General features: G+C 45.2%; 2 protein-coding genes and 1 long non-coding RNA gene across 3 annotated transcripts; 1 reads left to right on the top strand and 2 right to left on the bottom strand.

The window, feature by feature from the left end:
* Nucleotides 1–2,052: 2,052 nt before the first annotated feature.
* SDE2 (SDE2 telomere maintenance homolog) lies at nucleotides 2,053–12,871 on the bottom strand. Its single transcript, XM_051615483.1, has 7 exons — nucleotides 12,732–12,871; nucleotides 11,998–12,115; nucleotides 10,179–10,290; nucleotides 9,504–9,673; nucleotides 8,664–8,775; nucleotides 7,606–8,011; nucleotides 2,053–2,744 (listed from the first exon to the last, which is right to left on the bottom strand). Exons 1-7 carry the CDS (start codon nucleotides 12,837–12,839, stop codon nucleotides 2,529–2,531), a joined length of 1,242 nt encoding a protein of 413 aa, XP_051471443.1. The 5' UTR covers nucleotides 12,840–12,871; the 3' UTR covers nucleotides 2,053–2,528.
* An 8,423-nt stretch (nucleotides 12,872–21,294) lies between these two features.
* On the bottom strand, nucleotides 21,295–27,757 carry LOC127383091 (uncharacterized). Its single transcript, XR_007889113.1, has 2 exons — nucleotides 27,692–27,757; nucleotides 21,295–27,501 (listed from the first exon to the last, which is right to left on the bottom strand). It is a non-coding gene; the product is annotated as an uncharacterized LOC127383091 (long non-coding RNA).
* A 207-nt stretch (nucleotides 27,758–27,964) lies between these two features.
* Nucleotides 27,965–34,449, top strand: LOC127383089 (histone H3.3A). The gene is made up of 4 exons (XM_051615484.1): nucleotides 27,965–28,070; nucleotides 29,477–29,631; nucleotides 30,983–31,136; nucleotides 33,813–34,449. The coding sequence occupies exons 2-4, from the start codon at nucleotides 29,504–29,506 to the stop codon at nucleotides 33,939–33,941; spliced, it is 411 nt and encodes a 136-aa protein (XP_051471444.1). The 5' UTR covers nucleotides 27,965–28,070; nucleotides 29,477–29,503; the 3' UTR covers nucleotides 33,942–34,449.
* Nucleotides 34,450–60,948: the final 26,499 nt, after the last annotated feature.

Here is a 60,948-nt window from a genome sequence, read left to right as displayed (position 1 = left end):
ACACCACTTGGTTGTTGAGGAAGTGTTTGCGTGGGAGCATGAACTTTTCTCTCTGGAACGCTATTCACAGTTTTGGTGCGTTTACGAGAAACACTTGAAATTCAAAGCTGCATTAATCCTTGGAAAAAGAAAGACACAAGCAGGGTACCGCAAACTCTGCATTATCCTCTTGGCCCTGGACTAGAATAATCACCTCTATTCTGAGGCCATTCTGTGCAATGGAAATGGCCTATGCTACCTTGGAATGGTTTTGGTTTGTATGTATATATTTTTTGCTGGTATTTATTGACTTATTTTCTTGCCTAAATTCTTAGAAAGCTTCAAGCACTGCACCTGCTTGTTTCTTTTCTACTGAAGGATCATTCCTGTTCATTATCCAGCCGTTTTCTGAAGGACACCCTATTGCCATGTCAAAGTCTAGCCTTGCCAAGTGTCCACACAGCTCTCCAGACATAGTATTTCTCTAGGCTAACCCTTTCTGTGGAGCATATACCAGAGCAAGTACGTGTTCTGTTTAGCGCAGCAGAAGCTAAATAATTCTCAAATAAATGTGCCAAGGTGTGGAGCTGGTTCAAAGCACACATAAGCTGTTGTCCTCTAGCACATATGTAGGTTGTTTCTTTAAATTCTGACACTACTGAAGTCACAGTTGATCAATAAAGTGTTTGGTGCTACTACTGATTTAAAGTATTCCAGTTCCTCTTCAGTCTCCTGTGTTTTATTCCTTTATGCTACTTCAGATGTGCTGGCACCAATTTGTTACAGCTACATCATATGCTCCATCTGATAACTCATCTGGTTTAACAGGGAACCCCCAACAACAAAAGAAGGCAAGTCAGTGACTCATGGGGTAGATTTGGAAACAGCTGTGTCGGTGCAGCTGAAGCAAGGGTGCAACTGAAGTAAAGGGAAATAGGTAAGAGTAGTTGCCAAAATACATCATTAATCTGGCCCATTCACTTTTGACTCATGCTATTCTTTCCATCCTAGCAAGGAACTTAAATGTACTTATATAGCTGAAGGCTCTCCTGCCTCAATGAGCAAATTTATGAGCTGGACAAGACCACACTGAAGGCTCACCCTTCAAGTGGGCCAGTCTGTAACATTCCTTGCTGCCACATATGCACCAGCAAAACTTCATTACGTTGAGGTGACCTCCCAGGTACCCTCCATTTCAGTTTCCTAATGAAACACTCAGTATACAAAACAATTTCCTTTCCATCCAGAATCCACTTGTCCTGTTACAACCCCCAATAGATGTGATTTGCAGAGTCTTCATGTCTCTCTCCTTTATCCTGAAATTTTCCAAGACTCCCTTGTAGATTAAAATGTCAGACATGTCAAGTGCATTCCTGCTACCAAACACCTACTCACCAGATCATCTGCTGCCGATAAATCACTGTTCATCACATAAACCAGATTATACTAACGATAAACTGCAAAAAGCCAGGTTCATTACCCTGGGAACACATGCAGGCAAACAGAGAACAGTGCAAAGGTGCTCTAACCTCACGTGCCGTGATTTCTGCTCAGAAGGCTGTCAAACAGACCCACCAGTGCTGCAGAGCTGCCCCCGGAGGCTGCCGGAAGGAAAGGGAGGCAGGACGTGCCTCCTCCCGCAGCGCAGCCCCGCAGCGCAGCCCCGCAGCGACCCCTGCCGGCCGGGACACGGGCAGGGTAAACCCGGCGCCGAGACTTGTCAGACGCTGCTCGGGGACGAAGCATCGCCCGGCAGGTACGCCACGCCCTGGGAGACTATTCCATTGTCTTCGTGTAGGAAAAGCACTAACCAAACATCGTAAATTTCCCATTCAGTTGATCACTCTGCATCTTACCGACCTTCAGCAGCCGGCAAGTGTACTTCATTCTTTTTAATTCCATAAGTGTGTGTCTCTCATTTCCCTCAGATATTTTTCCAGAGCCAAATAAGATAATACCCTTATTAATTTCTTCTAAAATAAATACTTAGATGCATTAATTACTTCTATCATACTGATACCTGACACCCCCACAGAAATGCAGAAAACAGCATATTTATTTATAACAACCTCATCCATATAAAAATGTTCTTTATTTAATCAAACTTCAGCTTTTAAGCCTGGGTCACAGGTTCAAAGTTTCCCATTTGACAGCTGTAACTGCACTAACTGGAAAACACACCAAAGGAGACTCAATACAAAGCTAAGAAAGGATTGTTCTTTTTCTTAAAATAGGTGATGATGACGTAATGCAATTGTTTTCCAGAAAACATTCAGGTTATTTATCTCCATCTGCAGAGAGTTTGTTCTACCTGTCACATTACGACTCGTTACAACCATTTGTAAAGCTTATCAAAAGACAGTCATAGTGAATGTACTGAATGCAAAGCTAATCACTACCTAGCAACTCACTCTGTGTTACATTAATTGAACTTCATTAAGAATAGAAAAAAAAACTACCCAGGGATGACAAATAATTTTATGTGGCAGTATGGAATGAGAACAGTGTAAGAAAAATTGAAAACCACATGGATACAATTTTTTTTTAAATCACTTTCTTTTCCCCTTAGATGGCTTTGCAAACAAGGCAGGATCTATCTGGTCTCTAGACAGACCTCTCACAGAAAAAAGCCTTGCTGCTCTTTCCTTTAAAGTGCCTCCACATTTCAGTCCTAGAGACATCAATTCCATCTTCAGTTTATCCAAACCCAGGACTTCCAGTTCAGCAGCAGAGTTGAACACCAGGAGGTCTACAGGTTCCACCTCCTACAAAGAGAAAAACATCCCATCAGACTATCATGATTTATTTCCTGACTGGGTGGGGAGCAACAAGTATAGACAGAATGCTTCATTTTACAGAAGACTTTCAATTAAGATTATCTCAAGCTCCTCATTACTTACTGAAGTCGAACAATGTCTCAATATGCATTATGTTCAATATTCTCATTATTAGCTGTATTTATGCTACCCAGGCAATGTATTACCACATTGTGTACAAGCACACTGAAGCTAGCTAGGAGCCTAATTATAAAACAAGCACATCTTAGCAAGATAATATACCCAAGGGCAGGGTGAACGCTCAAGTGAGCTTTGTACTGGGTGTGCAGCTACGCTGCTACAATTCTACTCCTGGCAGTGCTTCTGCTTGCTAGTTCAAGGCTCACTCTCAGACAAGCACCAGCTGTGCTTAGGCTTGCAATGTACGTAGCCTCCCAAACAGAAGCACTGGTAATTTTAAATTACACAAACCCCACTGAACTTTTAAAATTATTCCACTAAAATTAACACTTTCTACTTGCAATACAGGAATACCAAAGAAGTAAAATTAAAAAGTGGCAGCATTTAATCCTTTAGATGACACTGTTTTCATCCCCAGGGAAGTTAAATATTCCCAAGAAAACTGAATTTTTTAAAAACAACAGCCCACCATCACACCTAGCACTTCGGTAGTTTAACCTTGGCTGCCAGAGGCATGGCAAAGCTCACAGCCCCTTTCTAGCCCAATGTAGGATATGACCAATATACCCCCAGCAGCAGCAGGAAGGAGAACGAAGTTATTTCTAATTCAGTTACACTGCAAATACACAGATACAAAATCACACTCTCTTTTTTAACAAAAGAGTAAGTTTGGAAGTTCAGATGTCATTCTGCCACACAAAATGGATTAAAATTTCATCTTAAAAGGAAATCAGTTTATCTGCAGAATAATCAATGAGAAACCTCTATAGATGGTCTAATCCAAGCCCAGGGTCTTGTCCACAAACGAACATGGCAAACATAGGCTAACTCAAGTGCTGAACTTTACTAACATACTAATAACTAACACTAAAACACTAAAAAAGACACAAAAATTTAAGCTCCTTTTGTTCAATACTTAAAAGCACACATTAGTCTTTCATATGTATCATGCTGGAGTTACCAAAGGGAGCTCAGAGAAAGTAATACCAGCAGTGGGAATGAAACTGCTGTTTTGAACTCGGCAAAAACAAGTAAACCTAGAACAATTAGAACTTTTGTCCTGCTAAGCATACAAAAAAAGACTGATTGCCTCATTACTCCCATCCTATTAAAAAAAAAATAAATAAACCAAGGACTATTTAAAAAATATTTCTACCTGCAAAAACAATCTGCCACAGCATTGGTGGAGTTTCCTGTTCTAGGAATAGACAGGCTTGCAAATACTGAGCTAAAGGTAAACAGTGAATAATGATAAACATCCTGTTTAAAATTGTCAGCTCTAACAGTACAGTAGATGACAACGTTTTAATTTATCAGATTACATCTTTGGTCTTTTTTGAACTTAACAGTATTAAGCTTTTACTTACTAGAATTTAGACACTGGCAGCTGATGATAGGCTTCCTGCTCAAGCTAAAACAAGGCAGAAAATCCAAGCACATCCCTAGCCCAAAAGAAGCCACATTTGTTTTTGCTAGAATAAGCCTAGATTCATTACCCCTAACATTTTTTAATAGTAATATTAAGCAAGGAGCAATGAAGCATGAAGTTCTGGCAGCTTTTACTGCCAAGTATTAGCTGGGCTTTGATCAATTCAGTGGGAAAAGCTACATTCTTGGCTGGAAGACTGATTCAAAGCCTCTTCAGCAAAAGAATCTCAGCCATCCTCCTGTCAATCACCACAGAAAGAACCTCAGGGTCAGACCTGCTCCTAATATGGCTGCGAGGGCTGTGACACCAATCCAGAATGCCACCAGAGGTAATGGTATGACAACAGTACAGACCTGCTTCCACCATGTATATATCAGATGATCAATTTTTAAATCACTCTTCCACCATCCTTTGAAGTTCATATTAATCCCATAATTTATATCAATCACTCTAGTGAAGGAGCTGCTGCTTTCAGACTTCTGATGGTCATTGGAAGAACTGAAGTTTGCACCAGATTAGTAGGGTTTTCTAGACACTAGACTCAAGTCTTGTTACAATAAAAACTAAGAAAGACTGGTCAGCTGATTGGTTTAGGGGGCATCTACTTCAAAAAACTTCCAATTTAAACACTGAGGTCACTTACAAACATTAAGGTAAACATTATATATGAGATCAGTCAAATTGCACAGTATTTGGGAATGTGACAAAAAGTATTGGTAAGTCTCATCCTACAGAAGGATTTTCCTTTTTTCCTCTCAATGAAGAAATCTGGATCAAGAATGTATCCATTCATGAAAGAGAGAAAAAAACAAACAACAAGAGAAGCATGGATCTGAAGAAGGACAACAGTAGATAGCCAAGGGCAAATGCTTCTTAACAGAAACTCTAGACTATTAAAATCTTAATCTTATAAAGTCCTTCCTTGACCTATTCTACTTAGCACTTATCAAGACAATGCTACCATACTACAATTCAACTTTCTCCATGGAGACACTGTTAATCAAGAGCCTCCTTTGGCTGCAGTTTCCATTAATTTGCTACATTCCATTTTCACAAGTCATATGACACATCTTCAGTTCAGCTGTTTTTCCCTTTAACCTTGGGATTTTTTGTGCTCTGAATCAGACTTTGCAGGTTCTATTAATTTCTTAGGAAGAATAGGATTCCAATTCACAGAATCACTTGGAGAAGACCTTCAAGATCATCAAGTCCAACCATTAACCCTACCAAGCCCAGCACTAAGCCATATTCCCAAGCACCACATCGAGATAACTTTTAAATACATCCAGGGACAGTGACTCAACCACCTCCCTGGGCAACATGTTCCAATGTCTGACAACACTTTGAGTGAAAAAGTTCTTCCTAATTTCTAGTCTAAACCTCCCCTGGCAGAGCTTGAGGCCATTTCCTCTTTTTCTATCACCAATTAATTGTGAGAAGAGATCACCACCTACTCCTTTACAATGTGCTTTCAGGTAGTTGTAGAGGGTGATGAGGTCTCCCCTCAGCCTCCTTTTCTTCAGACTATAGAGCCCCAGTTACCTCAGACGCTCCTCATAAGACTTGTTCTCAAGGCCCTTTACCAGTTTCATTGCCCTTCTTTGGACATGCTCCAGCACCTCAATGTCTTTCTTGTAATGAGGTGCCCAAAACTGGACACCTGGGCACACTGCTGGCTCACATTCAGTTACCTATCAATCAGAACCCCCAGGTCCCTTTCTGCTGGACAGCTTTCCAGCCACTATTCCCCCAGCCTGTAGCGCTGCATGGGATTGTTGTGGCCCAAGTGCAGGACTCCACACTTGGCCTTGTTCAACTTCATACAATTGACCTTGGCCCATTGATCTAGTCTATCCAAGTTTCTCTGTAAAGCCCCCTTACCCTCAGGCAGATCAACACTCCCTCCCAACCTGCTGTCATCCGCAAACTTACTGAGGGTGCATTCTATCTCCTCATCAAGATCATCGATGAAAATGTTAAAAAGAAGTGGTCGCAATACTGAGCCCTGAGGAACACCACTTGTGACCACCTGCCAGCTGGACTTAACTCCATTCACCACCACTCTCTGGGCCCAGCCATCCAGCCAGCATTTTACCCACCAGAGTGTACATCCAAGCCATGAGCAGTCAGTTTTTTCATCAGAATGCTACAAGAATCAGTGTCAAATGCTTTACAGAAGCCCAGGTAAACAAGACCCACAGCCTTTCCCTCATTGACCAGGCAGGTCATCTTGTCATAGAAAGAGATCAGGTTCATCAAGCAGGACCTCCCTCTCATAAACCTGTGCTGACTAGACCTGATCGCCTCATTGTTCTGTATATGATGCATAATGGCACTCAAGATGATCTGCTCTGTGACCTTCCATGGCACCAAGTTCAGACTGACAGGTCTATAGTTCCCTGGATCCTCCTTCTGGCCTTTCTTGGGGATGGGTAACACATTTGCTACCCTCCAGTCTACTGAGACCTCCCCAGTTAGCCAGGACTGCTGATAAATTATGGAAAGAGTCTTGGCAAGTGCATCCGCCAACTCCTTCAGTACTCTTGGGTGCAACCCATCTGGCCCCATAGACTGACCATTTCCTCTTGGATTATGAAGGTCTCATTCTGCCACACCTCCCTGTTTTCCAGCTCAGGGGTCTGGGTGTCTAGGAAACAAACTGTTTGACTTCTAAAGACTGAGGCTAAGAAGGCATTTAGTACCTCAGCCTCTTCCTCATCCTTTGTCACTATGTTTCTCCCTGCAGCCAGTAAAGGATGGAGATTCTCCCTAGTCCTCCTTTTGGTATTAATGTATTTATAGAAAGATTTTTTATTGTCTTTGACAGCAGTAGTCAAGTGGAGTTCAAGCTGGGCTTTGGCCCTCCTAATTTTCTCACTGCATTGCCTTAATACATCTCTCTATTCCTCATGAGAGGTCTTTCCACTCTTCCAGAGTCCATAAACTCTCCTTTTCTTCCTAAGCTCCAGCCAAACCTTTCTATCCTACCAGACTGGTCTTCTTCCCCAAAGAAGGTATATTTAAATCATATATATATATGCGTTTTATATATATATATATATATATTTATATTTATATATGGGGTATATATTCCCCTTCTTCAAGCAGGTTTATCTACTGCATTGAAGTCATAGTATATGAGTATCTTCTGCTTTCCTGCAATCCACAAAGGGAAAAGTGACTGAGTAAAGAGCAGCTGAAGAAAAAGATATATCACATTTTGTACTGCTTCATACTTACTGTGCACTGTAACTGGTTCGTCTCCTGTGTCTTAGAGGAAACATTTTCTTGCTCCTCTCCTACAGCTTGGGTTACTTCATTCTTTTCTTGGGCTTCTTCCTTCAAGGGCAATGTCATTTTACTGTTTTCTTCAACTGGAATTTCAGTTTGCCCACTTGTGTGTGTCTCTCCTTGCAGATTTCTTCCAGTACCTTCTAGCTGCTCCAGTGGTTTCTCAGTAGCACTGGTAGCTGGCGTATCCTCTACTGAATCTACAGAGCTGTTTGAACCTTCATTTGAGTTTCCAGCATTGTCATTGTATCTGCTGCCTGATGGACAACTTTCATCAGATGCATAAGGTGAATCACCTTCACTGTCATCCTCACCATCTGAACTGTCTTGATCATCCAATCCTTCCAACCCCAGCCTGGAACAAGCAGTACACTACAGATTAATGTCAACTTATTTTCACTATTTTTTTTTTAATTATTATTTTCACTGTTACTTTCTTTCCAAAATTAATTTCAGAGAGCTGCAGTGAACTAGTCTAGCAGCTAGTTAGGCTGGGTTAGTAAAGGGAAGCTGCTTATGACTGAACAGGACCAAATATCCCCATAAACAGGTATCTCTTTACAGCATTCCCATTACAGAAATATGTGCTATCTATTACTATTCCAAACATCACAGGAATCCTTAATATTTATACCTCATGTCACATTAGGAGAAAAATGCAAGGGAAAAAGTATCTTTTTTTAGTTCATTGTAAATTTAATTTATTAATGAAAAAAAAGACAATGAGAGTTATATAGAATATAACCATATTAGTAGGGTGTCCTGGTTTGACATAGGGGGAAAAAAGGTGTGTATTTTTGCAAACAAAGTTTGACTGCTCAGCTTGGACAGAATTATATGAATGCAGCAAGATTTACTTTCAGTTCTCCAACTGAATCAGTTCCATTTAATTTTACTACTTAAATCTACATCTTTGGTAAGTTGTTGCTTACTTTTATGTACCTAACCTTTCATCCTGTTCAAGGCTTAATACTTTAATATTAAGTATAAAGAGTCATAATACTTACCAAAAACATTTTCTTTTTTGGGATTTTGTTCCATTTTTTACAGATTCACCTGGACGCTTCCGACTGCTGCTGCTTTCTGGTGACACTGTTCTGCTTGAAGAGGCCTGCAATCCTTCAAAACAAAGTTAGAAGTCTACTTCATCTGTACACAGTTCACAAATGTTGTAAAATGGTGCCAATCTTTTAATTTCAGACGCAATTTGAAACACCAGCTGAAAATAATCACTATTTGTTCACATTTATGTAGACTCAAAGTTTCAAAATAAACTCGGTAGCAACAAAAGCTTTCTTACACTGCTCTACTAAGGCACAGAGTCAATCTTTACGTTGGATTCCTGAATTGAACCCTCTTGGGTTCTAAATCTCTTTCAGCCTCAAGTTTCGCTGTCAAGCTGTCAGCAAGGGAACAATCCTGGATATACAAAATAACTAAACAGAACAGTAAGTGAAACAAGGCATTTTGTAGTTGGATTCCATTCCTAGTAAGACCTGTTGATACATTGTAATTTCACTGAAAATTATTACATAATTCTTACAGCTGAACTAGCAACATGACTTTCAGAGAACTTTGCTTTTATTATGAAATGACACTGTAGCACAGCAAGATCAAGCATTACTTGGCTCTGTCTTACACTGTTCCATGCAATTTAAGACAAGCAGTAGCTAAAGAGGAAAAATTAATTCCAATACATTTTACTGGAATTTTAATTTATTTGAATTGAAAGAGTTATTGCTAGCACTTTATTTAATTTTTTAAATTTTCATACAGGACTGAGGTTATAGGGTCTTCTAGTTTGCTTTATTTTTTGAGGAGAGAAAGTAAGATTAAACTTCCAGTACCTTTAAGGACTGAATCTTCTAGTCGTTCAGCCATTTCATGACACTGCTGCTGGTAGTCTGGATTTGTGAAAAAGTGCTTTGGCTCTGCAAGTTTCCGCTGCAGCCTTTCCAAGCGCCTTTGCTCTTTTTCTGCTTCCCGTTCCGCCTGCTGCTTCACCCATTCAGCCATCCTGCAGGTGACAGAACCATGAAAATGAGAGCATTTCCAACACTTTATGTCATATCAGTTTGTTGTTTTGAATATTTACTAAATACTTCTACCACCTGCTAGGATAGCAGACAATGGAAAAAGACAACCAACAATACCCAGGGGAATTACTGAAGGAATACATAGAGACTCTGCTACGGAGAAGAGAGTAAAGTTTATTTTGGAAGCCAGAAACAGCTGTAAGGTCACCAATATCATGGTCTTGCAGCTTCAGAGAGATGAACTGTGAGAATTCCAGATTAGAAATCTAAGACATGCAGGTTGCAGCCCAATCATCTCTATTTTGCAGTAATTATAGTCAGAAGAATCCTGTTGGCTTCCACTCAATTTGTGTTTACGAGTTCACTCTTGCTTTTTTTAGCGTTCAAAATAAAAATCCATTGCTACAATAGCATGTCATTTGAACTCTTTTGTTAAGTACATGATTGGTTTATTTTATACTTCTAGCTTCTAAGAAAATGCCTTACGCTTTTTCATGATTGACATCTCTAAGTCTCCTTCCACTGAGATCTCGGCAAGCCTCTCTATTTGTTGTCTTTTCAATCTGAGCACCAAGCGCTCGCAGCATAGATCCAAACCCTGAGAAAAAAGCAATCAAGAATTAGCTACAGAAACAAATGGAGATAAGCTAGTATACAACAAAATAATTAACTACAGAAAAAGAATACAGTGACTTCCATACTTTCCCTCAATAAAACTGAAATAAAAGGTAAGTTGGAAGTTGCAATATATTGGAGAATTGCTATTGGGTGAAATCCTGAAACACTAAAAAAAAAAAAGGTTTACAGCATTTACCCACTCATCTTGGTTTTGTGCTCCTGACACCACACCAGATGCACTTAGGATTTACTAGAACCTGCACAGCACTTCTAGTGTGAAAGCCTACTTCTGGATTCTCCCAGCAAAATGGCTTGAAACCTTTTTCATCTCAAGATAACATGCTGGGTCCTTTCTAATTTAGCCAGGATGTACCTCCCCCTTAAGACCCGTTAGCCCGCATCAGTCTTCAATGTCCTTTTAAAAATCTAATGAAAAATAAAATTACTTTTTTAGGAGACAGCCCTAATGGCTATATTAAGATGATCATTATGTACAATATTACATTGGAGAGGCCTCCAAAAGAGAGTTCTAAAATGCTCCTCAGCCACTAATTGCTCATAGGATTTCTCGCATTCAGCCCCAGCTTATGTTGTCTCTAGCTGGAGAAAAGACACTTGTTTAACCACCTCAAATAAACACAACACGAGTTAATGTTAATATAATCCTTCAAGCAATTTGAAAGTGACAAGCACAATTTTTTAACTAGAAGCTAAACGTATCTGTGCTTTTTAGTGGCCCAAAAGTACCTTTAAAGACTGTTACAAACAGTGACCAATCCAGATAACCTACCGTATCATGAGGCAGAAGAGGTATTGTGTTCAGCCAGCAAAATCAATTTGGGTTCAGCAAGCAAAACCAATTTCTGCCATTAGTGAGGAAAATTTCTGTAGCACATGAAACTTCTTGAGCTTTACATTCTGAAGAACCCAGACTCAGAAGGAACACCTAGCCAGGTAAGCTCCCAAAAATCAACAGCAATGTATTCACTAACGTCACAACTCTTGAATTAGGCCTGACAATAACATGCTCAGTTCTCTTCTAAACCTGCATGATCTGTATTCCCTTGAGATCCTACAGTAAGTCTTAACAGTTTTGACCTGTTTATTTGCCTGCTTTTATCACACTTTTAAGTAAGAAAGTCAAAATAAAAGGAACACTTCAGAAACCAGACAAAATCATTAAAAATAATTTTAAACTGTCTCCAAGGGCATATCAGTGATACACAGTGAATCACAGAGCACATATCCTCTGTCATCCCAGGATAACTGAAGCTGATGGACAACAGATGAGGAAGAAGCATCAATTGGGAAGGTGAGGGGGGCTAGGAAGGGTTTTGTTTGCATCTCTGAGGAGGGACCTGTCTCTATTTCCCCCTGTCTCTTAGGCCCCCTCCTGCTGACACGAAGAGCGGGGATCCTCCACTTTTTGTAGCAGAAACACAATTTCAACTTTTAAGTCACTTTGGTGCATGTTACAGCTTTCTACTAGTACAGCTAAGCCAAGCACTGGTGCAAAGAGCTATGCAAGCAGAGTTGATAGCTGAACTGTAGCTTCCCTAGGCAACTCTCAGCTTTACAGGCAGACCTTGGTTTCAGCTCACTGACTTTATATATCACAGACACTAAGGTATAACATAAGTTTTTTAACTCGAGAATCTAATCAATAAGAAGCAGTTAAGCAACAAACCTCCTTTTCCACCACAAAGTCTTGGTTCCAGACTATAAACAGCCCCATTCTGCAGGACATCTTCATCATCAACCAGTCGCCCATTACATTTCACATACAAGCTTTCTTCAGGAATATTCTGAAAAACACCAAAATAGAGTCACGTGATTGAGAACGAAACATTCTGAGGAAGTAAATAGTTATGAAATAACGTTTCCTTCCTTCCTATAGAAAAAAAGCTGGAGCACAAACCAACCTTCAGAGCACAGACGGTGCCTATTTTAATTCCTGCTTACTCAAGGATTAAACAGTCTGAACAGGCCTGCGAACGTGAACGGGGGAAAACTGAAGTATTGAAACGCGGTTTTACAAACAAACAAACCACATTTTTTTAGAGGATAGAGAATTTAAGATCGCTATGTTCCCCCTACGCTATATACAAAATAGATACGACAGGGCTCCCTCACAGCAAACTCTCCTGCTCAGCTACGCGACAGCAGCGAGAAGAAGCGCGCCCGCTGCCGCGACAGGCCGGCCGCGGCCCCGCGCCGCACCGCACCGGGGCCGACGGGGCGGGCCTGGCGGGCGAGCGGGGCGCGGGCGAGCGGGGCGCGGGCGGCGACGCGGCCTGCCAGCCCCGCCGCCCCCAGGGAGCCAGCGCACTCGCCCACCCCGCTCTGGGCCCAGGCCTGAGGGGACGCCCGCTCCCTACACCCGCCGTCCGCGTTCCCCGCCCCGCCCACTCACTCACTCACCAGCGCCCGAGCGCGGTCGCGGAGGAGGCCCCGCACGGAGCCCCCGCCGGGCGGCAGCGGCAGCAGCCGCGCCCGCGCGCCCAGCGGCTCCCGCACCAGCAGCGCCATCGCCGCTCCCCCGGGGCAACGGCCGCCGCGCGTGCGCCTGCGGGCCGGGGGGCGGGGCGCGAAGGGAAGGGCAGGGAAGGAAGGGCCGGCGGGAGCGGCGGGGCCTGGGCCCCTTCCTTAGGCGTGTGGCGGCTCTGCCGGTCGCCGGGGCTGCTCACGCCGCACGGGCCTGCGCGCGGCGTCCTGGTGCGTTCCAGGAGCCCGGCGCGGGCGCGGGGTACCTGCCCGGAGGGCGCTGTCCCGAGACGTGTCCCCGCCTCGCAGCGTGCGCGGTGCCAGAAGCCATCTTGGGACGCAGTTCCCGTTTCCAGGCAGGAGCCCTGTCATCCTTGCTCCTTTGGGCCGCTCCGTGCGGCCTGCCCGCTTGCAAAGCCTTTGTGCAGCCGGTCGTACCCGCTCTGCGAGGCTGCAGCAGCAGCAGCAGCAGCAGCAGCAGCACGCAGAATGGCCCCTGGCTCCAAGCGTCATCGTCTGCGGGGTTGTTGGAGCAGCGTGGCAGCAGCGGCGGCGTGGGAGGGGTGGTACACCCACCTCAGGCAGATGAGAAGCAAAGCGCTGCAAGTGTAAGAAATGTAATAGAAATGTGCAGCCGTTAATTGTCCAATCAAATGTGATGCGAATTTGATGTAAGGACGTGCAGCATGATGGACCGTGTCCCCATGGCTTCTTTGTCCTGCTACATGCAGTGTTACCATATGGATAGAAAGGGGCCCCCGACTCTTGATATTTCATAGAATCATAGAATGGTTAAGGTTGGAAGGGACCCTAAACGTCATCAGGTTCCAATCTCCCTGCTATGAGCAGGGACACCTCACACTAGACCAGGCTGCACAAAGTCTCATCCAACCTGGCCTTAAACACCTCCAGGTAGGGGGCATCCACAGCCTACCTGGGCAATGTATTCCAGTGCCTTACCCCCATCATGGTGAAGAATTTCTTCCTGATGTCTAATCTAAATCTCTTCTCTTTCAGTTTAAAACCATTACCCTTGTCCTATCACTAGCTCCACTAGTAAAAATTTTCTTTCCAGCTTTCCTGTAGGTGCCCTTCAGGTACTGGAAGGCTGCTATAAGGTCTCCCCAGAGCCTTCTCTTCTCCAGGCTGAACAGGTGTGGTCTCACCAATAGACAGGCAGAATCACCTCCCTGGCCCTGCTTTTGATGCAGCCCAGGATGCAGTTGGCTCTCTGGGCTCCAGCGCACACTGGTGGCTCATGTCGAGCTTCTCATCTCCTCCCACCGACAAGTCCTTTTCCTCAGGGCTGCTCTCCAGCCATTCTCCCCCCAGCCTGTATTTGTGCCTGGGGTTGTGCTGACCCAGGTGCAGGACCTTGCACTTGGCCTTGTTGAACTTCATGAGGTTGGCGTTGGCATTGGCCCACATCTCCAGCCTGTCAAGGTCCCTCTGGATGGCATCCCTTCCCTCTAGGGTGTCAGCAACTCCACACAGCTTGGTATCATCAGCAAACTTGCTGAGGATACAGTCAATCGCACTGTCCATGTCTCCAACAAAGATGTTAAACAGCACTGGTCCCAATACTGACCCCTGAGGGACACCACTTGTCACTTGCCTCCACCTGGACATTGAGCCATTGACCACAACTCTCTGGGTGCAGCCATTCAGCCAATTACTTGTCCACCAAGTGGCCCATCTGTCAAATCCATGTTTGTCAGTTTGCAGACCAGGATGTCATGTGGGACAGTGTCAAATGTCTTGCACAAATCCAGGTCAGTTGCTCTGCCACTCACTATCCAGCATTTCTGTAGCCTTGTTGTAGAAGGCCACCAGATTGGTCAGGCATGACTTGCCCTTAGTGAAGCCATGTTGGCTGTGACTAATCACCTCCTCCTTTTCCATGTGCCTTAGCAGACTTTCCAGGAGGATCTGCTCCATGATCTTGTTGGGCACAGAGGTGAGACTGACTGGCCTGTAGTTCCCCAGGTTTTCCTTTTGCCCCTTTTTAAAAACAGGGGCCATGTTCCCTTTTTTCCAATCAGTGGGAACCTCACTAGACCACCATGACCTCTCAAATGTGTTGGACAGAGGCTTAGCAACTGCATCCACCAGCTCCCTCAGGACCCATGGATGGACCCCTTCAGGTCCCATAGACTTGTGCACCTTCAGGTTCTTTAGATGGTCATGAACTTGTTCTTCTCCTACAGTGGGAGGGCTTTGTTCTCCCAGTCCCTGCTTTCACCTGCTGTGGCCTTTGCGATGAGGCTGGAGCACTTGCCAGAGAAGACTGATGCAAAGAAGTAATTGAGAAACTCAGCCTTCTCAATATCCTGCATAGCTAGGTCTCCTGTTTCCTTCAGGAAAGGACCTACATTTTCCTTGGTTGTCCTTTTATTCCCAGCATACCTATAGAAGCTTTTCTTATTCTTCTTTACATCCCTGGTGAGATTTAATTCTATCTGGGATTTGGCTCTCCTAACCTGATCCTTGGCTGCTCAGATAACCTCTCTGTAACTCTCCCAGGGTACCTGCCCTAGCTTCCACCCTCTGTGTGCTTCCTTCTTAAGTCTGAGCTTTTCTAGGAGCTGCTTGCTCATCCACACTGGCCTCTGGGAGTTTTTACCTGACTTTCTCTTAGTTGGGATGCATCGCTCTTTAGCCTGGAGAAGGTGATCCTTAAATATCAGCCAGCTTTCATGGGGCCCTCTTCCATCCAGGATGTTATCCCAAGACACTTTTTTGAGCAGATCCCTGAAGAGGCTGAAATCTGCCCTCCTGAAGTCAAGGGTAGTAAGCTTACAGTGAGCCCTCCTTGCTGCCCTAAGGATCTTGAACTCCACCATTTCATGTTTGCTACAACCAAGGCTGCTCTTGAGCTTACCATCCCTCACCAGACCTTCCTTGTTGGTGAGAATTATCTCTAATGAAATCCATTTGGGATAGATTTGGTTAAATAGTCACATAAGATGTTTCTAAAACAAGGTGAAAACTGAGCTGGAGCAGGGGGCAGGAGCAGGTCTGTGTAAGCTGGAAGAGTTGTAGTCATTTTGTGCTGGATTGGGCCCAAATTCAGTAAGACTTGTTCATTTATAATCACATGCCCTATCTTTGGAATGCCATCTAATGTTAAATTCCACTAGATTGGGGTATTTTTATTCATATGCAGTATCTGATTGAAATTTAATTGGCAATATATGAGGTATGCACTTACACATATGCAGATGAATAAGTATGTTCTTAGACCTGTGGGATTTCAGTTGCATTCCGAGGGCATGATTCATTTCCTCCTCTGAAACCCTGGCTATTGGTGCGGAGGGTGTGGAACTTGCCAGTCCTGGAAAGTGTTGGGCCACATGACTGTCCAATGGGTGTGCCAAATCAGTGTAATTCACAGGTCATTTGAGCCATGTCTTTTCTGAGTGTTTTGAACTACTTTTATATCTGTGCTGATGAATACCTAGCCCTAGCGAGCACCAACTGAAATACAATTTCCCAGTGAGGAGCACCTTAGCTAACACAGCTGCCATCATAGGGAAAAGAGGACCAGAAAAGAAGGCCCACCCTGAGGAGAGGTCTGCACCAGTGACAGCTGTCGTTGGTAACTAACACCTGGATTCTGCCTGCAGGGACACGCTGTAGCTGTGATATACCTGCAAGCATGAGAGCTGGCAGCAGGGGAGTCATACTGACAAATCAGGCCCTTCGTTAATCACATATTGCCACTTTGCAGATAGTTTTGGGCTACAAATGCCGTACTGGACTCTGGGTCGATCTATCTAGGTGACTTGCACAGGTTCTTGTGTGTAGTCAGACTACAAGCAAGTGACATCTCATAGGCAGTTTTCTTTCAGCTTGCTCCTACAGCAGTGCTAGCTACATGGTCCCCATTCTCATGATTTATGCAATGCTGTTTAGGTGGTGCCACATTAATGTCAGTGGGCAAGTGTTCCTATGTCTCTTGGTCTTTATTACACTTCTATTCCTCAAACTCATCAAAAGTCTATTGCCTTGCTCCTCACAAAAAGAGTCCAAATAAGTCAAAAAGGCTGTTACTATAATTTCCCATTTGAAATGCCGTTTATTAGATATGTTGTTATCTTGATAAAATAATGATCAGTCTCTTATTCTGCAGTGGTGTTTTAGACTTAATTAATAAATCATGCTTGCCACTTTTCATTTAGAAAGGATTTTACAGACATAATTAATTAAACCTGATGGTATCCTTGTCGGATAAGTAAGTACTCCAACTTCTTAAATAGTGACACTCAGGCAAGCTGGTTATACTGCTTTCTCAAGTCAGTGGAAGGACCAAGACTAGAATTGTAAACTTCCTGCTAACTTGACATAATTTAATAACATGAAACTACCCATCTTTTTCTTATTTCATTCTGATATCCATATGTGTGATGCCTGAGTTACAGGGAGTGATTCTGTGGCCTATAGTATGCAATGTGTTGGACTAGATTATTTTCTGGTTAAAATCTGTTACTTGATTTAACTTGGAACAGAGTTTTTAGAATATTTCTATCTGGAAGTGTCAGGTGTGTAACTGTCATAATGCTGCTATTAATAGAATCATGGAATGGTTTGGAAGGGACCTTTGAAGATCACCTAGTCCAATCCCTCTGCAGTGAGCAGGGACATCTTCAACTGGAGCAGGTTGCTCTGAGCCCTGTCCAACCTGACCTTTAATATTTCCAGGGATGGGGCTTCTACCACCTCTTTGGGCAACCTGTTCTAGTGTTTTACCACTGTTATTGTAAAAAATTTATTCCGTATATCCACCCTCCTTTAGTTTAAAAACATTCCGCCTTGTCCAGTCACAACAGGCCCTGCTAAAAAGTTTGTCCCTATCTTTCTTATAAGCTGCCTTTAAGTATTGAAAGGCTGCAATGAGATCTCCCTGGAACCTTGTCTAGACTGAACAACCACAACTTTTTCAGCCTTTCCTCATAGGAAAGGCACTCCAGCCTTCTGATAATTTTTGTGGCGCTCCTCTGGACTCACTCCAACAGGTCCATTCCTTCTTATGTTGGGAACCCCTGAACTGGACACAGAACTCCAGACAGGTTCTCACCAGAGTGGTGTAGAGGGGGAGAATCAGCATACCTTGACCTTCTGGCCACGCTTCTTGTGATGCAGCCTAGGATATGGTTGGCTTTCTGGGCTGCAAGTTGACATTGCTGGCTCATGTCCAGTATTTCATCCACCAGTATTCCAGAGTCCTTTTCTGCAGGGCTGTTCTCAATCCCTTCATCGCCCAGCCTGTATTAATACTGGAGGTTGCCCAGACGTAGGTGCAGGACCTTGCACTTGGCCTTGTTGAACCTTGTGAGATTCACATGGGCTTACATCTTGAGCTTGTCCAGATCCCACTGGATGGCATCCCATCTCTTGCGCGTCAACTGCACTACTTGGCTTGATATTATCTGCAAACTTGCTGAGGGTGCTCGTGATCCCACTATGTCATTGATGAAGATATTAAGCAGTAGTGGGCCCAATATGGACCCCTAAGGGACACCACTTGTCACTGATACCCATCTGAACACTGAGCTGTTGGCCACTGCTCTCTGGATGCAACCATCCAACCAATTCCTCATCCCACCCATCAAATCCATATCTCTACAATTTAGAGAGAAAGTTGTTGTGGGGGACTGTGTCAAAGGCCTTAGAGGTCCAGACAGATAAAATCCATAATCTCTTCAGTCATTCAGTATGTAATAGTAATAGTTATTCCCTTGTGTAGGGAAGGTTCTGCTAGCTTAAAGAAAAACTACAAATGAATACTAATGGATGCAGGGTTTTTTTTTCTTTTGAAAAGAAATCATACAAATAATGTTTAGAGAAAATGCTTGGGGTTTTTTTGTTTTATACAGTAAGCTAGAGAACACTGAAATTGTAACATCACAGATATGCGTAGCTTCTTGTTGGCTTGATATTGGAATAGTCTGCCATTTTGTTTATAGAACATCTTTTCACACCCATACAATTGAAATTAAATTGTTAGTATGGTGTTTAAGGAATGTCATGATTGTATTTTGGACTCCCAGTGCTTCTTCTAATCCTTTCTAAAATAGAGGTAATTATGTGTAATCTGTGAGGAATCTGTAATACTGTGTACTATGCCCCTTGAGGATCTTTCTTAAGTCAGATGTATGTGAGGACTAGAAAAATCATGTCCTCACATGTTTATATTTGAATGTTAGCAACATGACAATGATAACAGCTGGGCATTTGTTCCTTCATGTTCCTGTCTGACTTGGGCTCTGGCCTAGAAGTGATGTCGGAGTCAGAATATGTCGGATTGCTTTTTATTTCTCAGAGCAGGGCTATGAAGCAGTTTTGTTTGCATGTGAAAGTCACAGTTGGAAAAATCTTATTGATGATAGTTATGTTTGGTTTTTTTTCTCCCTGTTGTTCTTTTGTAGCCAGAAGTTACAGGAGGAGGTTGTCATGAGAAGCCTTCATGGCACTTGAATCATGTATCGTGTCTAAAGAACTGGGCATGGCAGCAAAATGTGTTCACTGCGTGGTTTGTGCGGGCTGCCCTTTACCTGCAAAGGCTCTATAGAGGATCTTGTGGTTATAATAATCAAGAATCTTAAGTATTGCAGCTGTGGTGTGGCCAGCCTTACAGGCCCTCTGAGCCACATGCCAAAATTTAGGACTGCCAGCCAGCCAACTTGTTCATCAGTGAGTCAAGGAATAAGGGTGCTGTGTGTTTTCTGCAGGTGGGAAATGACAGTGGCTCCTAGGAATGCTAGCTGTCCATTGTGAGTCAGGGCTAAGCTGAAGGGTATAACTTCAAGATGTAATGAAGCGTGTAATGTCAACTTCAGTAGCACCTGATAAATTACTCCCTCCCACAGTGGGTATTCATTCTACGTAAGGACAGCCCCTCCATTGGATGTGGGACAAAGTGCCAGCAAGGCTGGCAACCTTTCCTGTAGTTCTTTGTTGCTGAAGTGGTGCTGCTTCTCTGCCTCTGTCTTGTGATCCGTGTTCTGCAGTCCATGTTAAACCCAACTGATGTTCTCCACTTCAGCTGCCTAGATTGCAGCTTGTATTTTCACATATCACTTGTATGATCTAAGTAGTAGTGCGAGGATTTAGCATACAAAAATTGTGTATAATAAAGTGTATTCTTTATATAAAAGAATATAAAATTTGCCAAAATCATGCTATGTTAGCACATGCTAAATTTGTGGATTCTCAGTTAACTTCTGCTGCTTGTTTGCTTGTTTTGGTGGCTTTTGAGCTGCTAGCGGATCAAACTTATTTCTGTGAGCCCAACTGCCTAATGCTTTCTTTACAACTCAAAACCAAAATATGAGATTCTGGTAATATCACCTGTCTGCTAGGATTTGGGTCTTTTACTGAAACTCCCCAAATCCACTGTAAAATTTGGAATTTTGTCAGCCACTGGCAAAGACAAGTTATATATGAAGAACTGATGCTGCCTGACAAATTCTTTTAAATCAAGGATCACTGGACTCCTTTAAAGCAGCTGGACCCCAAGAAAGCAGCTTTGCAGCACCCGCAAAGAGAAGGAAGCTTGGCAGGCACCATTTGATCAAAATTGCCACATCTCTCCTTTTTACACTTGATTCTGGCTTCCTACTCTCTCACAAGTGATGTGTGGTCAGAGTGTGTTTGGGAGCCAGGAACTTCTAATTCTGGCTCTTAACACTATGTTCTTTGTGACATGAAAGTGGGTATATTGGTGTATATATAAAGGATTTTTTAAAAATAACCTCTAATTGGGGTGCCTACATTTGGTTATGTAGTCAGAGGCACACTAGGCCTGATTTTCAGCAGTGATAAATACCTGTGAATACTGTTCTCCACTGGAGGTGTAGATACTCAACAATGAGTAGCCAGGGCAAATTAATTATTCTTTAGAAGGCTTGAACATGAATTGTGCTACATAAGTTTCTGACCATTAGGACACTAATAAGCAGCACTAATATTAAGCACTATTCTTAACAGCAACTGCAGCTTTCACATTGAGTTGCCTTATGAGATGAAAAATTTGAGAAAAGGAGGAGAAATGAAGAAAAAGGACATAAAAATGAAGAACAATAAGGTATAATCTACAGACTATGTGTGACTTACAAAGAATGTTGGGAAAATAGGATGCCTTAATTTCTTAAAAGAACCCCAAAACTCTGTAGTCTTGTAACACTGAAAATATCTTAATTAGTATTTTTTGCTATCACTTTAAAATAAACTGTCTACCACTCTATCTTCTCTTTCTCTTTTCTGCTGTCTTTCTCCAGAAGGTGGGTTTTGAGATTTGGGAGTGCTTGTTAAGAAAGGTGTGGGGTGTGGTAGAACACTTCACAACTGTGTTTGGGTCAGACCTCAGAATACTATTTTCATTTCTGACCCCTCATCAGCTGACTTTTCACAAATGAGGCTTGTGAAGCATCAACGCTCTCAACCCCCTCACACCCAGGTAGGGAAGGAGAGAGAGAATGAGGGAGAGAGACTTCCCGGATTGAAAAACTACACAGCTTTAATTAAATACTAATGACAAAAGAAAATATGTACAATTATATACAAGTATGTGCAGGAATGTGCAAAACCCTATTGCCTCCCCCCACCCCCAGCAACTCCTGTGGCATCTCCTGAGCTGTGAGCAGTCCCAAAATGTCCCAGAGCTGCTGGAGAGAGCGGCAGAACAGACAGGAGCTGAGGGGAGAGTTGTGAGGGTCAGGAATGCACGGGCCTGGGGATCAATGGTCATGGATAGATGGAATCCTCCCTGGGTGCTGGCCACGGATGGAAGAGAAGGGAAGAAGCAGCATGAAGAGGCTTGACTTCCATGATCCCTGACCTTACACTGAACTTACATAGATATATGGAATGGAATACTTCAGTCAATGTTGCTGTCCTTCTTGTCCACTCCTCCCTACGGGGGGTTACAGATGTGATTCTTCTGCTCCTTTAGCATGTGAAGCCACAGACTCAAATGGAGCAGTGACCTTAAAGTCCTGGCAGCAATATAAACATTCCAGCATTATCAGTCCACTATCTGGAGAACTTGGTGCTAGTTAAAAGAGAGCTTACTGAAGGAAAAAAAAAAATCAGTAAAAGGAAAATTGGCTTCATCCTGGCTCAAACCAGGGCAACCCTATTCTCTGTCGGGTGCTAGGACTCAGTTTCTGTTTCAGTTAACCCTTTAGTGCACTCCAAACTGCTAGCATCTGCTTAAGAAAAACAATGTAATGCTGTCCTGAGAAATAGAAGAAAAGACATAAGCTTAGAGACGTCGATGAGAAGCTGAAGTTCTCTTGACAATGGGAGATCTGTGACTATGCCAACATATAGTGCTATTTTGTCATTGTCCTTTATCATCTCATACATTGAAACAAATGAGAATGTAATTATCCAGTATTAAGCACGTGAGTCATACAAATTACAACATAATGTAAAATAGAGTACTGTTGTTTAAAAAGCTACCTCAGTTTCTGTTTAGGATTTTTACAGTGTCAGTGATATAGGAGCACTGCTTTTTTGGTGTAATATTTCAAGTCCTGTTTCCACCTTAAGAAAGTGAACTGCTGTATATGAGCACTTGAAAGCTGGTAAGAAAAAATTTAGACTATGGTTACAGCTACAATGCATCTTATGTCTCTGGAACTGTTCTTAGCTATGTATCAGGCAACTAAAATTATTTTAAACTTCCAGTCTTTAAAAGGCAATGGACTTTACATTTTTTAAATAAAAATTATATTAAAATATTAACCATATTTTAAATGTTATTCCTAATAAACAATGAAGCAAACAAGATAGAAATAGGAGTGGAACTTTAGGATGTCACTGTAGGGTGCTGTTAGAGGATTTTTGTGTAGCACTCTTTTTCCACCAGAAGAAACTCACTAGACTATACAAAAGAAAGAGTTAGCACTATTTTATATAATGTTATTTACTCTTTCATGTTCTGTAGGACCCCATGTGAAAGTTGGGTCATGAGTTCCAGCAGTGCATGCATAGGCAGTACAAATGACATTATAATAAGAGAATCCTGGATGATACAGAGGGAATTACAGCCAGGTTTCCATATATAAAAGCAGGCATGTACTCAGTGAAACTAAATGGTTGGTAAGTCTTTGCAGGAGAGGAACGACAGGAGTGGAGGCTGACCCAAACTCATCAAACGTACTAAAACTTAGTGGCAATCCAAAAAGAGAAGCAAAACCCAGGAGTCTTGAATCTTATTTCTAAGCTATTGCAGGCTTATTTTCACTCTCTTAGAATTTTTTCCTTGAAATTCTTTTTTGCAGAAACTTTTCATTGAAACAGTGTAAACTAAAAAATAAAATAAAAAAAAAAATGCAGTTTGTCTCCAAAATAGATTGTTCTGGATCCTCTGCATATATGATTCTCAAAGTGAGAAAAGAAGTACCTTTGGCAGGGCTGATAATTTTGCATTTTAAAGTAGGAGTTTCTTTTAAGCTTTCCTGAAAAGCCCAGGAATTCCAATAATTTTTTCATGTGGCACATGTACGCTTTCCTTATTATGAAACGGGGGCTTTCCTCAGGGATGAGTCTTCAGGGAGACACACTTTAGGTGTGTAAATTTAAGAGCATGTATCCTCCATTGAAGTAAATGGAGCTTGAGTAGGTGCTTTAAAGTATAAGTGTGTTTAAAAGCTTTCTTTAAACAGCAGGGCCATAATGTCAGATATATGTGAAGTATTTTAGAGAACAGCAAAAGGCAAAATACATTATTTAAAGACGCAATTAAAATAGGTGAAAGGAGGCAGTTTCTGCTACTTTTACACAACTTCTTATCTCTCTTTCCAGGACACGTCAGTCACTAAAAATACAGGTACTACACAGCTGTTAGTTTTAGATGTATTCTTGGCCTGTGTTTTAACAGAGAGTGAAAATAATACAAATTATAAATTAGCACACTGTGTGGTATAATAGGCAATCCAGCATGTCAAAGAATTATGTATTACAGTGGCTGCTATTAGAGTACTATAACTTCTGTGGTATACAAATTTGTGACATAGAAAACTTAAGAACAAATAAAATTATTTACACAGAGACAAAATAATTGTAAATAACTTCTAGGTTTTAAATTACTTGCACCTTCCTTCCTAACTGTTAATGATTCCTACCCTTAGTAATGTTCTAGTAAAAACCCTGACAATAGTTTAACATTTTATAAGGATTATTATTTAGGAGTACATTTAAATCCTCACCAAAATGTACCATTGATACAAAGTTAAGTTTACAAATGTTTTCATTCTACTGAAGTACATCTTAAGAGGAACACAGTTTAAAAACTTGCTAGCATTCTGTACTGACATTTTACTCTAATTTCCAGCAGAAGTTGTAATTGTAAAGCTCACCTGGATGCGTTCCTGTGTGATGTGCTCTAGATGACCCTGCTCTGGCAGGGGGGTTGGACTAGATGATCTTTTGAGGTCCCTTTCAACCCCTAGGATTCTATGATTCTATGATAAAGCAGCTGCAGCCAGAAACTGGGTGCCAGGCTAGCCAGGACTGGAGTGAGAATGAAGCAACACTGGACTGGACTGTTAAGGATGGAGGTTGGAATTGGCTAGCAAAGGCAGTCCAGGCTGGGAGGTGCAGAAGGAAAGAAACACAGTAGGTACAGGCCTGGGACTGGCTGAAAAACTCAGGGAAGGTGGGAAAAGGAAGAAAATCAAGAGGATGAAAGGCAGGGATAGGTACAAGGAGAAAGGTGGTGAAAAAATGAAACTGCTTGAGCAGATACATTGAATTGAGGATTTGTGGGAAATATGAAATAATAAAATGGCTGATAGGCTGGGAGCTGGGATAGGGAGCACGAGTGAGGATGCAGAGCTTGAGTACAAAGGGTGATTGGAGGTTTTAATGAGTGAGAGAACAGAGGTGGATCTGAACAGGAAGGAAGAATTGGCTCTGGAAGAAGATATGTGGAAGCAGGAGTAAAGTGAGTGTTGTCGATAAACAAAGCTAGTCTTTTATACTCCTTCCCTCACTGAAATGTCTGAGTAGTTTTTTGCATCAAATTAATAACAACCCCAGCTTCCCCTGGGTAACAGAGAGGGGACCTTTCTCTATTTGATGGGTTGGAACTACACAAAGTCTAGTTTGGATTTTTAGTTTGTAATTTTGGGGAGGGCAGGGAAGAATTATTTTTTCTTTAATCAAAGACATTTGGAGTTTGGTGATAAAATGTGAATGTCTCTTATAGTGGAAAATATCTTTCAACCGTTCTGAGAGTTACCTGCAATGTTGCTTAAAAACAATCATACTCTGGACTCATTTATTCTCCTTTGTCTCCTTGACAGATAACGTCAAGACAGGCACACTTCGTCTGGTCCACTGTGTTTTGTTCTGGGGCTGTTGCAAAGGGAAGCAGCTGCTGCAGTTGTCTGCAGATCTTCATGTAGTCTGTTGTGTTACTGTTGGGGTTGGTCTGTCAGTTCCTTGGCCAGCAGGGCCAGTGCCAGCTTATGCTGGCAATTGAAGCTGAATAGGACCTATTTGGAGGACTCGAGCTTGAAGCCTTTGCTTCAAAGCAACGCTTTTTTTATTATTATTTCCAGTAAGAATTTGGAAACAGTATTTTCAGCTTGATACAGTGAGTTGCAACTAATCCAGCCTGATGTGAAAAATACCTGCCTTCCTCTGGTCAAACTCCACTGGGCAAGATGAGATAGTTTCCCAACAAGGTGAAGGTGAAAGAGAGTATTTTGGAAAATGTATGCAACTGGGACAGCCAAAATGAGTGTGGGCTGTGCAAGTCTGCCTCTCTTTGCTGGATGAGGGCTGACCTTCCTGTGCAAGGCAACAAACATCTTGGACAACTTCTGATTTGAGTATTCCTCTTTTCTGTCCAATATAATTTGAGTCTCCTTTGGCTCTGATCTCGACCAGCTGCTTTCCATCCTAATCAATCTTATTTCCTGTAGCAATCTGGACATGTTTGCAGCAGCCGTGGCTACACTGGGTGAGGATGAAGCGCTGCAGTCGTCCTTAGCACGTTATTGTCTGTTAAAACGGCGGAATCTCATTGTGTTAGATTTCTTTGTGGCCGCATACCGATGCTGAAGGGTGGAAGATCCCTCTGTGGTCTGCAGCGATAAACGCCTCTGGAAAGGAGAAGCGAGCGCTTATCAGTGCTGAAAGAAGAGGTGTGTGTGGAGGGGTGTCAGCACTGGGCGTGCTCTTTCTGCGTGTTCTGTTGGCAGACGAATAACCCGGGTAAAGCTTCCAAGGCTGCTTCCGGGGCCCTGGAAAAGCAGGGTTTTAATGGCATCAGTCAGCAAGAATGAAATGAGAGTGCGGAAGTCGGTAATATCGTTATAGTTCTTCCTTAGCTGGGCTTTCCATCGATGACAAAGCAGGTGGTCACACCGTAGTCCTGCCTAAAATGTTTAAGCACGTTAAATCAATGGGGACTGCTAGCGGCACGGCAGGCAGCAGCGGTGGAAGGCTGCGGGAGACAGCCCGGCTCGGTCCCCCTTTTCCCGGGAGAGAGCCCTCCCGCCCGCCGGGACCGGGATCCGGCGGGGAGGCCAGGTGAAAGCGGGGCTGCCGCCGCTTCACCTCCGCGGGTGCTCGGAGTGACAGCTAGCCGGGTGATCCGTCAGTCATTAAACTCGGGGCGGCTTCTTGTAGCCAGGAGCTCGCGGTGCTGGCTTTTGATTTTTCCAGCTGCTCGTTATGGGATGCGTGTGTGACGCTGGGAAGTGATGCTCATTTCCGTGCCCAGTTTTCAGAGTTTACAGAAAATCTGCAAGCCCTCCATTGCGTAACAGTGTGTATAGCTTTGAGTTCTCTGTCTGGCTGTCCAGTAAAATGCTGCTGTTCTCTCAAAAAAATAGTATCAACAGATAGATCAGTCCACTCTTCTGTAATTACAAGTAAACTCCTTTATATCTTCATTTTCCTGACAGTCTCCTCTCATAAACTCTCCATGGGGGCAGAAGTGTTTATCTGGCATATATCTACACCAACCTGTGTAATGCAGCCTGTTGCACTTGAGTGCCAAAACAGCCTGGATCTATTTTAGCAGGGTATTCTGCCCATGATAACACTCATTTCCTTGTCAGGTTCAATTAGCCTTAAGGTCTGCTCACATGGCTAAAATAACTGCTATTGGAAGTAGTATGGATGTTTCCGCACAGAGCTGTGTTGCATCGCCATAATCCAAAATAAAGATCTTGCAGATCAAGTACCTCAGTGACTGACGAGATGGTGGCACCAGGTTGTGTGAGTACAGAATTTGACTCTGCAGCTGACATGTAGTTAAGAAAATTACAAGTGACTGTTCAGTCTTATTAAAGGTCACTTTCCCATAGGGCGTTTCATTTCTTACATTAACAGAAAATACAGTAGAAGTGAAATTTCTCATTAATCACATGGCAGCTGATACAACTGGATGGGATCAGCTGGTGATAACAGGGCTAAACTTAAGATCACTTTTGTAATAGCTTCACTTCCAGTTTGAAATAATTCGATAGCACTGAGACAGGGGCTGAGGCTTCTCTTCCTCCCCAGACCTTGGCTTTTTCCCTGTGACCCACTGTCTCTGCAGCTGGCTTCCAAGTTTCCCCGGCGGTCCCCTCCTGCCACGCAGCTCTCTGTTTTGCAGGAGGGACATGGCACTTCAACGGCAGATCCCAGCTGGGTTCGCGCAGACGAGCCTGGTTAAGTCGAAGAAACGCCAGAATCATCTCTGCAAAGAAAACAAATACTCAAAACCAACCAACCAACCACCCAAAACCGGCAGGACAGACGCTGGGGGGGGGGGGGGGGTGACGACGACGAGGTGCCCTGTGCGTTTAGCGGGGACAAGCGCTAGGCCTCGCTCTCCGCCGCGGTGGCCGGCCCGGCCCGCCCCCCAACCCCCGCCGCCAGCCACCTACCTACCCCGCTCCCCCGCGGCTCCTCTCCCGGGGCCGCGGGTCCCGGCGGGCCCAGCCCAGCCCGGCCCAGCCCGGCGGGGCGGGGCGGGGCGGGCGGCCCGCGCGCGCGGCGTGCCTTTTGTGTTTGTACACACGGCGCGGGGGGGGGCGGGGCGGCGCCGGCCCCCGCGCGCGCCATTGGCGGGCGGGCGGGGCGGCCCCGCCCCTGTCGGCCATCTTTCAATTGTGCTCCGCCGCGCCGCCGCCCCCCGCCGCAGCCGGCGCTCCGGCTCCTCCTTACGGCCGCTCGCCCTCCCTCCCTCCTTCCTTTCTCCCCTCCCACCCTCCTTCCTTCCCTCCCTCCCTCCCGCACGGCAGCCGCGCTCGCCCAGCGGACGGGGTAAGTCTGGCGCCGCGCCCGCCGCCCCCCCGCCGGCGCCTCGCTGCCCTCCCCCCCCCCCCCGACTGTCCCCACAAACTTTTGCGGGGTTCGGGAGGCGAAGGCGGCCCCCCGCTTCCCTTCCCCGTGCCGCCTTCCCGGCGCAGCCCGCGCGGCTCCCTCCGGCGGCACCCCCGGCCCCGCTTCCCGCGGCCGTCGCCCCGCTCCGCGCCCCTCGCCCCCCGCCGGGCCCCGCCGGCAGGCTCCCCAGACCCTCCGCTGCCTCCCCAGCCCCGCAGCCCCCGCATCGGGGTCGCGAAGCGGCCGCCAAGAGGAGCCGCTCGGCAGCCCAGGGTAACTCTTGCCTTCCTTCCCCTGCTCCCCACAGTTGTTGCTCAGCTTCACCATCTTGTCTCTTTTCTCTGGTCACCGACCATATTTTTTTCCCTCTTGCATAAAAACAATAAAAAGGAAAAGAAATTCGCCGAAGGAACGACCCACACCCAAGGCAATTTTTTTGTTTTCCAGCGGAAACTTTTCCGCTGCCTCCCCCTTCATCTGCTCCCGCACGGTTTGGAGTTCCTTGCGATTTTTTGGCGTTGTATTTTACAATTTATTTTTTTCCTCCTTTGGAGAAGGACTAGGGCTGCACGTCGTGATTGTTTCCATTTTGTTCTGGGTCTGGGAGATGAGTTTGCCTGTGAGAGGCGCTTGGGAGCGAGGCGGCTTTGGGGAAGCAGTTGCACAGAAAAGAGAGACGGCACCCGAAAAGCAACAACCAGCCCCCCCAGAAAAAATAGGGGGGAAAAAAAAAAAAGTTTGTTGCTTTCTCGTACTTTCTCCGGACTCCCAACTTTTTTTGCATGACAAATGCCGTTTCGCCCGCGGTTGCCGGCGGCTCTGCGCGGGAGCGCGGGCGGCGAGGGCCGGGCTGCCGGCGGGGCTGCCGCTTCGCCGTCCCTGCCCGGCGGGCCGGGGGAGGCTTTCCCGGCGGGTCTCCTGCCGCCCCCCGCGCGGCCTGCCCGCGGCTGTTTGCGGGGGACCGGCGGGGACGCCGCTCTCCGCGCCTGCTGCCGCACGGCTGCTCGGCCGCCGCGGCCCCGCTGGTGAAGTCGCGGGCTGAAAACCTGAATCTTAATATTCCGCGAGGTGTTTAATTACTAATTTATTGGTTTGTTTGTGTTGTTTTGGTTTTTTTGTTTTTTTTTTTTTTTTTTTTGCGATGGGAGGCGTGAGGCGCCGGCGGGTTCCGAGGCGCCGGGCTGGCCCCGCCGCTCACCCGCCGCGGGCCGGGGGGACGCCTCGCGCCGGACGGCAGGGACCGGGGGGCCACTCGCCCCTTGGCGGGGGGAGGGCAGGTGCTGCTGGGGCGTTCCCTGACGGGGCGACCCTCTCCCCCCCTCTCCTCTTTCCCCCGCCTCCGGCAGGTGTAAGGCAGCGACGTCGGCAGGAGCATGGCCCGCACCAAGCAGACCGCCCGCAAGTCCACCGGGGGCAAGGCGCCCCGCAAGCAGCTGGCCACCAAAGCCGCTCGCAAGAGCGCGCCCTCCACTGGTGGGGTCAAGAAGCCGCATCGCTACCGGTAAACGCAGCGCCGCGCACCGGCGACGCGGGGCCCCAACCGGGAGCAGCCCCGCCCCGCGCCTCCCCCTCCCACTGCGGGGCGGGGCGGGGCACCGGAGCGGGCGGGGTGGGATGATATTCTCCCTCGTCGCCGCGGTCTCTGCTCCCGCTGCCGCACACCGGGGCGTGAGACCCCGCCTGCCGGAAAAAGTATAAATACCCAGCGTAGGCATAGATCCGGTATTTACCGTCACCCCCGTTACGGGTGTTTCGGTACTGGCGCCTAAAAAAACAACACCTCCCCGGCGGCGAAGGACCCTCTGTTGTTTGTTTCCCCCCCCCCCCCCCCTCCTCCCCCTTCGCCTTCTCCCGACTTCTGGTTGTTTGAATCCTGCCGCAAAGTCGAGCCGCCGCCAAGTTTATTGTTCCTGGCGCATCTGAATGGCGGGGTTCGATCCGTCCCGGTGCGGATCCGGCTCCGAGCGCCGCGCGCCGCGCGGGGCAGGCGGCCTGCCGGGAGAGGGCGCGGCGTGCCCGCGGCTGTGCGGGGCGCGCGTCCTGCGCTCCCCGGTGCGGGGTTTGTGCGCGGGAGGGGGCTGGGCTAGAGCGAGGGTCCGAACTTTGTGACAGCCCTCTAGTAATCAAGCTTTTCAGCCCTTGGTTGGTGCAGGGGAACAGTCGTGCTTCAGTTTGAGAGGGGGTCTGAGGCTAGGTGTACGTATTCCTTAGGGAGGAGTGCACTGGGAGGGAGGAGTGGTTTTGAAATAGCGAACTTAATCTAAAAGCCCATGGCTGTGTGTGTGAGGTGGAATCAACAGAAAAGGGGTAGTAAAGCTGAAAAATGAAAAGTTTTCACAGAAATAAATATGATGTTAATTTCACGGATCGACTTTATGTCTGCAAAATACACTAGGTACTTTGTACTGATAATATGTCACGGAATATAAACTCCGTTAGTTCTGTGGATGCTGCATTTTGGCAGTGTCTTATGTCAGTAGGGAAGAAGGTCCAGATTAAAATTGAGTTTACTCCTCAGGACTAATCACTAGGAGGTACCTGTGGTACAACTGAACTAGCAAGCTCACAGATGTGTTGAGGTTTGCCACCTCTTCTCTTAGTGAGGTGAGGGCCTTGAGGGCATCACATCTGCCTGAGGGATCCCTGCCCAGGGCTGTGGAAGTTGGCACAGACCGATGGTGAGAAAACAGTGACCCCTTTGCCAGTGGAACTGGTTTTGTGTTGTAAACGCCGGGACTCTTCCAGTGAAAACAGCACGTATGCCGTGCTTAGTTTAGTCTAGGTGATGAACCCGTATTTTAAGGTGGTGTAGAATATGTTTTGAATACTTTTTGTTTGTTTAATTTTAAAAGGCCGGGTACTGTGGCTCTCCGTGAAATCAGGCGCTATCAAAAATCTACCGAACTTTTGATCCGCAAACTTCCCTTCCAACGTCTGGTGCGTGAAATTGCTCAGGACTTCAAAACAGATCTGCGCTTCCAAAGCGCTGCCATCGGTGCTTTGCAGGTGAGCAGGGCCGAGGGGAGCAGCCTGTCCAGGCGGCTCCTGGGGGCGGGGCGGGGGGCCCTGGGGGCGGGCTGTACCTGTCAGCGGGCAGGGGCCAGTGCTGCAAGTGACCGCCCCCCCACCAATCTGGAGACTGGAGGCACGGAGGGGCTCCACCTCCTGCTCCCATTGGCCAGGCTGTTTCCAGGGTTAGGCTGAGGTCCTCCCGACTGGTGGGCTGTCGCGGTGGGCGCGGCCCTTCCTGCGGGGGCTGACATGGGGAGGTTCGCCCCTCAGCCCTCCCTGGCTTAGAGTGGACCTGGTGATGCTCTGGAGAATACCACAGGCTAAAATAGCACAGTGATAGGTCAGCAGCTCCTTACAAAGACTACAAAGATGTTTTTTTTATTTTTAAGTTGTGGGTTCTTACATTTGGGGTTTTTTTAATAGCCTCCACCCCTCAAGTATGTCTTGACAACAGTATGTCTTATTAAGACAGTTCACATAAATGTGTTTCCTCTGTCTTCTAGCTTTGTCGGAGGCTTTGCCTTCGAAAGCTGTGCAGTCTGAGAGGAAGGTGTTGTCATGTAAGGCTTGTTCTAGTTTGTTGAAATGGAGGTCTTGATGTTCTCAAATGCTTTTCAAAGAAAAACAGCTCAGTAAGCCACATCTAAACATGGCTAGGGAACTAAGTGCTTTTGTATGGTGTAGTTGATAGTAAATGCATAATTATAAAAATATATTTGTTAAATAACTTGCTTAGAGTCTACTGAGGGTGAAATGTTGAGTGGTCTTTCTGCCCTGAATTCCTGCACTGAAGTTAGATCCCCTGCAAGACTCTGTCCTTTTCACAGGAATGTTGCCGTCTCATGATAGAAATACATTTCTGATTGAAGATAGATCTTTACTGCTTTCTTAGCTGTTGGTAGATTGTTCCAGAACATATCTGCAATTGTAGAATATCTCATGTCCAGGCAAAATTATCTTTTTTCTGGTTAACAGGGCCAAGATGTATGCCATGAGATCCTATAAACTTGAGCACGTTTAACTTCAAAAGGTGGCAGTGTGCGTTTGCAGAGTTGCTGCTTTTGCTTTTAGTTGTTGTTCTGTTTTCACTGTTCTTAAGTAAACCTTAGGATTTAAGAACCATATTTACTGTGTGCTTTTTATTAGGAACCTCTTCCTAAAACTTAGTCAATAATTAATACATTGTTAGAAGGCTTGTTTGATTATTCCTGGTTTTGCATTAAAGAGCTGTTTTTCGTATAGAACTTGCTTACGGTGTGCATATTTGCAAAAAAACCCCAGCCTTGTAACCCCTTTAGTACCATGTTGTTCATGCCAGCTTAGCTTACTTGAAGTGTCTTAACCTTTCACATAATGATTTAGCAAAAGTGTTAGGGGAACCTAATATAGCCATTTCCTACTGGGTATGAAATGACTTACTAATACTACAGCCCTCATTTGCTGTAGTAAATATTTTTCTTTTTTTTTCATCTGTTTTTAAATGGAAACTTTGAACCTAGTAAGTTGAGTTTTGTGGTTCCTGGTAGCAAACTGGTTTACACAAGCTGTTCTCTTGCATGTACTCTAGAAGGGTGGATGTCAGCCTTCTTTCTGTAAGCAGGCCCCATCATTCTTGCCTTCTCACCCCAACCATGTACTGTGTTCCAGTCTGTGTCCTTGTCCGATGCTGGCATGCCAAGATAGTTCCTAGGAGGTTGTTAGGTATTAAAGAGTTCTGTATCAACCCAAAAATGTGTAAATGGTTACCGTTGCTGTGCTGGGCATAATAGCAGCTGACTTAACATGAGCCAGAAGAATAGTTAGGTCCAACTGAGCATCTGTCTAACCCAGAGTCCTGTCTGCAGTGGTTCAGTGACCCAGAAAACACTGTGGTCAAGGTTGTGGTTTTCCTAGGATACAGCTTGTTCTTTGTGCTCCCAAGTGCTAACCCCATGATTCTCACAGTTGTGAGGTGAGAACCTTCTGTGATAGTGGGGGGGGACTGTGGTGCGTGCCCCAAATAGACAGAGGGTGCTCAGTCAGAAAGAAAGTACAGGGATAGGACAAGTGTCTGATGGTCATTTTCTAACTGCAGTCTCATTTTTAGCTTTTGAAGGAGTTTTTGAGTCAAAGTTGTTGTTTTATGTCTAATAATTTTCAGTACATTTTTTTCCTGATAAGTTTTGACTTTTTTATTAAGCTGCGATTTCAGTATCTGATGGCAAGGAGCTGTGTGCCCAGACTGTGTGTTGTGAAGGAATACCTGCTCTCCTTTGCCCTAGCACCTGCCAGTTTAACAGGATGCTCAATTGCTTATACTCTGGAAGAGGCAGCAGATGAGTCACTCAAATAGTGTAACCCAGCCTTTAAAAAGAGAAGTTTCTAAACAAACTAACCTTTTGATAAGATAACCCCTTGCAAGAGACCTGTCAGACTATTGGTTCACTTCTGTTCTTGAGGGTGTCTTCACCAAACAGCAAGAGTACTCAACTTTGACTAGAATATATGATTTGGTGGTTAATTTAAAAAAATGGAGGCTTTTATTTTTTGAGAATCTAAAACTTCTGATGTTTGCAAGTAGCAAAGATAGCAGTCTAAACTTAATGCCATGTTACATTGTACTTTGAATTATTGTTTTTTTCCTAGTGCTCAGAAACTGAAAGTGCTTTTCACTCTTTTCTTCTTCACTAGGAGGCAAGTGAAGCCTACTTGGTTGGCCTGTTTGAAGATACCAACCTGTGTGCTATCCATGCCAAACGTGTCACAATCATGCCAAAAGATATCCAGCTAGCACGCCGCATACGTGGAGAGCGTGCCTAAACTTCACTATGATGGGTTTGTCATTCTCAAAGCAAAATCTTCTTCCTGTTATTGGTAGTAATGAACGTTAGATATTTTTTCCATGGGGTTAAAAGGTACCTAAGTATATGGTTGCAAATGGAAAGAAAAATAGGGGACAGAATTGGGAATTGGCAAGTTTTTTTCCATTTTCATTTGTGTGTGGATTTTTAATATAAATGAGGGGACGTAAAACAACAATGTGGTCAAAAAAATGTTTCTGTGAAGAAGTTTCAACAATTCAACTTTATAAAAAAAATACAAATAAACCTGTCAAATTTTTTCTGGACAATGCCAGCATTTGGATTTTTTTAAACAAGTAAATTTCTTATCAATGGCAACTAAATGGTGTTTGTAGCATTTTTATCATACAGTAGATTCCATCCATTCACTATACTTTTCTAACTGAGTTGTCCTACATACATGTTTTTAATGTTGTCTGTCTTCTGTGCTGTTCCTGTAAGTTTGCTATTAAAATCCATTAAACGATGCCTGCTCTTAGTCTTGATTTTAAAATTTTATATACGGGTTATATTTGATTAAAAAGTAATCTGCCTTCCCTTTTCTCTTCAACATGTCACCTAAGTATTTGTAGCAGATGTAGGAAACAAACACCGGTGATAGTACCTTGGCTGAAGCAGTGTATGTATGAGGGTTTTTAAGAGTGTAAAATTCCTGTCAGTTCCACGTGAAAGCAGGTGTATTGCTGAGTAGAGTCTGGAGCTGGACCAAGGTCTCCAACTAAGCTGTAGTGTTAAGAAAAAGCAGTTTTGCGGCTGTTTCGGTTCCTTTCTTGCTTGACTTAATGTTCAATTTGGAATAATTTCTGATTTTTAAGGTTTGATAATAGAGTGGTGGGGTGTGGTGGTTTGGGGTTTTTTGGTGACTTTTTGAGTTTGGGTTTGGTTTTTGTGTGATGGGTTTGTTGGTTTTTTTCAGTGTTCTTTTTTTAAACACTTCTGCATGTTATTATCTGATTTCTTGGTTCATAGGTGATCACTTTTTGGTTGATTACCTTTTTGTTTTAGTCATGCCCTCTAACATGTTTGAGAGCTTAGATAATGTATGATTAGTTTCAGTTTGTACACTAGTGAAGAATACACTTGTACCATTTTTCTTAATTAAGTACTTGATAGAAGCAATACTTAGACAAGAGCACACATTTGCAACCTAGTATTTTTTATATTCCCCACTCCATTGCTGAATAAAGTTCCTGTGAAGAAATTTATTGCTGAAATTATGTTCTGTAAATACTTCATTTTAATTTTTCACCTGAATCCTGGACAAGGATTCTGATGGACCAGTCTGTAAATCAATTATATAGTGTACTTTTTGATAGCTTTTGTAGGTAATGTTACACAGAAGAAAATATGTAGGCAGTGAACAAATTTCACCTCTGTGCTAAGACCCTTACAGAGCTTACTTGCTGATAACTTCTTTGGAGAGGTACTCAGTGAGCTCTAAACATGTGAGTGAATTTGAAGATTTCCAAAGAGGATTAATAGAGATGTATTATCTCCTTTGATATCTTGAACAGAGAGCCAAAAATTACAGAATAAATCACATTATTCATAACTTGTTCGGTTCTAGTAATGAATGCTAGGGTTGTGCAGAATAAAGTATTTAAGTGGAGTAGCTTGTAATAGAAAACTAATGTTAGACAAAATGTGATCATGTCCTTTTGATACCAAGCGGTGCATAGCTATCAGCTAGAAATTAAGGAAGACTTGTCTTGGAGCATCCAGAACAACAGATATAAAAGGTGAGTAGCTGCGACTCGGCTGATTTGAGGTGCCAGTTCTGTCTACTTGATAACAATCCGGTAACTTGTTATAAGTGCATTTCAGCATAATTAACTACTTTTTTTTGCCCTGTACTTCAGAATTCTGTTTCACGCATCAGCCAACAATGCTACATCCACCTACACAAAAAGGTAATAACCTGAAACTGAAGTATTGATAAAGAAACTTAATTTTTTCCTTCTAAAATGTCTTAGAAAATTAAATCTAGAGGTTTTGGTTCTCAAAGTACCAAGTTCTTTCTATTAAGGAAGAATTGGGATGAGGAATACCATGACAGTTAAACTGTGCAAGGCAGAGGAATTCATCATGGAAGATGAAGGGAGCTTGTGTCTCTGCAGTTGACAACATTAAAGTGTTCAGCGCTACACCTACAGCTTAGGGGTGAACATTTACCTTTGAGGGTTTTAGTCATGATGGTTGTGGTCCTAGAGATGCCATGTGAATCCTTTAATGACTAGCTGTATATGTCTGTATTGATACAGAGTGCTGTCTTGTTTTCATTCCTGAGCCATGGTAGGGCACCACCTCTAGACCTCATTTGTTTTTGAAGTTTGATGGATTTTCGTTAACAGATATTTCCATTGTATTGCTGAACAAATTGCTTTATCTCTAGCTTTTTCAACCCCTGCCCCAAGTACACAATATTTTTGCCTTTAGTGTTTAGCAGCATGAAAATAAATGCAAATCAGCAATTTACAACAAGCGAACTGCTTTTTAAAAATTAGTATTTTTCCAGAATGGTCAGATACCATTCCAATTTTGAATGGATGCTCTAGCTGATGCTGTTTAATGTTAATGGAGGAAAGGGAGTACAAAGGTGACATTGCTTTTTTTTTTTTGTATGCTAAGAATTTAGTTATTTGGGGTTGTATTTTGCCCCACAGATGTTAGAAGCTATCTGTTTAAGTATTGTTGGCATAACTCATCCAGAGTTGGCAGTTCACTTGTACCATGGAGTCTCTCAAAGACATAAAAAGAAAATCTGCATTTAGTCTGAAGTCTGCAGGCATGTACCAAATAAGTATTGCAGGTTGTCTTTTCACTCTCTTGGGCTGTTTCCTCTGGAGCTGACAGATGGGAAATGAGTCATGGGGAGGGTTAGCTGACCTGCAGTAATGGTGCAGTAAACAAATTTCTTCTTGGGAGTAAGTGAATGTACTTGCAACCAGGTATATCTGCACAGTACAGGGTTCATTCTATGAAATTCTATTAAATTATTACTGTCCTCCTTTTACTAGAGAGGGTATTGATAGGAAAAGGGGTAATGGTTTTAAAGTGAAAGTGGGTAGATTAGGGTTAGATATTAGGAAGAAATTCTTCACCATGTGGGTAGTCAGGCTCTGGAATAGGTTGCCCGGGGAAGTTGTGGATGCCTCATTCCTGGAGGTGTTCAAAGCCAGGTTGCATGAGGCTTTGTGCAACCTGGTCCAGTGTGAGGTGTCCCTGCTCATAGCAGGAAGGTTGGAACCTGATGATCTTTAGGGTGCCTTCCAACCTTAACCATTCTATGATTCTGTTCTATGATAATCCACTAAAACATTTGGGTTTCCTGAATGTTCTTTTTGATAAAGCAAGGGGCGATCCTTTGAGAACTATATATGCTTGCTTGTTGGCTGAGATAATTTTTGGGGAAACTTGACAAACACCTATTAAGGGGTTTAAAATAACTTTAGGGTTTGGTGTTTGTTGTTTTTTTTTTTCTGTTTCTCAGATGGTACGCTTTTCTTCAGCCAGTTTTGCAAGGATTGTTTAAAGTCTTAGAAGATTCTTAGAGTTGTCATGTGTTGAAGAAATTGTAAAACTAAAAAAAAGTAAATTCCTGTTAACTTCTGGTATTTGGGAGTTGTAAGGGAAGGGAATACCATCCAACTTGAATGTGGTCTAATCTAACACTGACAGAAGTCTGCTTCAGTCACAACTACTTTCTATGCAAAAAGAAATTACAGTTTACATGCAAGAGAGCTGTAATATTGATATATAGCATTCTCATTCTGTGGAAGAGATGGCTTCAGGTTTCTCTTTCACATCTGAAAAAAAGGAGGCTGAACTTCAGTTTCTAAAATAGCTAACCTCTTTTTCCTGATGGCATTTCTGCTATGTCCTAGGCAATTCAGTTGCATCTGAATACTACAAACAAGTTGTCATGTGGACACTCTCCTGGGGAGGAGCTTCGTTGTATTGGGTGGGTGGAGGGATGCGTGTGATGTGGCTCCTTGCTTGTTAGTGACAAGCATAGCCAAAGGTTGAACCTCTGTTTAAGCTGTATCACACTCCAATTTCTGAATTATTTGTGAAGTCCTGTATAATATGTATGTGATAAGCTGCTTTTTAGGTCTTTGTTTTACATTTGTATGTTAACAGCTATATTTACATGCTGTTTACTCAATAGTAAATACAAAACCGTATGGTAAGTTGGTTGCTTTGTATTAGCAATACAAAAAGCAAATAACTTCAGACAGGTGATCAGTCTCTCTGGTGCGGCTGTGTCAAATTCAACTGTTCTTGAGAGCTTGAGTAACATGTACCTTAAACCCAGCCTTTTGGATTTTGTTTAGAAAAGTAACTTGCCAAAAGAAAGTAATATTAGTGTGCCTACATTTAAGTAATGCATTGCTAAGCTGAGTTCATCCAGCCGTTTATCCCATCTGGCAGTAGCTGTTAGGTGATGCTACTGTCCTGACACCAGATTAATTCATGCCTTGTGACAGGTTGTAACATCCACTTGAAATTAGTAATGCCATCTTGTTTAGGAAGGAGAGTAAGTGCAACTATTTCTGTCAAAATAACTGCTTACTAACAGTCTATTTCACTGGTGAAATTTTGGGATGCATTTTTAAATTTGGGTTTATTGTCCTAGGACATGCATTCTTGCCCTCTGACTTTCATGGAGTTTTGTGACCATATAGTTATTCAAATCCAATTTTTAATGTGACTGAAACCAGGATCTTTTACACACACACTTCCTGTGCCACTGTTCCTGGTCAATTAGCTGAATAATTTTACTCTGCATGTCAGCTTAATCTTAAGCAATAGAGCAGGCAGGAGAGTGGGACTATCCATTTCCCTAGCAGTATATAGTTTAAGTTCAGTTTCACAATATGCTTCATCCAAACTTAAGTATGTGCTACCATTCTATTTTCTTGCCACACTTGCCTCTCCTGAGGCCTAATGGAAGGTCACTTCAGTTTATTTTCCACCGCTTAATTTTAATTTCAAGGTTTAATGAAGTACAGGCAGTGTACAGATCAAAGATGCTGATTGCATCGTTACTGCAATTTCGTTTTTTACTATAGCAAACAAACACATACAACTTCTCTTGGTCTTTATAATGAAGAAGGAGTTTAAAGCACTTTTATTATAACTTGGCTTGAATTTAGAGAGGAATTGTAGTGTCAGGAAAGTGTTTTCCTGGTTCACATTGCTCTGTTGATTTTGCGGAGCTTTTGCTCAGCTTTAACTTGTGTATTATTCCCATCACCATGTTTAATGAGTCATTCTCAGTGATACTTTTTTTGCGCTAAGTGGATGTTGCAGACTTGTTTATGGCAGGTTTGCCTACAAACAGACCAGTATTTCGCTGAACAAAAAGCCATTGTTTCTGGTTTCTTGTTTGTTTGTTTTTAATCTTAGGAGGCTTTGTTATCTTCTGACCTGGATAATACAATTTAAAAAAAAACTAGCTCAGTGTTGTTACTGAATTTCATCAGATGGTATCTAATTCAGTTCATACTGTCTTTTTGAATTTAAAACATATGATGCTTAGCAGTGCATGTAGCAGGGGCTGAAGACTTGCTATAAAAGATGGTGTGTGCACCAAAAACTTCTCTAGGGAATGTGAAGGGACTGTCTAGTTTCTGTTCAGGAGAGCTAATGTCACATAGCTGATTAAGGCAAGAAATCTCTATCAGAAAGCCCCCACAAACTATAAGAATTTATTACTTCTTGCATATGTTTTGGAAGGGTGCCTCAGCATAGCACGAGCCCTCTTTTGGGGTTTGTATTTCAAGCAGTGATTGCCTGGTTGGTGGAGCAGAGCCCCCTCACTGCCTGGTCTCATATTTTTGGACAACTATTACTCAAAATGCATCCCTCCCCTGCTACCTGGATGAGACCAAAGTAACTTGGGCCTGAAGAGTCCAGGTGTATGACCAAGTATCTACTGCAAATGAGACGAGTTGGTGACATTTCAGGGACTATGAGTGGAGAACTAGGATCAAGGAGGGACATGCAGGTGAGAGCATGTCTTTTTCTTCTCTTGCTTTTGTAGCTGAAGTTGTGACCTATTTCAGAGGGACTTTCTGAATTGTTTTCTGGGTATTGTCCCAGAGGCAGCTGTAATATCTGCTTTTTTTTTTTCCTAATTCATACCACCCCTTCCCATCTTCCTGGCCTTTTGCATGGGTATTTTAATACTATTTAAAATAATAATTAAAAAGAATCACAAGAAGCCCCCAACAACAACAAATCAGATCCTGGTAGGAGAATTTTCTTTGAATGCCTGGCAGTGATGGAATACTTCTGAATGGACAGCATTAATTGTAACTTAAGTGTGAAGGGATTTTTGGTTGTCTCCTGCCTGTTGTCCCTGGGAATATTGCCTGTTACATGATCACAACTAAATAATTATACAATAAGTATTGTCTAATTGTGAGAAGTGGCTGCAAAATGCTGAGACATAGCAATGTTCTCGGTTGCAGCATGCCTAGACAGAAGCTTTAGGCTTTTTCCTTGCTGATGCTTACTGTCCCTTTGCAATAGTAACACTGATTCAGACACTTGGGTAAAATCCCACAAAAGATAAGGTTGGGGTCAAAGGTGGGTAAGATGCATGCTCTTCAAGTTGGTGGCATAGCTGAGTGGAAGATAAGCCTTGATTTCTGTCCATCTCTTTTGGTAAGACATTTGTAGGCTTATATGTAGCTTGTGTTTTGAGCTGTACGCACACATTATCTGCTGTTTTGTCCCTTGCCAGGAGCATCCCCCTCATCTGCTTGTGCAGACATGCCATTACACACAGCAGGATCTCTAACAGCAGGGCTGCTTTATGTTACTATAGAAGTTTCTGCAAAGTCAGAAAGACTTAAGGAAAAAAAAAAAAAAGCCTGAAAAAGTAAAAAGAAATTGTCCATATGGCTCTAGAAGCCACTTTTATTTCCTGATGGTCTTAGAACTGAGCATTCTTGTCCCCTTACCTTGACAGGAGCCTATCCTTCCCTCCTCATCAGATGATGCTTGCATTTCTCTATAGGCTGTTTCCTGGAAGTAAAGTAAAACCCAACTGGAAAACACCTATTTCGTGTACATCCTGCACTGTCTGCGAGATAATTCCACATGCCTCAGAGATAAATGCTGACACATGGTTTCACCCCCACTAACTTTTGCTCATGAATAATTAGGCTAATTGATCCTCTCTCCTGCCAACCTAGATTTGTGAGAGATTTTGCAATTTCAACTGGTTTTTTTGTCCTTAGTGTCTGTTGGAGTTGGTGAGGAGTATAATTATGTCTTCTGCCTCTACCTTGTGGACTGCTTTGAAAAGAAGACGGGTGGAGATGACATAGCAGTCATCAGGGAAGAGATGCTCCATCCTTTCCCCTGTACTGGAGGAGGAAAGCTGAAGAAATGATATTTGCAGTCCGGCTCAGGCCTCCTCTCAATGCATCACTGCCTGGCAGCTGAGCCCCTGTCAGGCAGCCCATGGCGGGGATGGCTGCCAGGTGAACACACGGGCATGGATGCTGGCTGCGAGGAGCATGAGCACAAATTGTGGATGGTAGGATGTGCCTCCCAGCTGAGTGTGTCCCTGGGACTGCTGAGGGTGGCGTGTCCCTACATTGAAAGGCTGGAGTGACTTCAATCTCTGTGCCTGCTAATTAGGGGCATGGGAGAGTTGCCAGGCCTAAGGCATGTGTAGCTCTGAGACCTCAGGCTTTGGCTTAGCTGCTGAGCAGGTAAAGAATTGGCAGCAGTGACTTGAGCTTCCATGTGCTGACTTGCTGATGTGCTTTGCCTGAATGGGCTTTCTCCTCAAGCAAGTGGATGATGACTTTTTTTCTTTGTGACCCCTTCAATCTGTACCCCACTGGGGCTGAGAACATGGAGCAGAGGAGATGAGCAGAGGGAGGGAGGAGTTCTACAACCCCACTGCTCCATACACCTATCCACACACACTACTGTCCCAGGAGGACAGAGTGAAAACTGGGACTTCATCAGCCAGGCACGAGCCATGGGGAAAGCCCAGAGTGTTGGTTTGAGGGATTTGACAGGCTTGGGAGGTGGGTGGGCCCATGCCAACCTCATTAAGTTCAATAAGGCCAAGTGCGAGGTCCTTCACCTTGGGCTGGGGCAATCCAAGCACAACTAGGCAGAGAAGGAATTGAGAACAGCCCAAGGTGAAGGAATTGGTGGTGTTGGTTGCTGAGACGCTCAACATGAGCCAGTAATGTGCTCTTGCAGCCCAGGAAGCCAACTGTGCCTTGGACTGCATCAAGTATGGCCAGCAGGTCAAGGGAGGTGATCCTACCCCTATATTCTGCTCTTGTGAGACCCCACCTGGGGTGTAGTGTCTAGTTCTGGAGCCTCCAGCAAAGGAAGGACATAGAGCTGTTGGAGCAAGTCCAGAGGAAAGCCACAAAAATCAGAGGGCTGGAGCAGCTCTCCTATGAAGACGGGCTGAGAGAGTTGGGGTGGTCCAGCCTGGAGAAGAGAAGGCTCTGGAGAGACCTTGTAGCAGCCATCCAGTACCCGAATGGGGCCTACAGGAAATATGGGGAGGGACTTTTCACAAGGGTATAGAGTGATGAGGGGGAATGGCTTTGAACTGGAAGAGGCTAGATGTAGGTTAGACATTAGGAAGAAATTCTTTAGTGTGAGTTTGGTGAGACACTGGCACAGGTTCCTTAGGGAAATTGTGGCTGTACCCCTCTGGAAGTGTTCAAGGCCAGGTTGCATGGGGCTTTGAGCAACCTGGTCTAGTGGAAGGTGTTCCTGCCCATGCAGGGGGGTTGGAAGTAGGTGATCTTTAAGGTCCCTTCCAACCCAAACCATTCTATGATACTACACTTCCATGGATGCACGCACTATCTTCCAGGAGATAACTAGCAGAGTTGAAGCTTTTTGTGTCAGCAGGGCTTTGCTGTATTCCCAGGGCATGACCTGAGAGCTGTGGTTAGCAGTGCTATCTCTCGTAGTAGTTGCTGAGCTGACACCAGGGAGTCGTGTCTTGGCTGGGTGGGGAACTCAGGTGTTCCCTAAGACACAGAGCACCAACCAAGGAAAAAGTTATGTGACTTGTGGGCCTGCCATAGTTGCTGCTGGCTCCCTCCGCCCTCCCTCTTCAGGTCTATGTGTGCAAAAACTGAGCAAAAGCATTTTTCTTTGCCTTGAGTTGTTAAGGGACTAATTTTCTTTTAGCAAATTTGGGGTAGGGTTTTTTTCATTGTGCCAGCCCCCTCCTCGTGATGAGGGTGTCCTTCCTCCCTTCCATTTTCCAGTACACCAAATGCTTTAAATTGATGGGTATTTGCCCTTACTCTTTGATATAACTGCCTGGGCTGCTGCACTGCTCAGACCTAGTGAAGTTGAGATATTTTCTGCCTGGTGTCAGCTTGAAGCCTCACATACACCAAATCCCTCTAGAGAAGGGCACATCTGTTCAGGAATCTGATCTCATTTCTGCATTATGGATTCTCCAACCATTTTCTTCCACAAAAGAAATTGCATTGAATGCTGCAGAAAAAAGAAGCCAAAGCCACAGACAGTATCTAACCTTGGTAGTGTTTATTCAATAAATTAATAAAATAAACAGTAATAGGGTAGCCTTCAAATTCACAACAGTGCAGTGATCTGTTTTCGAGCCATTGTGGCCATTGCTAGCAGAGCACACTGCACAGCAGCTGCTCTCTATAATGCAAAAAATCTGGCTGTGGGTGCAGATAGCGGCTATAGTGCACCCACAAGCATCGTGAAGCCAGGGCATAACAGCTCCATAGAAACACATCTGTTCCCTGCAACACTGCCAGGGAACTGCTCTGGCTCCACTGCCTGCTGCTGCCAGCCCTGAATTTGTCCCCCTGGCCTTTGTTATCTGACTCACAAGTGATGTTGTAAAATGGGATGCTGATACCCAGGGGGCTGCTGACCTTGGCACCTTGTTCCTGCAACTGCTCTGACCTCCCTCCTGCCTGGCTGTCGTACAAGCAGGGCACACACTCTTGACATGGAAAGTAGTGAGCTTGTGTCCCCACATATGGGGAAACCTGGGTTCACTCTGACTTGTGTCCTCTTTCTACAAATAAGAAAGGCATAATTACATTATTGCTGTAAAGCTTCTTTCTATCCTTGCTTCATCACCCTGCCATCTCTGCCACGTCTGCAGCCTTCCTGCTCCCTGCCATTGTAAAACAGACATACTGCTGCACACCCTGTCTGAAAAGAGCAGAGGGTGCATCTACTACTCCACACAGCTTGGTATTGTCAGCAAGCTTGCTGAAGATACACTCAGTTCCACTGTCCATGTCTCCAACAAAGATGTTGAACAGCACTGGTCCCAATATTGACCTGTGAGGAACACCACTTGTCACCTGCCTCCACTTGGACACTGAGCCATTGACCACAACTCTCTGGGTGCAGCCAGACAGCCAGTTACTTACCCACCAAGTGGTCCATCTGTCAAATCCATGTTTGTCAGTTTGTATACCAGGATGTCATATGGGACAGTGTCAAATGTCATGCACAAATCCACGTCAGTTGCCCTACCATTATTCACCATCTCTGCAGCCCCATCGTAGAAAGCTACCACAGTGGTCAGGCACGATTTGCCCATAGTGAAGCTGTGGTGGCTGTCACCAGTCACCCCCTTATTTTCCATATGCCTTAACAGATTTTCCAGGAGGATCTGTTCCATGATCTTGCTGGGCACAGAGGTGAGACTGACTGGCCTGTAGTTCCCCAGGTTTTCCTTTTGCCCCTTTTTAAAAACAGGGGCCATGTTCCCTTTTTTCCAATCAGTGGGAACCTCACTAGACCACCATGACCTCTCAAATATGTTGGACAGAGGCTTAGCAACTGCATCCACCAGCTCCCTCAGGACCCATGGATGGACCCCTTCAGGTCCCATAGACTTGTGCACCTTCAGGTTCTTTAGATGGTCATGAACTTGTTCTTCTCCTGTAGTGGGAGTGCTTCGTTCTCCCAGTCTCTGCTTTCACCTGCTGTGGCCTTTGCGATGAGGCTGGAGCACTTGCCAGAGAAGACTGATGCAAAGAAGTAATGGAGAACCTCAGCCTTCTCAATATCCTGCATAGCTAGGTCTCCTGTTTCCTTCAGGAAAGGACCTACATTTTCCTTGGTTGTCCTTTTATTCCCAGCATACCTATAGAAGCTTTCCTTATACTTCTTTACATCCCTGGTGAGATTTAATTCTATCTGGGATTTGGCTCTCCTTACCTGATCCTTGGCTGCTCAGACAACCTCTCTGTAACCTTCCCAGGGTACCTGCCCTAGCTTCCACCCTCTGTGTGCTTCCTTCTTTTTTCTAGGAGCTGCTTGCTCATCCACACCAGCCTCCTTGAGTTTTTACCTGACTTTCTCTTAGTTGGGATGCATCGCTCTTTGGCCTGGAGAAGGTGATCCTTAAATATCAGCCAGCTTTCTTTGTTCTATCACTTGTGACATGGGAGAAGAGACCAGTCCCCACTTTGCTACAACCTCCTTTCAGGTAGTTGTAGAGAACGATAAGGTCTTTCCTCTGCCTCCTTTTCTCCAGGCTATAAACACTTCCACTTCCCTCAGCCACTCCTCTTAAGGCTTGTCCTCCAGACAAGCCTCCTTCACCGGCTTCATTGCCCTTCTCTGGACATGCTCCAGCACCTCAATGTCCTTCTTGTAGTGAACTGAACACAGTGGTTGAGATGCGGCCTCACCAGTGCCGAGTACAGAGGGAGAATCACTTCACTAGCCCTGCTGGCCATACTATTTCTGCTACAAGTCAGGATGCTGTTGGCTTTCTTGTCCACCTGGGCACACTGTTGGCTCACTTTCAGCCAGATGATGACCACCGCTCCCAGGTCCTTTTCCACTGGGCAGCTCTCCAGCCACTCTTCCCCAAGTCTGTAGTGTTGCATGGGGTTGTTGGGCCCCAAATGCAAGACCTGCCAGTTGGCCTTGTACAATCTCATACAATTGGCCTTGGCCCATCTATCCAGCCTGTACACGCTATATTTAAGCATACATTTATTTTAAATATTTCATGATGAATAATAAATTTCTAATATAATTATAGATGCATGCATATACCATTGTTTGATAATATGTTATTATTTAAGCATAAATCAACAAACCCATGGTGCTCATCACCATTTCCCAGGCCACAGGCATCAGCAGTCAGCCCAGCCACTGTCTTTAGGGGTATGATGTGCTTCAACACAGCGAACTCTGATTTCTCTCCCTCCTGTGCATGTAACTGCTCTCTTCTGGCCTTTCCTCACCTCCTGCCAGAACTGCCTTTGCAGTTTTGAGACAAATGCTCCACAGACTGTGTGGTTTAGGATTGACAGGACAACAAAGTAACAACCACGTGGCCACTGACTCAGCTCCCCCCCTCACACACACTCCGGGATGGGGAGGACAGAGGCCAACTAGAAGCTCATGGGTCAAGACAAAGGACAAGGAGGGTTCTTCACTGATTAAGGTCACAGGCAAAACAGACTCAACTTGGGGAAAAAATAATAATTTAATTTCACACTAATCGGATGCACACAGGACACAGAAAACACAAAGAGCAGGGCTTGCATATGTTACCCCACCCCTCCCTTCTTCCCAGGCCCAAAACCCTTTGTTCCCGGTTTCTCTCCCTCCTTCCCCCCAGCAGCACAGGGGGACAGGGGATGGGGTTTAGGGTCAGTTCACAGGCTGGTGGTTCCTGCTGCTCCTTCCTCCTCAGGAAGAAGGATTCCTTACAGTCCTTCCCTGCTTTCCCACAGCATCCCTCCCATGGAAGAGAGTCCTCCACGAACCTCTCCTTCCTAAGTCCTTCCCATGAGGTCAGGACCAAGCTGCTCCAGCCTGGGCTTCCCACAGAGTCATAGGCTGCTTCGGGAACAGTCACCTCCCCTCACACAGGGTCCTCCACAGCTGCATAATCCAAGTCCACTGGCAGCAAATCCTAGTCCATTTGCCACAAAATCCAAGTCCACTGGCCAAGTTCACTCCTCCTGGTGCCTCCAGGGAATGGTCCACCACATTCCTCCATGAGCGGTGTCCTCTAGGACAGCTGCCATCTCGCCATGGGTTGCAGGGAAACTTCTGCTTGGGCACCTTCTTCCCCTTCTTCCTCACCAAGCACCAGCACTGCTCTGCCTCTCTCAGCACAGCTCTTCTCCTTTAAGTGCTGCTCTACTCAGGTGTTATCTGAGTTCTTTCATGTGTTAATCACTGAGGTGCGTCTGTTGTCTCTCTAATGGCTCTTTGGCTGGGTTTGGAGCAGGGGGAGCTTCTCAGCCTCTTACAGGAGCCACTCCTGGTGCCGTTCCTCCAGTATCAAAAATCCTGCCAAACCAAACCAGCACACAGACCTAATGATTACGTCTTTCTTTGGCATCTTTCATCTGATCCCAGAAGACTCGTTTTGATTCTTTAAGGGCTTCCTCTCCTATTGAAATTCCAGCATGTGAGTCAAGGTGTGTGTCTTGGGTTACAGCTTGCAGAGGTGATGTGCAAGGGAGGTGATGTTGTCCCGAAAGTGAGGTCCATTACCCGGTGTGCAAGAAGCCAATCCACACACAGAGTCAAGATATTTGGTTTAATATCCAGTTCTTCACAGAAGAGGGAGCAGGGTGGTATTCCACACTGCAAGCTCAGCTTCCCGAAACACAAGTGCTACTTTTATACCCAAAAATGTGATAAAGAACTTTATCTCTAACATTATTCTATCACTGGCACACACGATTGGTCAACTAATCCCTCACTTCCATTTGAAGTGTTAACGCTCAGGAATTTCACTGCACATGCTCAAAGAGTAAGGGGCTTGTTGTTAGTAGGGGTCCCTCTAGCCTGTCAGTGTGTACCTTAGTATGCTAATGGCTCATTCCTATATTAATATGGTGATTTCAATTACTCAGTGTGTTTTTCCTAGGGCTCAAGGCTGTAACCAAGGTAAGCTGTGGGGAGTGCTCCTTTCCATCCCTTCCATCTGTCCAGCAGGTGTCCTGCAGGCCTGTCTCAAGGCTGGGCTGTTGAGTACTCGGGGAGTGTTTTTCTCTAATTGGAATCTGGTTTTGTTGAATTCTCACAGTTTCAATATTATCTAGGCCTGTTTTTATTCTGCATGTTCCTTATATTCTCTTTTATGTGATTTTTTTCCCCAAATACTATTTTTTCCCCATATTTTACTTACCTCAATTAATTACTGACATCTGTGAGGAATGGGGTATAGCAAAGCTGGTGACAGAGCAAGTGTCCAGTTTCAGCAGGCTCCTGAGCTGGTTTGGTGTCGTGCAAAGATGTGTTTTCTTCTCATTCCAGCAAATATTTTGCTGGGTGGTTGTGGTTTTTACTGCCAGATGGATGAAGATGGCTCCAGTTGGGGATGAGAACTACCTGCACTTTCCACTTGTAGCTTGAGAATATATATATCCAATCCCAAACTGGAGCTTGTGTGAGTAGATGTAATTTTCCCTCTGACTCTGTGTCCCAGCTCAATGCATGTGAGGGGAAGGCAGTGCTGGTAGTTTAAACCGTTAAACCTGTGCAAAAAGGGTCTTTGTCACGTGAAAAGTGGCAAAAATTGGTAGGAAAAGTGTTTGAGTCTGGGCTTCCAGAAGAATACAACACCAAGCTAAAACAACTTTCTCAATACTTGATCAGTGGAAGAGCCTGCTCCCCAGCCACCCTGGCCAAGGTGATACCAGTAAAACCTGGAGGTTACCCTTGATATAAGGTGTGTGTGCTGTGCTGGCTCAGAGGTCCAGCTGAACCTGGTCCTGTCCCCATTCCTGCCTTGCTGAGAGCACCTGGGTCATAGCTGCTCCTGCAGGCAGGCAGAGTGAGTGGCCCATGGAGGTCTCGTGCTTGCAACAACTGCAGGTGACCAAGGCAAACTCATGCACGACTTGCAAGCCCAACCCATCAAACTATCACTGGGAAATAGACTGGCAGGGATGCTGTGGGCTGTGTTTGTGATTCCCAAGCTCTGAAATCTTATTTTACATCAGCGTTTCTCCACTCATTTTTTTTTTTTTCTCTCTCCTCAACACATGTACCGCTCTTCTTCCCAAGAAAACCTTAGGCAGGCTTTGCCAGGTGGGAGAAATACTGGACACTGTCTGGAGCTTGCTTTTAAGGAAGGCAAACAGGGAGTAAACAAGATCCACAGTAAGACTTTTGGCACCATGTAGAACTGCCATTACTTAGCACCATGGTGGTCCTGTCATCCTCAGGATGTAGCCTGGCATGAATTGCTTCTTCAGTTGGTTTAATTACAGTATGTTAGTCCTGAGATGCTGCTGCTTTTATAGCAGCAATGTGAAGATTCACACAGTGCCTGTTGCTACATCCCATGGGTGCTGGGGGCTGCTGGACTGAGATGCCAAGCAAATCTCAGCTCCTGGGTGAAATTTGGCAAGATGCTGCGCTCAAGCTTTGGAGTGGAGGCAGTCAGAATAAAATTAAACAAGCCTCTACCCTATATTGCCACAGTTGAAACTAAGATCGTGTTTGTCTATCAAATAAACCCAGAAACAAGTACAACAAACCACAAGGTGGAGCAGAAGTGTGGTGGAGACACAAAAAAGCAGAAGATAAGGACTGGAGAAGAGCTGCCTTGAGATGCAGTCAGCAGTGGGGAGACAGACACCCAAACTCATCCTGGGAGCATGCTTTCCCTTCCTGGTCTTATCCCGATAATGACTTTCTTTACAGCCTCGGGCAAGTTACATCACTCCTGTACCTCCCTTTGCTCTCCTAAAAAACAGGTTGCTGCTTTTCTGTCTTCACAGCAGTGCTGGGAGGACTGTTACTGTTTGCAACACGCTTCAAAGAGCCACCAGTCACTGTGTGAGATTTTACTCTGGAGATGAGATTTTTAGCCCCAAACACACCCTCCTCCTATTACAGGTCCTGTGAAAGCTGGAAGAGATACTCAGGTGTTTCCAAGCAGGAATTCAGGTGGGAGAGGAGGTCTCTCCTGGGCAGCTCAGAAAGGAGTGGGCTCTTGCTTATGGAAATCTGCCTTCAGCAGTGTTACTGAGCTCCCTGCTGCTTTAAATGCTAGCCTAGTTGTTATTGTTATATTATATTATTTGTTGTTATATTATTATATAAGTTGTTATATTATATACCTAGTTGGTATTATTACATTACTGAGCAGATTCAAATAGTGGGAAATTCACTCATCTTGTTTGAAGGCAGCTAAATAAACTTTTTTTTTTTTTTTTTTTTTTTTTTTTTTTAATAAAGCATTCTAACTCTCTTTTGGCATTAGACTTGTCCTCAGTGTCACCTGTGTTGGTTGGTTCCTGTGCCTCTGTGGGGTCCAGAGTTACACACTGCCAATGTCAGCAGCCAAAATGTTTTTTTCTTTTGAGGAACAAACATCTCTGGCTGAGGATTTTGTCTCCACTTTGTGACTAAAATCAAGCAGTGACAGTTGAATATTATTAAATTAAAAATATATTTTTTTAATACTACAGTAAAGTACTAAGTTTAACTACTAAATCAATTTGTTCTCATGGGAAATTAGCATGCAATGGGCCATTTACTCTCTATTTATCACTACATTTTGCTGACTGAACTCAGCACTGCTGTCTGCTACCACATCCCTACTGTGACCCACGTATTTCCTTCTACCTCAGTGATGCTGGGCTTTGATTGTGGAAGACAGAGGCTAACCCCAGCTGGAGCAGGCAGCAGCCACCTGGCTCTGTGGATGCCACTGAAGGACAAGAGTTGCTGGGTGGTTTCATTTATTATGTGGATGCTGTGCCATACCCTGCATCCCCATATTTCTTACTGCTGCTTTCCTTCTCCTGCCCCACTGTGGCTCCACCTGGAAAGCCAAAGCCACGTGCATGTCTCCAGGCTACACATCAAACCCAGGCTTGCTGCTGTGGCCCTGCAAAAGAGAGGAGGAGAGCATGTCCCTGCTTGACTGCTATGTTAAGCAGATGTTCGGTGTCTAGACCTCGTTTCAGGCAGGCAGAAAAGAGGAGGAAGGAGAAGAGAATGATTTTCATGCTTCCCTAATAGCCGACAATGCCCTTGCAAACCTTCTGTGTTTGCGACGACAACCTGTGAATTTGGCATTAACAGCTGTTTCTGAGCTGCTGGCTGGATTGCAGGGAAGCTGCCTCCCAGGATATTTGGGCACGTGTGAAGCTGGTTCCAGCTGCAGAAATGGAAAGGGCTAAAAGGATGCTGTTAGAGCCACTGAAGAAATGCTGAAAAAGTATACTGGAACCATCAGGCTGTGACATACCACAGCTGACCACTTTAATCCTCCTTCCAGCTACTCTCCTTTGTATTTATTTCTCACAGAAGAAGCTCGGTTTTTCATAGCTTCCCTGTGTGATAGGCTGTTATTATTATTCTCCAAGGTTGCACAGCATCTCTGTGGTAGAAATACAGCCCTAAAAATGAGCTGAGCCATCTTGGCTCTTGGTCCCATTTTCGCATCCATCCACGTTTGCCCTCACAGACAGGCATCAGCAGTGGGGAAATGTCCCCTTGACAGAGGGATTTTATGTGTGTTATAAATATCACAGTGTTTTCTAGGCACAAAACAAGAGCTAATTAATGTGTAAATGTGCTCTAGTTACTCGGGGAGACTATAAATACCACTCTACCTGGGCTGGACACAGTGAAGAGGAGGTGGCTTTCTCAATTTCATCTGAGGGGTGAGGAACAGAGAGGGAAGTTCCTAGCCCTGTGCTCCAGCTAAAAAAAATCAGTCTTCCTCTTTCCGGGTTAATTACCCCCTTCCCACCTTGATCTAGGCAAACAGTTAAAATAACCCCTCATGTTCCTATTTAAGTTTTTTCAACTGCACAAATGACTTCTCTGTAGGTAGAAGAAAAACTATGGCCAAAATTATCCCTGATGGCTCTTTGGAGAGCAGAGCATCCATGTGGCAGGCTGGTAAATTATGAGTATTCCATAGAATCATAGAACCATTTGGGTTGGAAGGGACCTAAAAGATCATGTAGTTTCAACCCCCTGCATTGGCAGGGACACCTACCCCTAGACCAGGTTGCTCAGAGCCCCATCCAACCTGGCCTTGAACACTTCCAGGGATGAAGCATCCACAGCTTCTCTGGGAAACCTGTTCCAGTGTCTCATCACCCTCACAGTAAAGAATTTCTTCCTAATATCTAACCTAAATCTACCCTTCCCTCTTTGTCTCATTACATGTCCTTGTGAAAAGTCCCCCTCCAGCTTAGTGGAAGAAAATGGAAAGTCAACAGTGCCCTTTTCAAGCTGTTCCAGGATAAATCCATCACTGAGCAGAACTGCTTTAATCTTCATGCTTCATAAGAAAAACTTTCCTTTCAGCAGCAGCAGCACAATTGTCCCTGCAATGGGATGCTCATAGCAAAAACCATCTTAGGGCTGCACCAGGAAGAGTCTGCATTTCATAGGGTGCTGTGGGAGTGACAGTCACCAGGCTGGTTTCCTCGCTCGGCTGCTGGAAACATCAAAGAGCATAAGTTGTGGTGACAATGGTGGAAGCTCTTTTGGGTAAATGCATCAACTTCCCATAATATTAAAAAGTTTATCCTATGCTAAGGTTTATCCTTAGTCCTAGGTCCACCTGGAAGAGTGTCACTAGATCCAGTCAATTAAGCTATGCAGCTTTACTGGGCAGAAGGGACTGAATTTGGACCTCATCAAAGGAGGCAACGGTGCTCTCAGCTTTGATTTGTTTCCCCATCTCTGTGTTTCAGAAGAGAATAAACATTTCACCAGTTGAGGAAGAAGGAAAAAAAACCACAGCAAACCAAACCCAACAGAAAAACAATGACAAAAAACCCTCTTTGAGCAATTACTTTGCTAAAGTAGTTGAAAATTTCTCTAGCCTGTTAATGCATCTATTCTGGGAGCCATGCCACTGAGGAATTTAGTGGGGAGCTGAGGTAGCTGACCTCAGCTGTGTGCATGGGGGAAATTCAGGCAGTTTTCTGTTATTTGAGCAGTAAGGCTAAAAGAACTGAGGGTAAAAGACTCCTCTGGGAGGAAAGTGTAAAGGTTCAACAACAGAACAAGGAGGGGTTCGAGTGGTTAACCCCCCCGCCTTGTTTTAGTTTATACCTGATAAACCCCCCCCATGGGTGGTACACACGTCTGCTCAAAAAGGGAATGAGGACACAGAGTCGGGGGTTTATACGTGTTGATATTTCATTAACAAAACAGAGATGTATAAAGATATAACTGTAGCACAGGCCTCTGATAAGGTGAAGATTGTTACGGTAAAGGAGGTGATTTAGAACGCGTCGCAGTTCCCTCTCGGTGGGGTCGCCGTTGTGCGTGTGAGTGTGGAGAGTGAATTCTAGGGAGAGAGGAGCAGGGAAGATTCTCAGACGGGCTCTTAGGTGTTGAAGGTCGCAGCAGCGACGGCTCCTGGGCTGGAGGGCAGCACCGCGTGGGCAGCACGTGGGCAGCAGGCACGAGGCGCGTGGGCAGCAGGCAGCACCGCGTGGGCAGCACTGCATGGGCAGCGCGTGGGCAGCAGGCACGAGGTGCGTGGGCAGCACCGCGTGTGCGGTGGCTCCTGGGGTGGCGGTCCCGTTGGGCCCAGCACAGTTCTGGCTCAGCTGCTGCTGCTGCTGCTGCTTGGCTGCTGCGGAGCCCCCTGGCTCGGCGCTGCCCTCGGCTGCAGGCAGGGGTCTCAGCTTCTGTTCTTAAACGAACAGTTCGATTTCGGCCTTTTTTCCGCCCCTGGGATCCCACGAAGATCTGGCAGGCCACAGCACAGGAGTGTGCGCCTGAGCTACCCGCGAGTTCCAGTCTCCTCGCTCACAGAGCCAGAAGCCCCCCCGTGCTGTCTGGTGACTTCTCTTCGGGTTACGGTGAGTTCCAGCTGCCGCGATGCATTGTTCCATCCGCACGCCAGCCCTGGCCCAGCCAGTCCCGAGTCCCGGGGCAGGACAGACCAGCCACAGGCAGGGGGGTTAGACCCTTCAGCAAGGAGCCAGCATCTTGGGTTTTGACGGTTCCAGGTGCCAGAGGCACCATGCAGGAGTGCTGTCCATTTAATCATCCTTACATGTTGAAACAGTTTTATGGGAGACATATTTTTTGTGGTAAGGGGCATAACCCTTATAGAAAGCTGCCCAGGGCGCAGAGTCAATTCAGAGAGGTAATGGAGTGCCTGCATGCAGGGTGAAAATTGATTTAACAGAACACAGGGCTCCATTTCCAAAAGTGCAGAATACCTTGAATCCAGGGGGGAGTTTTCTGCCCCTTGGGCAGTGCTCCTGAGGGCAGAAGCCACTCAAGCATCTGCCTGGCTGGGCTCCAGCTGCCATGGTGCCAGGCACTGAGTGATGGCAAAGGCCACGGCTGCTTTACCAGAGCACCCGGTGCCAACCGCTGGCCTGGAGAAACTGGCAACCAGGGCTGAAAAGGAGGAGGTGAAGGGATAAGGAGGTGATTTTGGGTAATGGGGGGAGAAATGGAGAGTGTTTGCTAAGCAAATGTGCTGGAGCTGCCCTACACAGTGAAAGCTGGATCCCTTCCTTCCTCTGAACTGGTCTCATCAAACAAGAACAGGAGGCCAGAGGCTGAGGCTTATGGCTGCTGTGTCTGAAACAGATCAAAGGAAAGGATATTTGGCTTGCCTGGGAGTGTCTGGGTGTGTGCCAAGTCTTCCATGTGGGAGCATAGCTGGGGTGCTATGTGTTGGGTGTGTGTGCTGGGTCAGGGGTGGCAGGCTCTGATGGGCAGGGATGGGCCAGGAGATCTTGGACAATGGAATAAACTATGTAGCTCAGTCAGACAGGGCTGTGAAAGGAAAGGTGGATGTCACCCCATGGGTCTGTGGTTCCTTTTAGAGACCCCCAGTTACACTGTGCTGCCCATCTTCTGCCTTTGCAGCCCCTTCATCATCCCAATTCCCTCCTGCAGCTATATAAAAGGACAGGATTATGGAGGAGAGATTAAAATGGTCTTTAATTTCCTTCTGTGTTTTCTTGCTCAGTTTTCTTCCTGACCTCCCAAGTCAGAATTTACTACCCCCCACCCCACCCCTCTAATTGCTTTGCAATGTGGGTTTTCCTTGGGCATTTTCCTAACTTTGCCCTGTGAAATTTCCTGCCACAGACATCACTTGGATCAACACACACAATAACAAGGCTGACAAGCAGCGATGAGAAGCATGGAAGCCATGCAAAGGAATGTTGTTTGTGTTAAGCTTCCAGAAATGACAGGAGAGCAAGGAGCTGGGCAGCAGGAATGGCTCTGTAGCATAAGGCCCCTGCCCTGGACCAGCTTTGGGGTGGAGACAGGTACAGGGCTGGAGAAAACATCTCTCCTTGGGCAAGTTGATAGAGGAGCGGCAGAAACTCCTGCGTGAGCTGAGCCAGACAGAAAGAAGCACTGTCGTGTCTATTTTAGGATTTTGTGCTGCTGCTCCTTACCATCCCATCCAAATACATCCCTTTAATGGATTTCACTCGAGTTGAAGTACATACATTCTCCTGCAAAAGGATGCCTGTGACCATAAGCCTGTTTTCCCATCACTATAAATTGTTCCTATAAAAGATGTTGCTTCTTCCTGCCTCTCCTTAATAACTAGGTCTTGTGGCTATAGCAACAATTTCCCATCATCATATCTTTTACCAGGACTCCAGTCCTCCCTCTTTTTATCTCCTGGGTATTGAACAGCTCTCAACAAAACCAGGTAGATCAGCATCCCAGCAGCAGCCACTGGATAGGGCAGAGGTGGTTTGGCATATGGATGTGAACAGAGGGTTGAGGATGCTGAGCACAGAGGGGCAGTGTTCTGGTTTGTGGTTTTTTTTGGTAGTGGGGGAAGGGCCCCAGGGGTGGCTCCTGTAAGAAGCTGAGAAGCTCCCCCTGCTCCAAACCCAGCCAAGGAGCCATTAGAGAGACAATAGATGCACCTCTGTGATTAACATACAAAAGAAATGAGATAACCCCTGAGCAGAGCAGCACTTAAAGGAGAAGAGCTGTGCTGAGAGAGGCAGAGCAGTGCTGGTGCTTGGTGAGGAAGAACGGGAAGAAGGTGCCCAAGCAGAAGTTTCCCTGCAACCCATGGCGAGATGGCAGCTGTCCTAGAGGACACCACTCATGGAGGAATGTGGTGGACCATTCCCTGGAGGCACCAGGAGGAGTGAACTTGGCCAGTGGACTTGGATTTTGTGGCAAATGGACTAGGATTTGCTGCCAGTGGACTTGGATTATGCAGCTGTGGAGGACCCTGTGTGAGGGGAGGTGACTGTTCCCGAAGCAGCCTATGACTCTGTGGGAAGCCCAGGCTGGAGCAGCTTGCTGCTGACCTTGTGGGAAGGACTTAGGAAGGAGAGGTTCGTGGAGGACTCTCTTCCATGGGAGGGATGCTGTGGGAAAGCAGGGAAGGACTGTAAGGAATCCTTCTTCCTGAGGAGGAAGGAGCAGCAGGAACCACCAGCCTGTGAACTGACCCTAAACCCCATCCCCTGTCCCCCTGTGCTGTTTGGGGGATGGAGGGAGAGAAACCGGGAACAAAGGGTTTTGGGCCTGGGAAGAAGGGAGGGGTGGGGATAACGTGTGCAAGCCCTGTTCTCTGTGTTTTCTGTGTCCTGTGTGTGTTTGATTAGTGTGAAATTAAATTATTATTTTTTCCCCAAGTTGAGTTTGTTTTGCCTGTGACCTTAATCGGTGAAGAACCCTCCTTGTCCTTTGTCTCAACCCAGGAGCTTTATCCTCCTCATCCCAGAGTGTGTGTGTTGGGGGGCAGTTGAGTGAGTGGCTGTTACTCTGTTGTCGTGTTTGGTGCAAACCAGGACAGGAGGGCAACAGCAACGGGGCCATGTGAGAATTCAGGATAAGAGGGGAGGTGGCTTGGATGCATTCCATGTGGTCCTGGACAGTTTTCCCAGGACCTGGCTTTGCAGTCATACAGACAAAACCCTGTTTATGTAGATTTGCCATCCTGGGATTGTCACTGGCACCACATTTTCTTTTCCAGCCCTGAGAAGTGACCTGTGCTGCAGACTACAGGTTTGCCTTTGGAGACTCAGCATTCCTTGTGTGTATGGAGCATTCTTGCTGTCCTTGTCAAGCAAAGGTGATCAGTGCCTGCCCTGTGATCAGGTGCTGCCCTGTATCAAACCCTCCAGACAGCATGAATCTCAGGGAGAGATGGAGCAGTAAGGGTGCCTGGCTGTGCTGGGGCAGGCCATCTCCTTCCTGTCCCTTGTCCCAGCTTGCCCATGGAGAGCACCAGAGACCCTTTAGATGGCTCTGGCAATGCATAAGGGGAGTGGAAAAGGTGACTTTCAGTTTTATTTAAAAGCTGTAAATGCCTGACTCCCCTCTCAAGTGACCAAGCAGAGAAGCACTCATTTGCTCCCAGTTTCCCCCCACTCAGCCCAACTGTGACCAGTAGCAATGCAGGATCTCTGCACAACAGGCATCCAAGTTGTGGCACCTGACAGATCTTCACACAGCTGCTACCTAGGGCTGCTCCTCTTCCTCACACCTGTGCATGGGGAATGTAGCAGAGTAATTCATGTCTGAAAGTCCAGGTTTCTGGATGTCTTTCCCTGAGGACCTAAGAGCCCTTTCACTGAGCACTAAATATGAGGTATGTAAATGTATTCCTGGGGTGCACAGTGTGTAAGCAGGCTGCAATGTGGTTGCTGAAAATCTCAAAACCAACATCACGGTCTTACATACCACAAGAATAAAGGTTTAAAATAATCCATTAGAGTTCACACTTACAGGTGAGCCTTTGAGGTATCTTTAGGTCACTGTGTAAAGCCTCGGGGGTGACTTTCATCGTGGTTCACCTCTTCTTGCCTCATATGCACAGCTGGGTGTCTTAGGGGTAATGAGAGGGCCATGTGCTGGCAGGGGTTCATAGATCTGGGGTGAATTACATCTTTACATTCAGAAATGAGACAAACATGCTGGTCCTCTTTGCTGTTCGCTGTGTGAAGGAAAAGGGGAACATTTAAAAGGAAACATACCTTGTCAGCTCACATTTGACACATCCTGGCCAACAGATTGAGCAAAGCCAAACAGCTGAAAGCTCGCCTCTCTCACTTGAGCCTCAATTTCTTGCAGAAGATCCCATCCCCATGCCATATGTCCAGTCCCTCTCAGCTTAGCTGAGACCCTCCTGCTGCAATAAGTTGCCCTCCAGAACAGCCCCCTTATTTTATGCTACTACAATAAAGCATGGCCAAGTATTTGCATGATGACGGCTTTAATGAAGTAGTTTTCTGTTGTGTATGATCTTCCTGACAAATTATTGCTTCTGAAAAAAAAAATAAAAGTACCTTAAATATTAACCATTATTGCCCTAGAGTTTATTAATATTTTGGCATACAGGAGCAGCAATGGAATAACACCAGAAGTTGTAGGTATTAATGCTTCTTTTCCTGTCAGAATATTTAATCTGAGGTGTGGAATGTGGGTAATATAAATAATACCCATCGTTTCATCAGCTTCCCTTGTCACATGTATGGGGACAGGAGAAATCACACATACGAGCATGCTTAACAAATGAGCTCTCTAACAAAGTGCTTTCATTTGTCTATAGGCATTAACCATCTACTTCCAAACAGCTCAGCTGAAAAAAAAAAAAAAGCATAATCAAAGTCAAAGTTCCATATTATGTCCTGCTGTCTTTAACTTTAGCTTGTCCCACCCTGCACATGGGAGATGTTCCCAGCATCACATCAGTGTTCAATGCATTTGGCCACCAGAAAAATATAAGGGCCCTGAGTAAACAAACCTGCTTGGTGGGAAGTTGGTGAATAACAGGAATAAACTAAAAAATAAATATTCTAGAGTCTGATAGGAAGAGGCTTACTTAATAAACCCCTATGAAATCTTCAGTTAGCAGCCGTAAGCAGGGGTTCACCAGCCACACAAGACATCCAAAATGAATGGCCCATAAAATGAGCATAAATGTAACATAAGAAAAAAAACAGTCACGGTTTTTTGTAGTTGCAGCCTTTCTGGCCCTTGGCTTGGGACCCAGTTATTTACCCATGCATAGTATTTCTCTATGCATATGTAACCTGCCTCTCTGGTTTCCTCCTGGAGCAAAGGGGGTGTTGAAATGAGGGTCCCCACAGGCTCAGTGAGGATGGGAGACATTGCTGGTGGCTGACTCCTTGCTGGGCTGTTGGGAGGGGTTTTGCTGCTGGGGATGGGACATAGATATTGGACCTGGAGTGCTTGGTCCATCCTTTTTCTAGTGCATGTGTGTTTGTCATCCCCAAATCCAGGGCTCTTCACACATCAGGTGGGATTTTTACTGTGGATGGGGGCTGTGAGTTTCCATTAATTTCCCCATGCTCTCATCTGTTTCCCTGGAGGCTGTTTTCAGACCTGGCCCTGCTCCGCCCAGGCTGGTCAACTGTCCTGTAAATGTTTCCTGCCTCTCCACATGCGGGAAGTGGTTTTGAGGGTTATTGCGGAAATTCTTTGTCTCCACTTCCTATTTCTTTTCCTGCTGGCCCCCCTCAACTGGGTGCATGTGCTGCTGGCTCAGACAGCCTTGTGCTTCCTTGTTTCGGTCTGTATCTAACCACTTATACTTTATAAAAATGGAAAAGGCTGATTTTTTTATAGCTGTTGCGAGACTGGGCAACACCTCATGCACTGAGGTACGAACAGGAGCTGGCGTGGCTATGGCTGGCAAAACCTGTTGCCTTTTGGCCAGGCTGCTCCAGCCTTCCTGGAGACTAGGGTGGCCCTTGCCCTGCAAAATGTCCTCCCCTTTGGGTGGCAAGAGAGTGGGGTGGGTTTGAGTGCAGGCTGAGGCCTGACTCCTTCTTCCACTCAGCCTGGCTGAGCGGCTTCATTTCCACAAAGAACAGGAAGCAGCACTCTGCGAGCTCTGCCCAAAGCCTGTCCCTTTCAGACAGTGCTATAACTTTTCTTCTGGTTTCCTTTGCGTGGCATTAAATGGTCAATTATTTAAAAAATATAAAATAAAAAAATCTTAAAATTACTTTCTGGACTATCTGGTGTTCTAGAAACACCACCCAAGTGCCTGGGTACGTGTGGTGAGTTTGCAGTCACAAAGAAAAGGCTGTGGCCAATGTTTTCCCACTGTGACCTTTTTTTTTTGGCAGCAGCCTGCCCTGCTCTGCTCGACCTGACTTGCATGAGAAGCACTATGCCTTAATGAGACAAAAATAAAAAGCCTTGAAAACTGGGATACCTCAATGTCTCAAATTAACTTTTAAGACCGCTGGGCACTTCTCCTCGGGCTGCCAGACTCATGCATTGCAGGTGTAGGTCCAGCTCTCTGCACACCCCCACAAAGGGAAGATGCTCACCCATGGGGATGGACCTATTCCCTCTCCCTGCTAGACCTAAGGCTGCTCCAGGTCTCCTTCTCCTGCTGTAAAAAATAAATCTTCAGCCTTGACAATATGGTTTTCAGGTAGGGATTTTTTTAACTGCAAAATTCCTGGGGAAATGCAGGGTTTGTTTCCATGCACAGCAGCTCCAGCCGCTGCTGGGAGGGCAGCAGCTTCCCGGGATTGTTTAATAGTCACTTCAGCAGAGTAAATTCCCCTGCTGGTAAAGCAGCCTTTAAAGAAAATGTCTTGTTGCTTAAGGTAATGGAGGAACTTAATTTTCCTCCTCTGGGTGCCCCCTTTGCCTGTGCCCTGGGCTCCGGGCATCCTGCTAATAAGAATGCCAGTTGCTGTTCTTTACAAAAGAATAGTCTTGTGAAACACTGCAATCTCATCAAGGAGCTTGGAGACCAGTCGCCAAACCGGTTTCGACTGATAGGAATACGGTATGTGTCTTTACAGAAGTGGTAATAAGAACGACTCCTGCATGTCTGGATGACGTCCTGTAAACCCAAATTTAACAATCAACAAACAAAATTTGTAGAAAGGGGAATCCCAGACTTCTCATAAAGCAGAGTTAATGATACATGCAAGGAATGCAAGTAGGTAGATCGGGAAGTCTGTACCTTCTGAGTTCCTCAGCCAATGGGG

The sequence above is a fragment of the Apus apus genome, chromosome 3 (assembly GCF_020740795.1).
Source record: "Apus apus isolate bApuApu2 chromosome 3, bApuApu2.pri.cur, whole genome shotgun sequence".
NCBI classification, from domain to species: Eukaryota; Metazoa; Chordata; class Aves; order Apodiformes; family Apodidae; genus Apus; species Apus apus.
The sequence above is the reverse complement of the archived record's forward strand: the minus strand, read 5'-3'. Positions and strand labels throughout refer to the sequence as shown.

Coding starts and splice junctions, on each gene's coding strand:
- SDE2 (XM_051615483.1), bottom strand. CDS start 12,839: ATGGCGCTGCTGGTGCGGGAGCCGCTGGGCGCGCGGGCGCGGCTGCTG. Junction 10,291..11,997: donor ACTTTGTGGTGGAAAAGGAG/GTTTGTTGCTTA, acceptor CTTTTTTCTCAG/GGTTTGGATCTATGCTGCGA. Junction 9,674..10,178: donor GATGTCAATCATGAAAAAGC/GTAAGGCATTTT, acceptor TGTCACCTGCAG/GATGGCTGAATGGGTGAAGC.
- LOC127383089 (XM_051615484.1), top strand. CDS start 29,504: ATGGCCCGCACCAAGCAGACCGCCCGCAAGTCCACCGGGGGCAAGGCG. Junction 29,632..30,982: donor AAGAAGCCGCATCGCTACCG/GTAAACGCAGCG, acceptor TAATTTTAAAAG/GCCGGGTACTGTGGCTCTCC. Junction 31,137..33,812: donor CTGCCATCGGTGCTTTGCAG/GTGAGCAGGGCC, acceptor CTTCTTCACTAG/GAGGCAAGTGAAGCCTACTT.